Below are 72,089 nucleotides of genomic sequence, written 5' to 3' on the forward strand. Positions count from 1 at the left end.
AGTCTCCTGGGTATACTCCAGCCCAATGCCAACCTTAGTTTCAGTAAAAGTGACAGAAGAGGCATGTGTAGAAAGTTCACATCTGAGTCCAACTCTATCACACTTAGGAACACAAATTCTAAAGTAGGGCCCATTGACAAGGCACTGAACTCCAGAGTCAACTGCTGTGATAGTAGAACCTGTGTGTCTCCATAGCCCTCAGGAGCACCACTACCTGGGATTGTATCTACTTTGGCTGTCTTTGGGATCCTGCTGAGGCGTGCATAAGTGCTACCCCTCTGATGATCTCCTGACTCTTTTTTGAAGACTCTTAGCCATATATACTCATTGATCTTTACCATTTTCCCCTTTTATTCAAGGTTTTTTTCTAGTTGTATCACTAGTTAATTATTAGTAATAATCCCTCGGCACCAGGGAGGCTCATGCCTGTGTGTCATGTTCTACAGTGGGGGGAAGGTAATACATTTGCATACTGAGTTTGGCTTGGAGAGTGGCCACATTTGAGCAACTTGGAGGCTCTCCAGAGGTAACTCTTAGACCCCGTGCAACTATAGCCTGTTCAAATTTCAGGCACACAGGCTCAGAAGCAAAGTCATCAGTATCAAGAGCTCATCATTGGAGCATCCTTTTTCACTGGTCTTTGCCCTTGCACTTGCCGGATTGTTGCTGTTCCACTGGGGAAAGCACTCCCTCAGTTGTCATTTGTAACTGTAACTACTATGAATATGCTCAACATATATCCATACATTTTTATGTACTCTATATATGTACCCTGGAGAACTCCCTCCCAACCATGTGCTCCCCATCAATAACACCTCACACCAGAGGGTCTCCCCTGCCATTGTTGATTCCCTTTGTGGTCCAAAACTTTTTCAAAAATGAAGCCTAAAATATTGCCAAATTCAATTAATAGGAAAATGAAATAGTAGTGGTAGGTTTAAAGATTACAAAGAGAATATATACTAGTTTAGAAAGGCATACTCTCTTATTTTCCGTTTGCTTGTTAATATTTTGAGCTCGCCATCATTTTTGCATGCCAGCTTTGTTGGATAGAGTATTCTTGGCTGGAAATCTTTTTTATTTTAGTTCCTTGACTATGTCATACCACTGCCTTCTTGCCTCCATGGTTTCAGATGAGAAATTAGCACTTAATCTTATTGAGCTTCCCTTGTATATGATTATTCTCTTTTCTCTTGTTGCCTTTATTATTTTCTCTTTGTCTTGAGCATTGGATAATTTGACAAGTATATGTCTTGGGGTAGGCCTGTTGTGATTTATACTGTTAGGGGTGCGTTGCACTTCCTGGATATGAACATCCATCTCCCTCAATAGGTTTGGGAAGTTTTCAGTTATTATTTCCTCTAACACATCTTCTGTCTCCTTTCCCTTCTCTTCTGGGATGCCAATAATGCATATGTTTGTGCATTTTTTGTTGTCATTCAAATCCCTAAGTCCCTGCTGGATTTTTTCTTTTTTTATTATTCTATCAATTCTACTGTTTGATTTTAGATGTACTGTCTTCCTCATCACTAATTCTTTCCTCTGCCTCTTCAAATACGCAGTTATTTGCTGAGAGTATATTTTTGATTTCTTGGCTTGTGCCATGCATCACCATCATATCCGTTATCTTTTTGTGTATGTTTACAATTTCTTCAGTATGCTCTCCAAGTGTTTTCTTAATATTCTTAATCTCTTCCTTCACTTCATTAAGTTGGACCATGACATTTGCTTCAAGAGCTTTGATTAGTTGTTTGATGATCTAGTCCTTTTCCTGGTTTTTACTTTGTTCATTGGACTGGTTCATGTCTTCCTGATTATTGGTATGGTTTGTAATTTTTTGTTGCTGTCTGGTCATCATTTTATCTTGATGGGTTTTTTCAGTTAATTAGCTTCTCCATCTAGTCTTGGGTTTTATTTAGGTGCTCTTTTTGTGGATGTTAAATTTTCTCTTTGACACTTTGTCCTTCTTATTCTATTGCCTTATTGTCTAAGTTCCTTTGAAGGAAAAAGATTAGGGCCAGGGATAGCAAAAGAGATAAGAAAACAAATGTATAATAGTAATATTGATAGTAAATGCCAGCAGACGAACCATATAAAACCTAGGAGAATTAATATTAAACTCATGCAAGCTGTGTACAGTTATATGAATAAAAATGTGGATTTTTATTTACAATGAGATGGGAAACTGAATATGGAGAAGAATATAGTATTAATTACAAGGCCAGCATGATCAGAAGAGAGGGCAAGAGAAAAGAAAGGACAATAATGTAAAGAGTTATTAAAAGATAGAAAACAGAATAGAAGTTTTAGAAATAAAAAGCCAGAAAAATTAGGGGCTAAACCAAGAGAGGAGGAATGTAAGAGCAACAACAGAAGGTGGAAGATAGAAAGATGTAAGAAGGAAAAGAAATAGCACTGGTAGCCAAAATAAGTACACACAGAAAAGAGGAAATTAGAACAAGGAATCACAGTGAACAAGAAACAGGCCAGCAGCACCTAATAGGAAAAAAACCCCAAAAAGGATGGGGGATAAAGAGGAAGGAAAGACAAAGGGGAAATAAAGCAGACAAGTCCTCAGGCAAGGAGTCAATCAAACATTTAGAAAAACGAGACATTCCTCTTATGCTCCTGTGGAGCTTGTCAGGTTGCTGGTATTTATCAATCAAATTACCCTACAGCTTTTTCATTGCAGATTTTGAAGTGGATTTTAGTGAGTAAACTAAGTTAAATTATGTAACAAAAGTTTTTTTTTTTTTTAAGGAAAAATAAGAGACCCAAGGGAAGCTAATTCAAGGATAATGTCTATGCTTTCCCTGTCTCAAAGTATCAGCTAGGTGTTTAATATACCAGTGGGTCACTACTCTAAGAGAAGCTGGGAACTGAACCAGAGACCTTGCACATTCAAGGCTGAATGAGCCAAAACCTCCTTCCAGGTCAACCTGTTCCTCAAGAAGAGTCTCCTTCCCAGGGTAGGATTGACTCTTTGCAATTGAATAAACTGATTAGGAATCTGTCCTTCCCCCTTCTTCCTTCCTCACTTCTCTTTCTCCCAGAACAGCAGGAAGCCTGTGTGAGAGCCTCCTCTGAGATTCAAATGGACTCTGGTGAACCAATTCAGGAAAGAAAATAATGACTTTCAGTCTCTTTGAGAGAGAGCACCCACCCCTTGCTAGGAACCCTAAATATACTCTTGGAGGCCTTCCAAGCATTTCCTACTGTCTCCCTCCCTTTGATGTGTGATACAGTACTAGTTAATTGCCTACTCCCAGACCAATTTTCCCTATCCCAGGGCTTTTAGGTAAATCAGGTTCCCTCAGCAGATCTGTCTCTCACCTCTTCCTAGTTTCTTCTCAAGCGTGTTACTCAAAGCTCAAAAAAGGGTAATCCAGACAACTGAACCCACATTCATTGGACCCTTCTGCACCCTTCACTAGAACCTTCTCACTCTTGGAGTTTGTCAAAGACTGGCCAGTTTCAGGGAACACCGGGTTCAGGGAGGGGGGTTCAAGGAATGCAGGATTCAGGGAACAAAGATTTGGGGATTGCGGATTTGGGGAATATGGGATTCAGGGAGTGCCATGTGTAAGCAGCATGGTTTGGGAAACACTTCGTTACCTACCCTAAGGGAGGGGTTTAGCCTTCCCACAGATCCAGCCACAAGCACCAGAAACTTGCGGTTTTACCTTGAGCAGTCACTTTTTTTGTCACACTCTCTCCAGATCTATGTCCAGAAGCCTCCTGCTTTGTGGGTTCCCAAAACAGCTCATTCAGGCAGGATTTTGTCCCACTCAGTCTTTTTTTTTTTTTTTTTTTGTAGGAGATATGATGTACCCTCTTGCCCTGCCTCCAGAATTATTTCTTTATGACATGTTTCATATAACTTGAGTCATCAAATAAAAAATCAAAGAACTCATGGAGTAAACATTTTGACTTATTTTTATTTATAAAGAAATGTTGGATATTTGCTAAACTACCTTCCATATTTGAAAATATTTTTGTCACATGGGAAAAACTAATTTGTTGGATTTAAGTGTGTTCTTGCATTGTTGACAGAAATAGAGGCTTTATAGGTATATTTTTGGAAAACACTTCAATTTAATATTTTCCACACTCTCAGCCAGTAAAACATTCTTCTTTTTTGTAAGTTTCATGGCAACTATTTTTTAGGTGGTTGATGATTTGTGTGCTTTTACCCCTATATATGAGTCACGCAGAGTGACTGTGATTAATTTACTAGTGGAAAAGGCACAACATTACACAGCCTCTGGTTTTTATTTATTTTTTTCTGTTGTTGTTTGCTTTCAGTTGTTTTGGGGGAAAAACATTTCATGCCAATAAGATGCATTGTGTTTATCATATGCATATAAATTACTCATAAACCTGAGCTCTTATTTTGGTTTTATTTTTAAAGTTAAGAAATTGACTTCCTTTAAATCACTGACTTCAACGGAATTTATGAGACTCAAATATAGCAAGAATTTCTGACTAAAAAAAGTTAAAAGTTTATATGCAATTTTTAATATATACTTCATCTTAAAGGATTAGGTTGGTTACTAATAAATATTGAATTTTAAAGTTATTACTTTTCAATTATAAATCTTAAAATCATTTAAGTATGCTAATATCTAAATTTACATAGCATTGAAACATATACCTTTAATAAAGCATGTGTCACCGTGTTACTGCATCTTGCTTCAACACAATTTAAGGTCAATCAGTACTTTTAGCTTGCAGCCAAGATTGATAGCTCCTAATCTTTGTTAAGCTTCTTCATTGAAGACCATCAAGATTTAAATTTTAATCTCAGCATTTGGTAGATAAATGGCTTATAAGTCCCTTTCTTTTCTAACTTTTCTAATTAATCTGAATGTCATTTGAGAGGGCAAGGAATAGAAGAGTTGGGAGAGAAGTCTTGGCTAGCTAACTCTTACAAATATGTTTTTTATCACTGTCAACTCCTAGATAATGCCATCTGTGCTAATTCCTAACCCTCTCTACCATAGTGCTTTCAATTGTCTTTCCCTTTGATTTATCAGAGAGCTGAAACCCTGGCCTAACCCTGTCAGCTTTAGTTCAGAAGAATTCTCACAAAAGATAGGCCTCTGATCTGACAAATTGATTACTTGCAAGAAACAGTTTAACTGGAAAAGGATCTTCCTAACAAGTGATAAAACTCTTTTATTCCCAGTTTACAGCTTGGGTATCTGGGTAGAATTTATAAACTACCCTACAGAAGAAGAAAATATGAGTCATCTGAAAAGTTAAATACAAAGGGAAAAAATAAAAGGCCCATAGCTTTCTGTTTAATGAGAGGTCTAAGAGTATCAGTAACTATATTTTATATGAAAGACCTTAAAGTGGAGGTTTATTGAAAATGATCATCCCAATTAGAAAATAAATATTAAAATTCTCTTAGTGTTTTCAGGCTGACTCCACCTGGAGCATAATGATTAGGTACGGGAATCATAAAATGCAATCTATTGAAAAACTATTAATCAGATTAAAGAACAGGTTGGCACAATACCCTTTCTCCAATGAAGGTTGTGAGTAATTTCTGCCCATGGCACTTTGAATCTTGTTACATAGTTTTATTTGGCAATCAGTATGCCAGTAAATATTTATCCAAAAGGTTTATGTCATGCATTTCCATCAGATTTCAAGAAGTAAAACAATAAAAATAAAATATTTTTAAAAGTCCAGAAATATTAACAAGTCATTATAAAATCTAAAACTTTATTAATCAAAGTACTTGGCTGTTTTAATTATACCACACAGTAATATTAGGACTGTTTCCACTGTTTTCCTTCCTTGTTATTTGTTTCTGTCTTTCCCTCACCTACAACTTTTTTTTTCTTCTCATTGTATCTTTTAATTTTTTCCTGTATTCCCACTCCATATAATATTTGTACTAAATGCATTGTGGGCTTTACATCCCATAATTTCCAGGAAACATTCATGATAACCAACCTCTTTCTTATAATGTATTACAAAACCAGTCTGAAATAAAGGTTGAGCAAATTGATTTCACCATTTAATGGTAAAAACTGCAACACTGATTCAACATTGGAAAGAATAGTATTTATTTTTTTAATCCTTTCCCCTGCCTGGAATGGGAATGTGGGGCCTGGAGGAGGGAAGCTGTCCTGATATTGAACTGCTAAAATATCTGTGCTGTTACCATCAAAATTGAGTGTCCAATTTTGCAGCAGCAAGGGTTGGGTGGAAGCAGCTCCTAGTTTAATCTACTGGACATTTTACAATGACTTCCTATGTTACTTTCATCCATATCTATTTTTATTCTAACTTGGTCCTCTGGACTTTCTGTTAATCATGGTAGCACATAATAGTTTTGTTTGTTGTTGTTGTTGTTGTTTTGATTCTTTTCTAAAAGTTATCTGGAGTGGGTTTTGTGTTTTTTTTTCCATTTTTTAAAATTTTCTTTTAAATGTTACATTCAAAAACACAGGCAACCCCTCCCACATCAACAAACTCTTGCATCATTGTGGTACATCCACTGCATCCTGTGAATACATTCTGGAGAACCGCCTTTTCAGGATTTGGAGTTGTCCTAGGTGGTGCTGCAGGGATGGATGCTGGACATCGTGTGTCCTGCCGTGGCGCACTGGGTGGACTAGGGGAGAATGTGGACTACAATGTGGACCACTGTCCATGTGCTGCAGCGGTTCTCCAGAATGGAGTTGGTTTTGATTATGCACTGATGTCTGTTTGGATGTATTAGGATGAGGGCAACAAGAACTTTAGATTGATGAATCCCCATTTTAAATAAAGTAAAAGTATGTGGTATGATGTTGGAGACATTTTCCAAGAGCGGATACGCATCCATCACTGGAAAGACAAAATATGATTGATTCTTTTAATGACAATCTTAATCCAATTTATGAACAATTTAAAAATATTATTAAAAAATATGTAATCTAAAAAAGAACTTCTGAACATAATACCTAGCATAGTCTATATATTAATAATATTTTAATATTTTTCTGAAATACTGGCAATAACCAACATATAAGACAGCTTCTCTCTTTAAAGTAACTAACTATGCAAGACTTAAGGTCAAAAATATATACTGGGACACTTTTAAGCCATGTTATAAATAAAATATCTGGGCAACTTACTAATAGTGACTGATTAATTCTGTTTGACTAAAAAATTACAGTTAATTTGAACTTATTTTAATATATGAATATCCATTTTAAAAATTTCTTCCAAACTCATCATTTTAAAATTTCCAAATAATACAAAAAACTTGTCTATATTAAAGACATTGCCATTTATAGAAATATACTAATAGTGTAGTAGTAGGCATCCTTCATAAATTTTAATTTTTAATCACCTAAATCTTGTTTATCTTAATTTAAAAAATGTGGTGCTGGCTAGTGGTTTGACAGAGAAAACAGACAAAATGTTTGGCTAAAAGAAAGCAAGCAAAAAAGAAAAATAATCTCATTCTTAGTATGACTGCAAATAAAATGTTCAATTAGGTTTAGCCTTTGAAATACTAATATATAAGAACACAGAGAAAAGGAACTATAGTATATTTAATAAGATATGAAACTTTGACCTACTTTGTGTGTAAAAACTCAGGTTTTGTCCTTTTCTTGGCTGTATTAGATGGAGTTTTGTAGTTCAACATTCAGAGGTTGAGGGTATCAGGTTGAGACAGCAGATCAAAAGTGCTTATGTTGCTGGTAGCCCTCATCTGCTGAACAGTCCAACTTCATGTGGGTAGAAACTTCACCAGGATTTCACCACTTGACATTAGTTATTTTGGGAGTGGAAGTTGGCATTATCCAACTGCCAACGTCCAGGTATCCAGAGGCATTTGTAGTTTGTGTGCTTTCTCTCAAAATAATTTGAAAAAAAAAGGACCTATGGACACATAGTAACTGTGGAGAACTTATATATATATATATACTTGGAAGTTGAAACTACAAGACTCCAAATTGAAATCATGGGAAATGGTCAACTCGTAACATATCCAATGATTTAGAAGCAAGTGTTGCCTTTTGTTTATTTGTTTTAAATAATAATGGCAAAAAAACGTATTCCTGAAAGAGTAAACTTCATTTATCAGGATAATTAATTTACATGGAATAACACTTTCTCTAAGAATATTAAATGAATTACTAGAATTCAAGTTCTAATAAACATTCTATAAGAAACATATTAGACTAATAGATTAGCTTATTTTAAAAATGCTGCAAAACCCCAAAATAAAATACTATATTTCATCTTTAAAACGTTTTTTATATAAATTGTCAAGTCACATTTCTATATGTAGTTATATATGTAGTATCTCTACGTATAGCAAGAACGTACTCATTTTACTTTTTTTTTTCATAAAAAATTCTTCTATACATCACTCATCATGATTGTGGTTTGTACTACAAAACCCTAATAGAATCTTGTCAAATTTGAAAATATTTCAATGTATTTATATATATAAACATAAACATTTTGAACTTTAATGGAAAATTGAATGAGCTAATGTGTTTTTTTAATTTTTATTGAAGTATATCATTCATGCATGAACACACCTGAACAGCAAGTATATAGTAAAGATTGCAAACTTACAGAATAAACATACACAACATCACACGGGGTCTCATGCATCACCCCTCCACCAACTCTTTGCATTGGTGTGAAACATTTATTACAAACTATGCAAGAGCATCATCAAAATATTACTACCAACTATATTCCTTATCTTGTATTTGGTGTACTTTTCCCCAACCCATAGCATTTTTTTACTGTTTTTTAAAGTAATTTTTAACCACTCTAAATGCACAGGCATTAAAAGTATAGACTGGACACTGATTATTAAAGGTAAACTTTAAATGTTTCGCATCAAAATAATTTTTCAAAATACTTCCTTTAAAATATAAAAATTTGCATTTTATAAGCTACATATTTTCCTTTTTTATCTGATTTTAGTTATATAATGTATCATGTTGAGTTATTTAATCATGAAAATTTTCATCCACATGGTTTTCAAACATTTTATTTTTAGCACAGAATGAAAGAATAATTTTCACTTTAATCCAAGTCATTTGCTTCATGTAAAGTCAGGGTATACATGACAGCGTGAGTAGAGATTTTGCTAAAAATGCTGTGATATACCATGAATTTTGAAAACAAAACACAAAATGATTTCATCACATAAAAAAGTATTTTAAAATCTTAATTCCTGAATATTTTTAATTCAGCTGCATCTAATAATTTCTTACAAGATTAATAATATTTTGTCTGAACTGCTGATAAATGCAAGAGTATTTTTAGAGATATGACATTTGTTTCTGTCATTATGGATTATCTTTCAGGCACACATTTGAGTGTAACTTACTCTCTATCAGAGTATAAGATAGATTTTTTTATAATGATACCGTTAAATGTATAGATTTATTCTTTCTACCTAAAATCAGTTTTTGCTATTTAATACCATGAGATACATTTCATTGGGAGGAAAAATATAAATAGCTTTGATATCCAGAGTTTTGTCCATGAAATGTTAACTAACAAGCATTGCTATGTTAAATATAAGTAAATTGACATTAGCAGGTTAGTCAAACTACTTTATTATTTACTGTGGAAATGGAGGTCGTGGGTTCACATAAGTAAATTAATTTCCCTACGAAGTATTTTTTCAAGGTGCTAAGTCATAACTAAAGAAGTTTTTTTTCAGAAATAAAAGAGTGTTTCTTGACTTATCCCATCTATTTCCTGAACTCTAACTGCATTGCCTTATACTGCATAAATTTATGTAAAAGTGAAAAATAATGTATTTTGTTAGCATTTTTACTATATTTATCTGGATCAGAAATAATTTTACATTATTCTATTTTGAATATTATTGTAACAATGAGAGGGAAATATGTATTTTTCTTAAAGTTTAGAAAATAACACAAGTTTCTAGATATTTAGTAATTTTTTAAAGTTCTTTTTGATAGATGATTTTTCTAAAGGAGCAACAAATAAAGTAAGAACAAATCAGTGTCTTAATTGCAGTTGACAGCTTAGACATTTAATAAGATCCACCAAAAAGGAAGCAAATAGAAATGATAATTTCCATATTTTATCAAATATACTTTGTAAATAGAATGCATACTAATTATAAATTTCCTTCAAATACCCCTGGAGTAATAAGATGAAATACAAAGATATTAATTAAAAATGTTTTCAAAGCGATTTGTCCAAATTCCCTTGAGACATAACTGATAACTTTAGATTCCTGATCAACCTACTCAAACCGAGAAAAATTTTCATTATTGTATGTGCTAGAGGAATGGTTGGAGCACTTTCATACATTTTAGTATCTGCATTGAAATGCAGTTTTTTAAAAAAACTTATTTTGTTGAACTCTGCCCTCTATACTATCAAATAGTATACCTAAAATGGGTCTTTTCAGGTTGTGGCACCCGATATCTGTCTCCTATAAAAAAACAGATACGAATCTATTCTATTAAAAGTTTCAGGTAATGAGTCATATTACTCTTCAAAATAGACATAACTTCTGAAGAGTGTTCACTTTAATCTAAATACATAAGGACAGGACTTATATGTGATATCTCAGCCACTAAATTTCACATAAATTGTTTGCTAAGAATATCAACCTGACATTAATTTTTCCATCATCACAATTCAAGTGGAAGCACACAGATTTGCCCTCTAAGAAAGGCACATACTAAATTTAAGGTCATTGCATGAATAGCTCTCTCTTGGGCAATATAATGCTCAACTAAATTCTGAAAACCCTAAAACTGTCATGGGAACAAGAAAGAGTAGGAAAAAAATAGTTAAGAGTCAGAGATAGTGTAAGTTCAATTCCTTTAAGTTTTTCAAAGGTAAAGATATTACATGCTGTCAAAAGCAATAACATGACTGGAAGCACATATCTTATACTTCTACAATGGCATATATGAGGTATCAAATTAATAGCACACAGATGACACTGAAAGCAATAAAACTAGCCTACTCACCATTTATACAAAATACACTAATCCTGCATAAAAATCCACAATCAAAGTTTCTGCTTACTCATACTACCTCATGCAGCATTCAGAAATGATCTTTTTTTATGAAATTGGGATAAAATTGCAAAATAGAATATATACATTTAAATTCTTTCAGAAACAGAATTACTGATCCATCAAGAAAAAAAATAACTTAAATTCACTGTTTCTAAAGTGATTTTCCTCTTAACATTTACCAAATTATTTTATATTTTGATATATTGGTAAGGCATTGGAGAACGCAGTAGAACACAGTCACGCTGCTTAGGTTTAATTCTCAGATCCACCACTATCTAACTGTGTGAGCTTGGGCAAGTCAATGAGTGCCATAACCTTCATTTCCTCCTTTATTAAATTAGAAAAATAATGGCATTTCCTTGATGGATATTGGTTGAAGATTGATGGGTGTTTTGTAGGGTATTTCTAGGAAGTAATGAATAATCAATAAAGAGTGGACATGATTACAATTGTTTCTTTCATATGTATTTACAGAGACAAAAAATTCATATTTCATATTGTTTAATTATTTACATTTTTTCCTCTTAGCTACTTTCCTTCTCTTGTTCTCCAGTCAGTATTTAATAATAGTGTGTATCAACCGTATTTTCTTCCTTATCATTTTTCTATGGAGTTCAATATTCATGTACAACTATATACGCATTCACCTCTTTCACTGCTTTACAGAAGCAGGATTGTGTTAGTCACTGTATATTGATTTTTTTCATCCAGAAATAATGTCTAGAAATTTCTTCACATCATCTGAGATAGCACAAATACTTTTTTTTTTCCTTTAGGAGGTACCAGGGTACCAGGACCTCGTATATGGGAAGCAGGCACTCAACCACTTGAGATCCATCTGCTCCCTTCTAATACAGTTTTGATGATTACGTAATAATCCTTGATTTATACATAATTTAATGAGTTCTTCATCATTTTCTGCCTGTAAGATTTGTCAATTACTGACAGATCACAGTGTGAGAGACTACAGCTATAGTAGTACATTAATTTTTCCTTGAAGTTCTTTCAGTTTTTGAATAATATGTTTTGATGCTCTATCATTAGGCACACGCATGTTCAGGATTGTTATATTTTCTGGAGAATTAATTGTTTTATCATTCTAAAATGCCCCTTTTATCCCTGATACTTATTCTTGCATGGAAATATTGTTTTTCTTAAAATTAATGTAGCTACACCAGCTTTATTTGATAAGTGTTAGTATGGTAGTAGCTGAGCGAGAGGGTTTCGTCCTCACTCAGGCCCAAGAGTCGGGGGGGCTTGCTCCTGCCGAACCACCGGCGGGGGGTGCCCCAAGAGGGAGCACCGGTTCTCCAGGCGTGGGGGACGCGCGGTTGGGGAAAAACCACAGAGACCGCTTGAGCGCAAGAACAGGTCTGCTTTATTACGGAAGTACACTTAGCTATATAGGGTTGGGTAGAGGGAGGGGCGTGATGAAGGGAGGGTTGGCTAAGGGGCGGCTGTGGACAGGCTGAAGCTGATGGATAGACCTGAGGTAAGCAGTTACTGGGGAAGAGGGCAGATTGTGGGTTGGCAATATGGGCGGGACTGGCGGGAAGGGCGGCGGGGGCTGAAAGGGGAGGAGGGGTGGAGAAAGGCGGCAACAATTGCTCCTTTTGTTTTTAAAAGGAAATAGAGGCAACAAGTTTTGGTGCGCACTGTGGGTGTGAATAACTCGGTGTGCGCAGCAACAAAAGACAAGGATTATGAGGAGGAGGAGGAAAAGGAGGTTATAAGGACGGGTACTGGAATAGGACGAGGGGTGGGGGGAGACCACGAGGACCGGCTGGCTGTGAGCGGATGACATAGCATCTGGCCAGGACGCATGTGCCCACCATTAGGGTCGGCGCACGCCGGCGCCTGGCGCGCGCCAAGCCTTGCCAGCGAAATGGGCTCGTGATGTCCCCGGACCCCCCGCCCGAGGAGGAGGAACAGTTGGGGAGAAGTGAGGGGAGGAAGACAAGAAGCTATAGGCGTGCGGTCTGGAGTAGGTGGTGCGGGCGGAAGGGGCGAGGTGGACGGCTGGGGGGGGACTCAGCGGTGGCGAGGCGTTGGTAGTGGACTTGTACAAAGGAGCTGAACACTGCATTGGCTTGATCTTTGGCAAGGTGGACTATCCTTCTGATGGCCCAGGGGCCCACAGTGAGGGCTAAGAGGATAATGATAAGGGGGCCTAGGAATGGGAGCAGGTACGGGAGGAGAGAGATAGGTAATATCTTGATCGACCACCTGCCGGAGGGCAAGGGCGGCGATCCCCGTGCCTGCTCCAGCGAGACCTAAAAGGGTGGCGACGGGAGGGGGCTGGGGTACAGAGTAGGGGGTAAGCGAGGCTTGGGGTTGTGGGAGCTGAGGGAGGCAGTGGCGAGGGGGTGCTGGGCGAAGGAGCGGGCGAGGTGGAGCGGGGCAGAGAAGGGGGCTGTGCCTTTGGAGGATTGAAAATCTGATTTGGGCCCACTGGGGTGGAACGTGTGGGAATTGGCTCCTTTTTTATAGTGATAATGGCACCGTAATCGTAGCCTACTGCATACAGGCGGGCTCCCCACATGCGGCCTTGTAACCAGAGGTCGGAGTTGGGGTCTTTGACTGTGAGTGTGATGGTGTTCCATCGAGTAGCATTACGCTGGAGAGTGAGGTATGGGTCTTTGTTAGGGGCGCCGGACCATCCGTGGGCGATGGTTTCGCACTCCCAGGAAGGACAGTAATAGTGCGTTGGGTCATGGCATCCTCTGGCGGAGGATGGGCACATGTAGAAACCTGTGGCAGCGGGGTTGTGTCCCCCCCACTCATAAGACGGAAGGTTCGTGCGTCCAGTGAGGTTGGCGACATCAGTAGTGAAAGAGGGGGCGGAGGTGGTTACGTTCGAGGTGAGGAGCCTTTTTTGTTGCCAGAGGGAGAGGGTCCAATTGAAGGGCTGGTGACTCGGGTTGGCAGCGGCTGGGAGAGCGAGGGAAGCCAGGACGAAGAAAACGGCTGCGAGGCTGTGTAGAGGCATCATCTGACGGTGCGGCATCTTGATGATGGCTGGTGCTGGATCCGGGTGAACGGGGCGACCTCTGGGCCGTATCCACTGTCAATGTTATCTCTCACCGAAGGCATAGGGTGCTGATCGTTCGGTGGAACTAGTGGGTCAGTGGCAGGCCAGATGCAGCGCCCAGGAATCCAGAGCGGCTGCGGCTCAGACTCTGGAAAGACACAAGCAAAGCCCCTCCCCTGTGCTAGGAGGGGAGCTGGATCTTGCCAACGATTTGTGGCAGGGTCTTTCCAATGGACAAAGGGAACTTGCGAGGGCTGCCACATGGGTCCCCAGTGCTTATGGGTGGGGGAGAGTCCATGGTCATCGAAGGTTAGGAGATTGTGATGAATGAGGCAGGCAGTCACGACGTCGGCTGGGGCCTTGTGGGGAGAGGAGGCCCTTTCTTTTTGAATAAGTAGCTTGAGCTGTTGGTGAGTGCGCTCGACGATTCCTTGCCCCTGTGGATTGTATGGAATGCCAAAATGATGCGTGATGTGATACATCTGCACAAAGCTGGCGAAGGTGGCACTGCGATACGCTGGTCCGTTGTCTGTTTTGAGATCCCATGGAATTCCCATGAACAAAATAGCTTGGCGAAGTGCCTGGACGCAGTGTTTAGCACTTTCTCCCGCAAGAGGGACTGCATAGCACAGATGCGAAAAGGTGTCAATTGCTACATGAAGATATTTGAGGCGGCCAAAGGCGCTGACATGAGTGACATCTAATTGCCACCTTGAGTTGGGACGGAGGCCACGGGGGTTAACACCCTGAGGCTGCAAAGGCCCAAGTAGCAACAATGGCGCCCAAGTAGCAACAATGGCGCGCAAGTCCGGCACGCGCGCACAAGGTGTTTGCAAGTTTCAATGGGAAGGTCTGGGAAGAGCTTCCGGATGGACCGCGCGGAGAAGTGGAATTGGGAATGCAGGAGCTTGGCTTGATTAACAAAGTCTCCAAGCTGCGGCCCGGCGGCAGGGTTTTCATGTAGGAGGACCGGGTTTACCTGGCGGCTTGACACAGAAGCATCAGCAAGGTCATTCCCTTGAGCCAGCGGTCCTGGTAGGCCAGAATGGCTTCTGATATGAGCAATGAACCAGGGCTGCTGCCTCGCCTCAAGCAGTCGCTGTACGAAGGCGAGCGCCCGATTGATGTTTGAGTCACCTGGTAGGAAAGTAGCAAGCGGGAGGCTGCGACACACCTGAAGAGTGTATAGGCTGTCAGTAAAGATGTTGAGAGGCTGGTCTGGGTGGAGATTGAGGACTGCAGTGACAGCTAGAAGCTCGCCCACTTGAACAGAAGAGTCATTTGCGAACAGCAGTTGCCGTGGCTCAGGATTCTCAGGAGTGTATATGATGGCAGCAAAGGCCGTTTTTGAGGCATCTGTGAAGGCAGTGATAGCAGAAGGGATCAGGTTCCGTGCGGGCAATGGACGGAATGGGTTGGAAAACGCCAATTGAGACATTCCCTGCAGCAATCGGTGATGAGGATAGTGGTTGTCAAAGGAGCCGCGAAAGAGCTCTACCAGGTTCTGCATTTGGGCATTGTTCATGATGAGGGAGGTAACTTCCTTGGCATCTAAAGGCCAAACAATAGTGTGTGGCGGGATGCCATACGTTTGTATGGAGAGAAGTACTAAGTCAGTGGCCAACGTGATCCAGGCCCTTATAAAAGGGCAGATTTTCGGGAGTTTGCCTTTGACGTATGCAGAAAAAGGAGAGGGCTATCTTGCTACAAGAGACCTGTGGGAGTGATTGGCGTTGGCAGAACTAAAGCCAAGATTGGAAGGGTGGGGGAGAACCGCTCCAGGCGACACTGTTGCAGGGCGGCGCTGACTTGTTGGACGGCTTCTCGAGCCTCTGGAGTGATGATGATGCTGCGAGTGGTCGCCGTTGGAGGACTGTCCCTTGTCTGCAAAAGCTCGAAGAGAGGCTGCATTTGCGCTGTTGTGATGGGAAGCGCCGAGCGAAGCCAATTGATTTGCCCGCAGAGCTGTTGGAGCTCAGTTAATGTCATCTTCGGAGAGAGGTGGATTTTTGGGCTTGTGGGCTGGATAAGCCGATGAAAATGAAAGCCTAAAAATTGGAAAGGAGGCTGGAGGTTTATTTTGTCAGACTGCACAGTAAGCCCGAGGCTGGAGAGGTTTGTTATTATTGCCGAGAGCAGATCATTGAGGAGCGCACTGGAGCTCGCTGCTAAAAGGAGGTCGTCCTTGTAGTGGAGGATGTATGTGTGCTCCGGATTGAACTTGGAGCACAGCGGCTCAACAGCATGGTTGACATACAGTTGGCACATAGTCGGGCTGTTGCGCATGCCTTGAGGCAATACTCGCCATTGAAATCGCTGAGCTGTGCCTTGGTTGTTGATGCGTGGAACCGTGAACGTGAATCTCAGACAGTCCCGGGGGTGAAGAGGAATAGAGAAAAAGCAGTCCTTGATGTCGATGGTTGCCGCATGAAAATGCTGGGGGACTGCGGTGGGATGCGGGCATCCTGGTTGAGGTGATCCCATTGGCTTAATATGTTTGTTGATCTCACGGAGGTCGTGGAGAAGGCGGTATTTGCTGGTGTTCTTTTTGCTAATGACAAAGACCGGTGAATTGTAGGGACTAGTGGACGGCTCTATATGCCCTGGTTGTAGCTGCTCTTTGACGAGGGCAGAGAGAGCCTGCAATTTGTGAGCTGGCAAGGGCCACTGCTCGACCCAGATGGGCTCCTCTGTGTCCCATTCCAGAGGGATAGGGTCAGGTTTTGAGATGGGAGCAGTGGCCCCTAGAAGGGGGGGGGCAGCACAGCTGAGAAGGCTTCTGTGGTGATTCGGGCCTTTAGCTGGCTGAGAACATCTCTCCCCCATAAGATGGTCTGGACTGACGAAAGGACGAGTGGACGAATTTGGCCTTCGTGGCCTTCTCGGTCACTCCAATGCAGAGGCTGGGATGTTTTCCAGGAGGCAGCGGCTCCTGTGGCGCCAATGACTTGAGGGCCGGTTTCGAGGGGCCAGTGATTGAATGCGGCGATTTCGAAGGGAACACAGGAGACTTCAGCGCCAGAATCCAGAAGCCCATCAAGCCATTGCCCATTAATCTTAAGCTCTAATGAGGGTTTCTGGCGGCGTGTGATGGGCATTGTCCACATTATGGCTTGGGAATTTTTCTGGGGGCCTCTTGGGGGTGGGGCTGAGGCCTGCCCTGCTGGGAGTTTAAAGGCTGCTGGGAACCTTGGGCGGAATGGCAGTCGCGGGCCCAGTGATAACCTTTCCCACAACGCGGACACGGCATAGAAGGGCCCCTTGGCCGTCGCATCGGCGGGTCTGAGCAAGGCGCTGGGCCTGGCTGGGAGCACTCGCGGACGAAGTGGCCGGGCTGGCCGCACCGAAAGCAGACGGAAGTGGGGCTGGATGAAACAGCCATGGCAGACACAAAGGCAGCGGTGAGTGTTTTGACTTGTGGGTCGACGTCACGGCAAGCAAGGACCCATTCGTGCAGAGCTTTGTCACGTATGGGAAGGATTATGGCCCGGAATGGCGCAAGGCACCCGTCAATGACTAACTCTTTGGCTAACGCAAATTGGGCATCCTCGCTGGAAATTTTCCGCTGACAAGCTTCCAGGACGCGGGCGACAAATGCTGGGAAGGTCTCATTGGAGTCCTGAAGCAGCTGCGCGAGCTTGGTGGGCTGCTTGGTGGAAACTAGAGAGAATGACTGCTGGACGAGGACCTTTACCCGGTGCCAAAACCCTGGGTCAATTTCGAGATAAGAACAAGGGTTTGCATAATTGTTGGTGCCCATGTATGCATCGGAGGGATCGAGGACGCCGGCCTGGGCATTCTCCACGATTTGCCGGTCAACAGCCGCTTGATAATGGGCGCGCCATTCAATAAATTGACCCAGCATCAGGATGGCACAGGCTAGTGCAATCCAGTCATATGGGAGAACGAGTTGGGTCCCTAACTCCTCAAGTAGTTGCTGCGCATAAGGGCTGCCAATCCCGTCTTCCTTTACAGCTTTGCGGAGGGTTCTGACCTCTTCCGCTGTAAAGGGTAGCCAAGTTTGGGGTCGCTGCGGCGTGGGCTGCGGATTTAGCGGATACAGCTGAGGGGTTTGAGGAGGCGTGGCACCGGGGGCCGATGGAGCAGCTAAGGCAGGTGAAGGGCTATTGCCGTACGGCGGCGGCAAGGGGTAAGCGGAACACGGGTGAGAAAATGGCGGCTTAGCGGCTTCTGGGCGACAACAAAATGGCGGGAGGACCCTTCCGGGCGCCGGCCAAGATGGCGGAGCAGCTACATCCGGCGGCGGACAAAATGGCGCGGGGGGCGCTTCCGGTTTAGTGGAAGATGGCGACCCTGCAGTTTCCGGGCCCGAACCGGATGCTGACTGGGCAGGAAGAGGCGGGTAGAGGTGGGAGGAGGAGGATACTGGCGGAGAAGTAGCCGGATGCGCGCCATCTTGGGCAGAAGTGGGGGAAGAAGGTGGAAGTCCGCCATCTTGGGGAGTGGAAGGAGTGGTTTCTGTCTGCTGCGGGGAGCTCGGGCAGGGAGGTTCGCGCTCGAGAGCAGCAGCAAGTTGGTTAGACAGAGTCAGTGTTGGCGGACTCATCGGGATCACAGTCTAGAGGCCGTTTGGGAGAAGCTTCATAAACGGCTTCAGTCGGACGCCAAGGAGACAAGCGCGAATGGCCACGAGAACGGGTAAGAGGCCTGCTGGGAAGGTGCGTTTCTCGTGCTCCATGGCGGAGGTGACTCGATCTACGAGTCGCGAGTATGTGTCCGGGCTCCAGAGTTGGCAGGTGGCAAGCCACGGATTAAAAGGGAGCAAGAGATCCCAGTACTTTTGGAGCTGCCGCAAGGAGACGCGGACTCTATTGGCATCGAGCAGGGCAGCGAGGGCCCTGACTTGCAGCGCCTGACGCAATGACAAAGAGGCGCCCATGATGGGATAGGGACGGGACGATGGCGAGGGGTCCCTTGGGGCTCGTCCGGGCGAGGGGTCCCTACCTGGAGAGGAGGACGATCACAGCAGCAGCAGCAGCAGAGAGGGGCCGGGGGAGGAGCCGCCACATTGGGCGCCAGTTGTAGCTGAGCGAGAGGGTTTCGTCCTCACTCAGGCCCAAGAGTCGGGGGGGCTTGCTCCTGCCGAACCACTGGCGGGGGGTGCCCCAAGAGGGAGCACCGGTTCTCCAGGCGTGGGGGACGCGCGGTTGGGGAAAAACCACGGAGACCGCTTGAGCGCAAGAACAGGTCTGCTTTATTACGGAAGTACACTTAGCTATATAGGGTTGGGTAGAGGGAGGGGCGTGATGAAGGGAGGGTTGGCTAAGGGGCGGCTGTGGACAGGCTGAAGCTGATGGATAGACCTGAGGTAAGCAGTTACTGGGGAAGAGGGCAGATTGTGGGTTGGCAATATGGGCAGGACTGGCGGGAAGGACGGCGGGAGCTGGAAGGGGAGGAGGGGTGGAGAAAGGCGGCAACAATGGTATCTGATTTCCATCCCTTTACTTTTAAATCTATCTGTGTTTTATACCCTGAGGGGAATTTTTGTGGAAAACATATATCTGAGTTTTTTTTTAACCTACTGTGAGAGTCTTTGTCTTTTAACTAGTGTATCTAGAACATTCACATTTAAAGTGATTACAGATATAATTGGATTGATATCTAGCATATTTATAACTGTTTACTATTTGTTGCCATTGTTGCTGTTTTCTTTTATTGTCTTCCATCATTTTTTAATTTTAATTTTAATTTTAAAATAAGCTTTAGATTACATAAATGTTACATAAAAATATAGGGGATTCCTATATATCACTCCCTCCACCCCTCCTATACTTTTCCATGTGAACAACAACTTTCATTAGTGTGGTACATTTGTTACAATTGATGAACACATATTGAAGCATTGTACTATCCAAGGACTGTTTACATTAGAGTTTATACTTTGCTCTGCATAATTTTGTAGGTTTTGACAAAATGTGTAATGACCTGTTTCTATCATTACAATGTCACACAGGACAAATGCAATATCCCAAGAATGCCCCCATGTTGCACCTATTCTTCCCTCTTCCTCCCCTCAGAACTTCTGGTAGCCACTGCATTTATATCAGTGATACAAGTTCTTCCTTTGCTAGAATAATCGTAAGTCTACTTTAGTCTACAGTTGCATTCTCTCCTTATGTTTGTTCATTCCTGAACCTTGAAAACTTTGGATGTTGATGCCAACCCTGTCTCTGGTTGAGAGAGGGCTTAGATTCCATGGGGCAGATGGATGGAACTGTATTGCTTGTAGTTGCAGACACTCTTCACTTCCTGGGATGGGCATTTCTCATCATCATCCTTTTGTTAGTTGTGCTGGGTGTGTCCAATTAACTGTTGAGTAGGTGTTGCAACTCTGCTGAGATTCAGGGCTTAACTGGCACACATGAACTGACAAAAGATTTAAGTCTCTGGGACTGATATTTAACAAATATCGTGTTAATTATAGGTTCAAATAAAAGGGACAGAAGAGCCATGTGCAGGGAAATTATAAAAAAGTCTAACTCTGTTACATTGTGGAGCATATTTTCCAAAGTAAGGCCCATTGACAGAGTACCAAATTCCTGAGATTTTTTGCCCTGCCTATAGTGTCTAGGTGTCTCTACAGCCCTCAGGAGCCCCACTGTTTGTGGCATTGTTTACTGTGGTAGTCAAAAAGTTTCTGCTGAGACATGCATAAGTCTAACCTCTGGAATGACTTCCCAACTCACATTGAAGTCTCTTAGACATAGAAACTTATTTGTATTTCATATTTCCCCTTTTAGATCAAGGTCTTTTTCCACATTCATCATTAGTTGGTGTTTGGTAATAATCCCTCAGTGCCAGGGAATCTTATACCAAGGCGCCATGTCCCATACTGGGGGGAAGTTTGTGCATTTATATTCTGGGTTTGGCTTAGAGAGAGGCCACATTTAAGCAATAAAGGAGCTTTCAAGAGGAAACTCTCAGGCAATATATAATACTATGCTTAGTTTCAGTTTCACTAGAAATGGTTCTTAAGTACAACTATTGGTATCAAGGGACTGGCATAACTGTCCGTCCTCTTTCACTAGACACTGCCCATGTACACAGGGGTTTCTTGCTGCTCTATTAAAGAATGTATCCGGACTTCCCAGGATGGGAATTCAATATTCTTTTAGTTATTGTGTGGGACTCCACCCATTGAGACAATGCCTCATGTACACTTGAACATATTCATATGCCACAGAGGCATGCCCCAGCTGCACACTATCTCACATATACCCCATCACTAACACCTCGCTCCAGTGATCCTCCCCTGCCACATATATGGCCCTTCTGCTATCCAAAACCTCCCCAAAAATAAAACCTAAAAATAATAAAATAAAAAAATAAATAAAAATAACAAATAAAATACAAAAAGCATAAGAAAATAATAATTAAAAATTGTATGGTCTTTCTTCACTGTAAGATCTGCTATCTTTTATGTAGAGTGACAATTTTTTCCATATGTTCCCCCAGTGTCATTTTATTAACTTTATCTTCAAAGAAGCTTTAGTTTACAGAAAAGTCACATAGAAAATGTAGGGGATTCCCATATATCCAAGCCCGTCCCATTCACCCACTCTCCCATATTAATAACATTTTACATGTGTATGGTAAATTCATTATGATTGATGTACAAATATCAAAACATTGCTACTAACCATGGTCAATGGTTTACATTATGGTTAACATTTTGCCTATGCACTTTTATAGGTTTGGACAAAATTTAAAATGGCCTATTTCTGTCATTGCAAGATCATGCAGAACAATTCCAAAGATCTGTAAATGCCCTGTGATCCATCTCTTCTATTCTTTCCTCCCCTCCCTTCAGTGCATTGTTTTGATTTTGCTTTTTCTTGTGTTAATTGAGCATTTTATATGAGTCAATTTTCTCTCCTCTATTATATTTTATTATACATCTTTTAAATTTATTTTTCCTCATAACTATTAATAATTCTATTACAGTTATCCATTCCACATTGTGACTTTCCCCTTTGCAGTTTCAATACATTGCAAGTCAGCATAAGAAATTAAATGTGAATTTTATGGTAGTTTTGCAAAAGCCACAGAAGATATGTAAAGGCCAGCAAATGACATAGAAAAAGTTTAGAAACTCAGACATACATAAATATATGTATGGTATTGTATAATATCAATATATATTATCTTTTAATATCATAAATATACTCAAAGTTTATAATAACCTTCTGAAACACTCCATAAAAGAAAAAAGAAAAATTCAGTCTGAAATGTGGGCCAAAAAGTTTTATGTGGGTTTTCTGGATCACAGAGTTGCATGCACCTAACCCTAATGATGGGGAAGGGATAATTGTAATATCATATCAATGACAATTGTGGTAGTTTGAGGCTTTTGTGGGCTGCAGAACATTGTGTTCTTAAATTAGGCCATTCCTGTGGGTGTTAAACTCTTGTAGCTGGGACCTTTTGATTAGATTCAGTTAAGGGTCATTGATTAGATTACTTCAACATGGAATAGCCCAGGGTTAGTCTCGATCCTCTTAAAGGAGTCCTTTATAAAAGGATGAAGTTGGAGAGACAGAAGGAGAGGAAAGACCCAGGCACTCAGAGAGAAACTCCCAGAAGCTGAGAGAGAATGTCTCAGATACCAGAAGCTGAAATCAATGGAACCCAGGAAACAGAGAGTCACAAGAGCAGAGACAAAGCCACAGGAGCAGAGAAAAAGTTGGAGGAAGCCAGAAGCTGAAAACAATGACATCCAGAGGAGAAAGGAGAGAAGTATACAACAACCTTATGTCCTTTCTTGTGCCAAGAGTCCAGGATGACCAGAAGCCATGTCTTCAGGGAGGGAGCTTCACCTGAAGCCTTGATTTGGACCATTTCCTCAGGCTCAGAACTGTAAGCTTATTAGTTAATAAATCCCCATTGTAAAAGCCAACCCATTTCCGGTATATTGCCTTGGCAGCCTTTAGATAACTAAAACAATATATTGGTAACAGTAATAACTATTAATATTTTAACTCTTATTATTATTTGTTGCTATTACTTCAGTGACTGCTGTAGCATTTCAATATACATTTACAACTAATAGATATCCATCTTGTGGGTAAAACATTTACCTTATAATAGAACATTCCCAATTCTTCATTCCTGTTATTATAACATGCTGAGCTCTGGGAGACAGTAGATTCTTGAGGGAAAGGCAGATACCTCAGTAGAGATTGGCAGTCATCTTGCTTTACCACGTGGCAGGACCCTGAGAAAGCATCTCTCTACTTACTGTTGTCTGTTACTACTTACTGTTTCCTTAAAGATTCCTTCTTAAGTAGGGCCTAAAACTTGAAGTTCTTTTCAGCTCGAATCCCACTATTGAACAAGAGGTTTATTGAAGTGGTGGTAATATGTGGGGGCAAGGCAAACATTCTATAATCCTGTGATTAGGTACCAGAGTTTTAGTAAAGTTGTGCCTCTGAGACTCTGACCTGGGGCCTTAACAAATTCTTCTCAACATTTTTTCTTTTTCACCAGTTTTCACCAGTTTCACCAGGAAGCCTGATGGAGACTGGAGTTGAGTGTTTCCCTTCCCTCGTGTCAGTTAGGCATTGGTAAAACCCAAGTTATTTAGGCTTTTGTAAAGTACTTTCCCTTGAGAGCAGGCATTTGATAAGAACAGGATGCTCTGGGCAAATTTCAAAATGGTTATATTTGCCTGTTGCCATGCAAAAAGCTAGTGGGAATTTTTCCTAATCTTCAGAATGGGAACCTGGTGGAGCTCCAGGAGATCAAACTCAGAAAAGTATTGGTTCTACCCTAAGGCTGGACCACAAAGAGTTTTGAATCTCCCAAGTTAGCCCATGGTCAATCTCCAGCAGTTAGTCAATTACCTATTAAAGAGTCCTGTACAATGTTGGTTCCAGTGATGAATTATTCTCCTAGTAAACTATGATTCTTTTTATGTGACTATATCTGCAATTTTAAGGTTGCGGTTTGTCCTATAACCTCAATTCACTAATGATGCTAGGATTTTTCATTTTATGTTTGTCCACTTTTCCTTGTGAGGTTGAGAGTGACAACTTTCAAGTTCTTTAATGCTGGACCATAAACTGGAAAAAAATGTTCTTTTTTTATGTGTGTGTTATTCATGTTTCAGAAATACTTGCTCTGGCATGTTATGTTACATAGACAGTAGTATTTACTGCCTTCAAAGCATGTTTTAACACTCATTAAGAAGAGATTGGTTAAATCATAACACATTCCTATTAAGGAATATTATACAGCTGGTAAAAAGAGTGAGGTGTTTCAATATGTGCTTTTTAAAAAACAAATCAATTTTCTTGTTACATATTGATAAAGTATAAATTCATCCAAAGAGTAAAATCAATGGTATTTGCTGTAATCACATATTTGTGCATTCGCCACCTCAACCATTCCCAGAGCACAGACACTTAAGATTTTAGACAAAGTCCTGCCATCCTTTGCAGATAACTACTCTCCTTTTGTGAAACAAGCTTTGGCATGCTCCTGAGACTTAGTAGAGACTGAATGCTTAACCATGGGCCACCAAGTTAACATGAAACCTGAGTTGAAAATCATGAACTGGGTGCTGTCTGACCCACGAAACCATGAAGTTGTATATACACAACAGAACTCCATCATCAAATGGGCATGATATTGTATTAGTCAGCCAAAAGGGTGCTATGCAAAGCACCAGAAATATGTTGGCCTTTATAAAGCATCTTTATTGGTGGAAGCTTATAGTCACAGGCCCTAAAAAGTCCAACTCAAGGTACCATAAGGGTACTTTCTCACCCAAAGTCATTTGCCATGTGCTAAAGCAAGATAGTGGGTAATGTCTGTGAGGTTCATCCTTCCTTCTTTCTTTTAAGGCTCCTTGGTTCCAGCTTCTTCCAATCTTAGTGTAGGATGACATAAGGCTCATATCTCAGGGCCTTTCAGCTGCTCTGTTTTGTTCAGCTTCAAACTATCAGACTCATCTCTCTTCCCATGGCCTCTGCTATGTCTATGGAGTTGCCTCTCTTCCTCTGTGTTTTTTTCTGTTTCCAGTTCTCTGCTACTGTCTCCTTGACGGAGCGTCCATTTACATAGCTCAACAGCATGGACTCAGTGCTGCATGCCCTAATAATGTGGTCAAATCAAAACCTTAATTTTTATTTAATCAATTAAAAGTGAAACCTCTGAATTCAATACAATCAAAGGGGTATCATATCCAGAGGAACAGATCAGTTTACAAGCATAATCAATGTATCTTTATAGAATTCACAAATAATATAAAAATGCCACAGATATATATAAGATAGGGTTCAAGCAAGTCCAGAAGGCACAAGGAATTTACATGAAGAAGTGGCCTGTCCATGCCCACCACTCCTGCTACATCACCTTCTCTTTCCCAGTCTGCATTTATGGCCTCTTGAAGGTACTTTACAATCAATTGATTGAGGAAGAGAAAACTTGGGCCTGGTTTAGAGACAGTGTTGCATGATATGCAGTTTTCACTTGAAAGTGGACAGCTGCAACACTGCAGCCCCTTTCTGGGATGCCCCTAAAGGACAGTGTTGAGGGATGTTCTCCCAGTGGGTGGAACTTTGAGCAGTGCACCTGGTTGTTCATTTTGCTTGGAAGGAGAAATGGCCAGAGGTGCATTTGTGTACTGTTTCAGTGGTTTGGCTGGATGATCAGGGACTTGGAAGAACTATGATTAGAAAATTGGTGATTAGAAGGTCTAGGAATGGGGTAGTATGTGGATAGACCTTTCTGATCTTAACAGTGAGTGGTAACACTCATTTCCACCACTTACCACTCACTATTATCCCTAGTGATTCACCAGGAAAAATTTTGCTTCCTGTTATCGCAACCTCAAATTCTGCTGGACTACACATCTTAGCTCCAAAAGGAGGAGTGCTTCCACCAGAAACACAACAACAATTCTGTTGAATTTGAAGTTAAATCGGCCACCTGACCATTTTGGGCTCTTTGTGACTCTGAATCAATAGGCGAACAAGGGATTTTTCTGTGCTGACTAAGTTATTTGATCATGACTATCAGAGAGAAATAAGACTGTAGCTACACATTTGAGGTATAGAAGAGTTTGCCTAGAATACAGGAGATCCCTTAAGACAACCCTTAGTACTACTCTGCCCTATGATTAATGTTAATGGAAAAGTGCAACAACCCAATACAAGCAGGACTAACAATGGCCCAGAATTTTCAGAAATGAAAGTTTGGATTAGTCTACCAGGTATGAAACAAAGGCCAGCTGATGTGCATGCTGAAGTTAAAGGGAACATGGAATGGGTAGTGGAAAAAGGTAGTAATAAATATGAACAATGACCATGTGACCAGTTATGGAAATGAAGACTGTAATGGCCATGAATAGTTCTTCCTTGTTTTGTTATGCATGTTTGCTTATGTGCATAAAATGAGTATCTTTGGTTTCTTCCCTATATTATCCCCATATCATATGACATAAGTTGCATTAGTTTCATGTTGTAGTATTTAAGGATGTCACGATTAAGACTGAATATTACCCAAAAAATTGCACCCTATTTTGGAGGGATTTAGTGTGTTTCCAATTGAGTATTGTTAGGTAAACAAAAAAAAATTCTGTTACTGTTTTTATTTAGAGATGAAGCATAGTTTAAGTTGATGTGTATGGCAGTCAAGTTGACAGGAGGTGGACTGTGATGGTTAGGTTAACTTGTCAACTTGAGCAGGTAATGGTGCCCAGTTATTTGGTCAATCAAGTACTGGGTTAATTGTAATGCATAGACATTTCATGGGCTTTAATTATTAGTAAGTTGTCGTATCTATGGCTGATTACATCTACAATAAACTGAGGAAATTACCTTACACAATGAGTGATCTCTTATCCAATCAGTTGAAGGCCTTAAAAGAAGAAGTGATTTCAACATTCAGAGAGTGAATTTTCATCTCTATTTCAGACAGCTAGTATCTCCTAGGGAACTCATCAAGGATCTTCATGAGAGCTTCTGGCTTGTAAGCTGGTCTATGGAATTTGGAGTTGCACATCCCCACGGTCATGTGAAACAATTATATAAAATGTCATACAATTTACAGTACCTCTTGTCAGTTATGTTTCCCTAGAGAATCCTGACAAATACAGTGAAAAACAGGAGTTGATTAGGAGTGTTGAGGAAGGGCTGAGAGAAAGTCTCTTTTTTCTCTCCCTTTAAAGAGAAAACTTGTAGGAAATTCTAATAATAAAGAGGAGTATCAGATATACCAAACCAGTAGGATATATGTATATATTATAATCAAAGCAAACAGAATAATGAAAGGAATATTTTAAGCTAAACTGGTAGACTGAGTGAGAATGTGAAGGCATTTCAATTTTATTATAAAATCAGTGAGATAACATAATGGGATAGACATGGTCAGACTTAATGTTATTAGAAGTTCTCAGTAAACAGTGTGGAGAATTGATTTGATTCAGTAAGTGTGAACTATCTACTGTGAAAAATAAAGCATGTCATGTTTGTATAAGCCTTACTCTCTCCCTCTCCCTTTCCCTCTGTGAGACATACAAAAGTTTTATGATATATAAGAAAGTTAATGTATATTGTATTACGTTTATATATATTTTACATATACATCTATATATGCACAAACATGTAGGTATATATCTATATATCTATATGTATACCCACAGATATTGGTATATATGTATATATTTCTCTAGATGTTATAGTGTTTGTTGTAAACATCTTCAGAAAAAAATATAGATTTCTACATGCATATCAACTTCAAATTATACAGCCCAATTACTTTGTTAATAAACTATTTTGGCTTTTTCAAAGTATGCAGTTTAAGGTTTAAAACACACAGGAAAGCTAACTCATCAGTTAGATTTGATCTTGCAATAATTTCAAGGTTATGATTAATCTATTAATCATTGTTCATACCAACCTGCAGTCAACAAATACAAAGCAGGAAACTTTTTTCAAACACATTTAATTTCCAAATTCCATGTAGCTTTATAATATCTCAAAGATATTTTCACACTTTGAAAAATTTGTGAGATAATCTCTATTTCTCTTGCAAACAAAATTCATTTCACTCAATTGAAATTTTTTCTGCAGATGCTGATTGAGTCTGATTGAATATCTGCAGGTGTTTCTTACATGCCATAGAATATCAGCTTTGTTTTTTGAATTTCAACTGTACATTTCTGTAGTTCAAATATGGAATTTTTATAGCTTTTAAAAATATTAAAGCCTTTTCATTTAAAAAAAGTCAGTTTTCCTATAGCTCCATTTAAGTCTTTAAATGCATTTTCCTTTTTAGGAAATTATTTCCTAAGTAATTCAATATTAACAGCATACTTCAAATATGATATACTTACTAAGTGATATAGCTGCCAATATTTAAGTTGAACAGTTATGCTCTATGCCATAAACTGATATGGTTGCTTTTCAAATTTCTGATAAAAATGCATATCATCGTTTATCTAGTGCCACTCCTTGATTTTTTGTTCAAGAGTTTATTATAATTTCATATTCTTTTCTAGGTTTTAGTCTTTTTTATACCATGCAGTTCTTGACAACACTGTTTTCCTGTTAATATCGATTCACAATTCATAAGACATACAAAAATTAAGTTCATTTAAAGAAGTTTATCTTATCCAAAGGGATGCTAATCTATTTTCCTGCTCTTCAGATTCATTTGGACTCCTGTATATCCAAGATTTTCCATAAACTCTTATATTTAGATGTTACAACTCTAAAGATTGATTCATTTTTGCATATCCAGAGATTTCCTTCACTTGGAGGAAATCTAAATAAAATTTTTAAAATCACATCTATAATTTTAGTAATCATCTAAAGCAGTCTATAGCATAAAATAGTCATTTATGACAAGGGAAAGTACATGTTCATGCACAATCATATTTTGTGCATTATAACATCTATAAAATTCCATATTGCTTATGTTTTCAACAAATATTTAATGAGTATATTTATATGCCTAATAATCTTCTAGTAGCCAAGAGAATATGAACATAAATAATACATAAAGAGCTCATGTTTTATTTAATGTCCTATATATTCAAATTTTCTCACCCAATCCCCTTCCTGCCAAACCAATGTGGATACACAGGCACATATACAGAGATTTTTAAGAAGCTAATCCTTGTAGTGAAGAAACATTTTTTTTTCCTAGCACAAATCCATTTCAAGCAACTTAGCTGGGCAAAAGAAAAAATAGCTGTGTTTTATAAAGGCCAGGCAAAAAATCCAGCATTAACGAGGCTGAAGTGGAGAATGACGTTTACAGGGTGTCCATAGAAGAATATTTTGGTGACATTGTTAGAGTGGAACTTCTCTAGTCTACATGCCAAAATTACATGCCTGCACACAACATATAAAATCTTTGATCAAATGTTTGCTTTTCATGAATGCACCCTGGAATGAATTTTCCCTTGAACAATGCAATGTGTTTTTTAAATATATCCTTAACAGGTAATTTTTATATGAATAGACATGAAATATCTAAACTAGGTAAAATAAGTGGAATACTTTTTATTAAGAGAAGACTTTGTTTATTGCAGCTATCCAAACCATTTGGATTTTATACATTCAGAAAATATGTTTTGAGAATTAATTTTATCATAAAAATTTCTGCCTTCACTTTACTATTTGAAGCCTATAAATAGAAACAAGTCAATGAGAAGATGACTGTTCTGATAAAGTGCTATTATAGTGACTTAAAATTTGAACTGATCTTCAATGTTAAGAATACAGATTGTATATGAAATAATTAAGAGACTTTATATATTGTCTATATTGCAACATGACCTCTCTCTCTCTCTCTCTCTCTCTCTCTCTCTCTCTCTCTCTCTCTCTCTCTCTCTCTCTCTCTCTCTCTCTTTCTCTCTCTCTCTCTCATACCCAACAATATAAGAGTTGTTTTCCCACATGGTTAGCCTTTTTGGTGAATTTTTCTATGTCAACTTCCTAGGGTACTTGATATCATACTTTTCTCTTACTTTATTAAATTGATTATCTACAGTGATACACTATAGTAGTTTTGCCAGGCTACTATGCTACACACCACCCAGTTGGATGGTTTAAATAAGAATTATTTATTAGCTCACAGTTTCTGAGGCTAGAAGTCCAACTCAAGATGTTGGAAAAGCCATTCTTTCTCCTCAAAATCTGTAACATTCTGACCCTAACTTCCATAAGTCTTGGGGCTCCTTGGCTTACAGCTTTGCCTTCCAATTCATGGCCATCACTCTCTCCTTGTGTCTCTTTCAGCTTCTTCTGACTTCCAGATTCTTTCTTTGTGGCCTTCCCTGACTGGCTATGTCTGAATTTTTCCTACTCATAAAGGACTCCAATAATAAGGATGAAAGCCCACCCAATTTCTTTTGGTCTTACCTTAAGTAAAGATAACACCTTCAAATGGTGCTATTTACAAATGGATTCACATGCTCAGGAATAAGTATTAACATTAAGAATATGTCCTTCCTGGGGTACATATTCAATCTACCACAACTACTTGGCTTACCATTATTTTTTTCTATCTAACGCCTTTCAATATTCAAAGTCAGTTTTGCATATAACAAATTATATTTCAAAGTACTTTTGTTGTTTTAAAAAGCTCATCAAGGAAATGAATATAGTATTCCTGACCAGTCAAATGCGAAGCTCTTAAACTACTCACGTAGCTAGGTTTAAACATGATTTGATTTCAAATAGGATAAACCAATGTTTATGTGAATAGGTCCTCTTAATGTCATTCTGTACATTTTAATGTTTTTCTTATCAATTACTTTTTGAACTCAGTAGCAATATATAATTTATCAACTTTATGTTGGACTAAGCAAAGCAAAAACTATGAACCCTATACAGATATCAAAAAATAATTGTCTGACTATGAAACAAAGTGAAAAGCTATTTAAAAGTGAGACTCTAGTGGGTGGAATAATATAACACAATAATCATTGTTATTTTATTTAACTCATAAAATATGTTGCAAGTGAATTTGTATTCATGTATTATTCTAAAGCTGTATTGTTCAGCCTGGTAGCCACCAGTCACATGTACCTATTGAGCACTTGAAATATAGCTAGAACAACTGAAAAAGGAGATTTTTAATTTAATTGAATTAATTTAATTAAAATTTGACCTGAATCTGAACAAAATATTTTTTCTGTTAAATATGGTATTGTTTTAGTATGATTATATTAACAATTGCATCATGCAAAGTATTATGGCTATATTTTTGCTTAAATGTCAGGTGCATATGTATTTTTTAACATGATATTTAAACGCATCACTGATCTAGTCATTGTCCTTGGAATGCTTCAATTCAAATTATTCTCTTCAATGCTCCATTTTAACATTGTACTGTGTTTTTTAAAATATTTAATCTAGATATAACAGGTTATTGTGATATATACATAAACTATTACAGATTTTATTATTTTAATTATAAATACCATAGGTATTTACCGTAATAATTATTTGCAATACTTTATAATCCTTACTATTATTTTAATAATAATGTAATTAAATTATTTTTCTAGTTTAGATAAATATGACCAGAGCTTTTAAATTTAAAACAAATCTTTTCTTTGGATACAGAACCAAATGGGGATTTAGAATATGTTATTATAATTAGAACAGTAAAGAAAACATAGCCTAAAGGAACATATATTGTATATTTTATGATTCGATGGAATTACATTTTTTGCTGTGATAGAGAAAAACATACCAAAAAACTCTTTGTTTGGTTGTAAAATTAAATTAAATTAAATGGGCAATATTAAGAGACTTTTTCAGAAAATGTATAATGAATTTAAATTGAGACATATCTTCTTGTTAGAAAGAAAAATTAATTTAGTTGCCTAAAATCAGAAGTAAACATCTCATAGATAATTTTAAACCAAGTTTTTAACACAAGTTGACTGTAGCCATTTAGTATTATTTATGAATTCCAAAAATAGATATTGGATTATGTTTGTAAACTGATCTGTACCTGGGCATGATTAAATTATGATTAGGGTTTTGACTGGGCCAGGTCAGTAAGACTCACAGAGAAAACTACACAGCAGAGAAAAGAGCTACAGTTTTGATGCTGGAGTTTTGAGCTGGAGCCTGGGACTTGAACACACAGGAGAAGAACACAGAGGAACAGAGACAGCTCCTTATACATAGCAGAAGCCCTGGGGAGAGAAACAGAGCCATTTGCCTAATAGTGTACAATTGGCCTTGTGGAGAGAGCATAGGAGCTGAGTCCAGAGAGAAACAGAGCCCCAGGAAGAGAGGAACCCAAGAAGCTTGAACTCTTGGCAGATGTCAGCAGCTATCTTGCCCCAACACATGGCCAGAGACTTTGGTAAGGGAAATCACTTGTGCTTTATGGCCTGGTAACTGTGGGCTTCTATCCCAAATAAATACCCTTTATAAAAGCCAAAAGATTTTTCTGGTATTTTGCACCAGCACTCCTCTGACTGAATAATATATTGAGTTTTTAATTATGACACATAAAACAGCTTGGATTCTTGCACAAAACAGAGTATCATTTTTAGTTGGAGGGTGGTGAAAGAAATTATTACTTCATTATGGTTTTTTTTTTTAGAAAATTATCATGAAATTACCAGAGAATATATTTTGCAAAAGTGAAAGATCTCAATTAAACCTTCAAATAATTGTGTATAGGCTAAAGTCATTCGAATAATATGCAAGATCAGTTGAGACAAATTTGAGAAATAAAATCATTTTTCTTTTGCTTGAAGTGAATTGTGAAATGTAAAGAACATTACCTAATTAACACTTGGGTTAGGTTTTGTTTCTGATTTTAAAAAGAAAAAGAAATTCTGTCAATTCATGATTTAAATTACTGAAATTGTGGCATAGATATTTTTTAATCATTAGCATATATCGAAAGAAGAGTCCCTGATAGATAGGGGAATGTTATTTTCTATCACAACAAATGATAGCACCACCTATGTTAAATCAAACTACTGGGTTTATTACAGGTTTGAAACAAAAGACTGGATTTTCTCTTATTGTTTTGTTGCACTGTTAAAAACTTATTAAGAATACCTGTGCTCAGTTTTTTGAGGCAAACTTTATAAAAAGCATAATGAATATCTTTTAGTTGGTAAAATCATTTGAATATGCATGCAAATGTATGAATCATTATCAGGTTTGGAAACTTTTAAAAAAATGGAAGACAATGGATTTAATGATCTTGGACTCTTTGCCAATGCTTGTTGTTTGGGTGGTGGAAGAGTTTCACCATATTTGTTGTGTGGTTATATCTCATTAAAGATTTTCTTGAAACAGAAGAAATACTTGCCAATACTCAGTAACTAAAGACCAGAAATGGTCATGTGATTTATATTTTTCTCACTGATATCCCAATGTATATTGATGAAGTAATTCGGAACTCCTAAGAGGATAAATAGGGTTTCAAGATTTCAATGTAGAGTAAGGTCTTTAAAGTGAGAAAGAATTTAAGATGAATCACTTCTTTTATTAAAATCTGTCAAAAGAAAAATACGAGGTATTTTTATGGCATCATTTAATTTGGATTTATATTCATCTGTGGAGATAATTTTAAAAACTGAAGAAGAATATTTTGACTTAAAAACATATTAAAAAAAACAAAAAACAAAACCAAAAAATGAAAAAAATCCTGACATATTCCTTGGCAATAGTACTGAATTTGAGAAGTTATTTAGAAGATCTAAAAGAATACAGAGCAAAGAAAATCCCTAAGTATTTAGTTACTTATTATATCTCTTTGCAGAGCAGTTAGGTAATGATCATTTGAGTTAAATTATTATTATACTGGATATAATTTATGTAAGTTTATTATAATAATAATTTAGCATTATTTATAAAAGGAAAAATAAAGGACGTGATCAATTATAATTACTAAATAACATCGATTTTCACTTTATAAACTTAGTATATTTCAAAAATAGGTTTTTCTAAGGTTTAAAAATATTTATGTGCTTATACTCTTCCCAAAAGCTGTTTGTGTGTGTGTGTGTGTGTGTGTGCATATGTGAATGTATATGGCCTCAAACCACATTTATTTAACTTTTTAGAGATATACTAGGATTACAGAAAAATCATGCAGAAACTATAGAATTCCCATATACAGTCACTTTTAATAACATCTTGCATCAATGTGGCATATTTGTTATAATTGAAAGAATATTATTATAGTTGTGCTATTAACTATAGTCTGTGGTTTACATTAGTGTAGTACAAGTTGCTACAATTTTGCATTGTGGGAACATAGGTTCAGGTGACAACAGAAACTTTCAGCAATTTGATCCCTTTATTGTACAGAATAGAGTCCAGAAAGGGCAAGTCTCATAGTCATTTCCATAGTCTAAAGCAGCAATGGAAGAAGTTCCATCATGGCTGGTTTCAAGGAGTGGCTAAAAACTGCTCTGTGTTGGTGACAAAAGATGGAAACTCCACAAAACCCACTTCATGCCTGAGAAGAAAGAAAAATCTACACTGTTTGAATGTGGCTTTTATCTACCTATGGGGTAGGGACCCCTGGCACTGAGAATCCCTCTTCCCACTTTCTTGCTTTAAGGTCTGGATGAGCCTTTTCACTAGACTTAACAGCTCCCCTAGGTTGTGGAATGATACACAATTGAAAAGGATGTGAAGACAGCAGAATGTAAGAGGATGGCTGCTTACTGTATGCTTGTGACTTTCCTAACAATTAGAGTTTATCCTTTGTGTGTACAATCTTAGATATTTTGTTCTTTCATTTCTTAATTTTTATTATAGTAACATATGGACAACCTAATATTAACATTTTAATAGCATTCAGATATGTATTTCAGTGTGGTTAATTATGTTCACAATATTGTAGTGCAATCACCACCACCCATTACCAAAACTACCACCCCACAAAGATATTCTGTACAATTTAAGCATTAATTCTTTTTTCCCCACCCCACTCCAGGCTCTGGTAAACTGTATTCTAGTTTCTGAATTTATGAATTAGCTCATTCTAATGATTTCATAACTGTGAGCTTATACAATATTTATCCTACTATATTTCCCTTATTTCAGTCAATATGATGTCTTCAAGTTTCATCTAGGTTGTGGCATGTATCAAAATTTCTTTCCTTTTTATGTTTGAACAATATTCCATCATTTGTATATACCAGAATTCATGTATTTATTAATTGGTTGATGGACATGAGAGATACTTCCATCTTTTGGAAATTGGGAATATTGCTAGTATGAGTATTGGTGTGCAACAATCATTCAAGTTAATTTTGGGGGTAATAATCCTGAAAGGGCAATTGCCAGTTTATATGATAATTCTATACTTTCTGAAGAACTTCTGGATTGTCTTCCACATTGGCTGCACCATTGTACATTCCAACCATCAGTGAATACATTTTCCTATTTCTCCAGATTCCCTCCAACACAATGGTATTTCATTGCAGGTTTGATTTACATTTCCCTAATGTCTAATGTTGTTAAGCACTTTTCATGTGATTTGGCCATTTGCACATCTTATTTGGAGAAAAATATCTACTCAAGTCTTTTCACCATTTTTTTAATTGGGTTGTTTTATCTTTTTTTGTTGCTGAGATGTAAGACTTCTTTATGTAGTCTGGATATTAAACTCATCAGAGAAGTGGTCTCCACATATTTTCTCCCATTCTGTAGGTTGCCTTTTACTTTCATGATAATGTCTGTTGATAAACAAGAGTTTTTAATTTTGATTGGGGCACATTTATCTATTTTTCTTTTGTTGCTCATGCTTTGAATGCAATATCTTAAAAACCACTGCCTAACACAAGGTCCTAAAAAAAGATATACTGTTTCCTTCTTAGATTTTATAGTTTTAATCCTTAAATTTAGGTATTTGAAAAAAATTTAACTTGATTTTGTCTATGATATGAGTTAGGGTTCAACCGTTTATTATTTTGTGTATGGACATCCAGTTTTCTCAGAAACATTTTTTTGAAGACTGTTCTTTCCCAATGGCATCCTTGTCAAAAAATCAGGTGGTCAAAGATGTGAGGATTTATTTCTAAACTCTAAATTTGATGCAATCAGTCTATATGGTTGTCCTTGTGTCAGTACACTGCTGTTTTGATTATTGTGCCTTTATAATAAGTTTTAAGATTGCATTTTCACTTGCTAGTCTGCTTAAAGCAATATGCCATAATATGTTTTGGCCTGAACAATGGGAATTTATTCAATTATGGTTAGACTCTGGGAAAATGTTTGTACTAGGTACAAACTTTCGACAAAGTCAATTTTATTAGGTTGGTGCAAAAGCAATTGTGGTTTTGCGTTGATGAAATTTGCTGTTTGATATTGGCATATTTTCTTAAATGTGGTTATGTTATACATCATTTTAATGGGCATTTCTCACTTTATTTATTTATTTATTTATTTTAGACAGCAAGTGCAAAAAAAAAAAACTAAACAAACAAACAAAAAACCCACAAGGAAGGGGAATAAATAAAATGAATCTTTAAAAACAAGCAAACAAACAAACCTGGATAATAGTGACACACAATATCCGGCAGCATTTTCACCCTTTCCCAGGGGTGTACAGTGACTGCTTTCTCTCATCCCCTTCAAAGAATTGGGTTGCCTACCCTTATCTCCCACTCCTGGAGCACTTCTGTTCGAGTCACAGATCACAACACACTCATATATCTTGGGAAGAAACTTTTGCCAAAAAATTTTCAGAGAGTTCAGTGTTAACATTTTGCAGCAAGTCTCGTTTTTTTTTTTTTTGGTAATGATTTACTACTTGCTGTTTATTTTATATTTATTTTTGACTGTGGACATGAGGTTAGAAAAAAAGCAAATTTTAGCAATTTTCTTATTTGAGTTCAAAATGGGTCATAAAACAGCAGAGACAACTCGCAACATCAGGAACCCATTTAGCCCCGTAACTGCTAATGAACTTACAGTGCAGTGGTGGTTCAAGAAGTTTTGCAAAGGAGACAAGAGCTTTGAACATGAGGAGTGTAGTACCCAGCCATCAGAAGTTGACAACAACCAATTGATAGCAGTCATTGAAATTGATCCTTTTGAACTACCGAGAAGTTGCCAAAGAACTCAACATCAACCTTTCCACAGTAGTTCGGCATTTGAAGCAGATTGGAAAGGTGAAAAAGCTTGATAAGTGAGTGCCTCATGAGCTGAGCAAAAATTTTAAAAAATTGTCATTTTGAAGTGTTGTCTTCTCTTATGTTATGCAACAACAACAAACCATTTCTTGATTGGATTGTGGCATACGACAAAAAGTGAATTTTATACAACCTACAACGACGAGCTTAGTGGTTGGACCAAGAAGCTCCAAAGCACTTCCTAAAGCCAAACTTGCACCAAAAAACAGTCAAGGTCATTGTTTGGTGGTCTGCTGCTGGTCTGATCCACTGCTGCTTTCTGAATCCCAGTGAAACCATTACCTCTGAGAAGTATTCTCAGCAAATCCACACAATGCACCAAAAACTACAAAGCCTGCAGCCAGCACTGGTCAACAGAAAGGGCTCAGTTTTTCTCCACGACAATGCCCAACTGCACGTTGCACCACCAACACTTCAAAGTTGAACGAATTGGGCTATGAAGTTTTGCCTCATCTGCCATGTTCACTTGATCTTTTGCCAAGCAATTACCTCTTCTTCAAGCCTCTGAAAAACTTTTTGCAGGAAAAACACTCACAACTAGCAGGACGCAAAAAATGCTTTCCAAGTGTTCGTTGAATCCTGAAGAATGGATTTTCATGCTACAGGAATAAACAAATGTATTTCTCATTGGCAAAAATGTGTTGATTGTAATGGTTCCTAATTTGATTAATAAAAATATGTTTGAGCCTAACTATAATGATTTAAAATTCATGGTCTGAAACCCCAATTCCTTTTGCACCAACCTATCGTTGTGTCTGTACGGGGACACAATTCCTCTCTATCTGTGGACCTGTGAAAACTATAGAGCAAGATTTCTGTTTCCAATATACAAAAGAGGGAAAGGCATAAACATTTTCATTCCAGACAGGAGAAATTAGAAGAAAGATGGAATCATGGGGCCCAAACAATTCTAAAACCCTACAAAGCATACTCCATTAGATTTTCAAGGTCTGGGAGTCCCCTGTAGGATGATATTTTGTTCCCCAAGCCTGTTAAGAGCAGCATCTCTACCCTTTCCAAGTACTTGCATAGCAGCCCTGCTCTTCCTAAATATTGGAGGGAAGGTCCACCCTCATGAAGCAATGGGACAGTGACAAGACTCTAGACTCCACCCTCATCAAATATGAGGGTTGCAGTCAGATTTCTGCAATCCCCCAGGCATTTGGGAAAACTTTGATGGTAACACTCATCCTGAGCAATGGCCAAAAGACCTGCCCTCACCAAGTGTTGGGGCATACTCACATTTTCCATTTACAAGGATTTGTCCAGATCTCAGCTTCCATGGTTCTCCCTTTGAAGTATTTTTTTCTTCAACTGGTCCCATTTCTGTCCCTTTTAGTTCATGCTGGCAATGGTTCTGTTCACACAGATCTCACAAAAAATACTTGCCTGTTTTGCATGCAGTACAAAGGGGTCCAAACCATCAGACAGTAGGACTTTCCTCTAATCCATTCTGGATTACTGTATTTCCAATCTTGACTTGCAATGAAATGGCTGATCTGCTGATGTTCAGTTAAACCCTCACATAAAGCACTTTTTTTCTGAGGTCTTGCTTTTTCCAGAAGCTCAGAATTTTCCATATCACCAATTTTTGGTTTCTTTGTGCCTAGGAGTTAAGTTCTCAGCTTATCCCTTTCCTCTTACATTTTACTATGAGCTGCAAGGAGAGAAAACAGAATATACTTTCCATGTTTAGTCTGGAAATATCTTTAGCTAAATATACAGGTTCATCACTTTCAAATTTTGCCCTACATCTATGCAATGAATGGGCCATGATGAAGAAAGAAGTTATTGATGTGGGAAGAGTGGGGCGAGGAGGGTGGGGGCTATATGGGGACCTCATATTTTTTTAATGTAACATTTTAAAAAAAACTAACTAACTAAATAAATAAATAAATAGAAAATACTTAGGAATTATAAAAAAATACTTTTCTGACTAATCAGGACCACTTTCCTTTTCAAGGAAATTTGCTAATCATGTTTTCAACTTAAAAACAAACAAACAAACAAAAAACCCATAATTTTGGCAAGTTAGCTGTGCCTTTAAACACTGGCTCCCTTTTTTTCTGATTTGCAATGACATATTCATCATTTCTTTCTAAGCCCTCATCCATAGTAAATAACTTTAGCATCCATATTTGCACGAACAGTCTCTTTAAAGCAAGCTAGGCCTCTTCCTTCAAGCACCTCACAATTCTTCCAGCCTCTACTATTACCCAATTACAAAGTCATTTCCACATTTTGGGTATTTGCAAATAGCTGCACCCCAGTCTCCTGGTATTGCAACAAATTGTTCGGCTTGAGCAATGGGGAACTGATTAGCTTATGGCTAGCATCTGGCCAAATGTCCAAATAAAGTCATCATAAAGGCAATGCCTTCTCCCTGAAAACCATCTGCCAGCAATCCTTGACTTCTCTGTCACATGGTAAGGCACATTTTGGTGTGTGCTGTTCTTTCCTTTCTCTTTTGTGTTTTCAGCTTCTTCCTTCCATACCTTTCTCTTACTTGATCTGAATTACATTCCTTTATAAAGGACTTCAGTAAGGGGATTAAGACTCACCCTGAGCCATACCTTAACTAAAATAACCTCATCTAAAAGTCTTATTTACAATAGGTTTGCACCCACATGTAAGGATTGACTTTAAGGACATAATTTTCTGGGGATACATACAGTTCAATCCAAACATATGTGTAGTGTGAGTCCTGCAACATCATTCTTTTTCATGATAGCATTGAATATTTGGGATTCCTTACCCTTCCATATAAATTTAATGATTGAATTTTCTGCAAATAAATCTGTTGTAATTATTTTTTAATTTTTAATGCTTTTTTATTTTTTTAAAAATATCTAGATTACAAAAATGTTACATAAAATTGTAGGGGATCCTCATATGTCTCAGTCCCTACCACTTCCACAATTTCCCACACTAAAAACATCACTCATTAGTGTGGCACACCTGTTACAATTGATGAACACATATTGAAGCATTGCCACTAAGTGTGGATTATAGTTTACATTACAGTTTAAACTCTCGCCCACACATTTTTGTAAGTTATGACAATATATATAATGGCCTGTATCGATCACTGCAACATCATTCAGGACAATTCCAATGTCTAAAAAATGCCACCATATTACACTTATTTTTTTTTAAAGATACTTAGGTCACATAAATATTATGTAATAAATATAGGTGTTTCCCATATTCCTTACTCTCCACACATCCCACATCTTCCCACATGAATAACATCCTTCATTAGCATGGTATATTCATTAAGATTGATGAACACATTTTGGAGCATTACCACTAAGCATGGATTAAAGTTTACATTGTAGTTTATACTCTATCCCACCTAATTCTCTTATGGCAAGATGTAAAATGGCCTGTATCTGTTGTTGCAATGCCATTCAGGACAATTTCCAAGTCCAAAAATGTCCCCATATTACACCTGTTTTTTCCTCTCCCTGCTGTCAGAACCTCCAGTGGCCTCTGCCTCCACATCAATGATATAATTTCCTCCATTGCTAGAATCACAATAAGTCTATAGTAGAACACCAGTAAGTCTACTTTAGTCTATAATTCATTCTCCAATCCTAAGAATTTTGGGTTGGTAATGACCCCTCCACCTCTAATTGAGAGGGGCTGCAATCCATTAGGACTGATGGATGGTACTCTCATGCTTGCAGTTGTAGACTCTCTTGGTTTCTTGATATGGTAGTTGTCCATCATGACCTCCTTGTTATTTGTCCTGGGTGAGACCAATGAATTGGAGAATAGGTGTTGCAACCCTTTTGAGATTTGGGGCCCAGATGGTACATGGACAGGCAAACATTTAAGTCTCCTGGATGTACACCTACCAACTCTAGTACTAAGTTTAGGTTCAAATAGAAGAGTCGATGAGCCATGTGTAGGGAAACCACAAAAACTCCAACTCCGTCACCCTGGGGGGCATAAATTCCAAAGCAGAGCCCACTGGTAAGTTACCAAAATCCTAAACTATTGGCCCTGACTATAGTGTCTGGATGTCTCCAGAGCCCTCAGGAATCACTTCGGCAGTCAATGAGATCTTGCTGAGACATGCTTAAGTGTAATCTCTGGATTGACTTCCTGATTCACTTTGAAGTTTCTTAGCCATATAAACTCATTTGTCATTACATTTTCCTCTTTTTTGTCAAGGCATTTTTCCAGTTGCATTGTTAGTTGGTGCTTGGTAGTAAACCCTCAGTGCCAGGGAGACTTATCACTGGAGTAATGTTCCATGCTGGAGGGGAGGTAATGTATTTATATATTGAGTTTGGCTTAGAGAGAGGCCACATTTGAGCAACCAGGAGGCTCCTGGGGGACAACTCTTAGCACCTTATAATACTAGGCTAAATTTCCATTTGAAGAGTAAAGGTTCATAAGCACAGTCATCAATATCAAGGGCCCATCAATAGAACATCCTCCTTCACTATTCATTGCTCCTGTACTTGGGGGATTCTTGATGTTCCATTAGAAAAAGTGGCAGAACTCTCCTGGATGGGAATTTGATATCCCTTCAGTTATTGAGTGAATCTCCACCCACTGTGACAATGCCCAATGAACATTTGAACACACTTATATACCTTATATGTATGCCTAGCTGATCTTTCTCCCATGTATCCCCGTCACTGACAGCTCTTACCAATGATCCTCCCCTACTACAGTTATAACCCTTTGTAATCCAAAACTTCTTTAAAAATGAAGCCTGTATAATAAGCAAGTACAATTAATAAGAAAATGAAATAATAACGGTAGTTTTAAAAATAAGAAATAAAGTACAAAAAATTTTTATTTGGAATAATGGAAATCAATGAAAAAAATATTTTTTTTGACATTTTGCCTTTCATCACTGTAAGATCTATTGACCAATATGTACAGTGACATTTTCTTCTGTTTGTTCCCCCAGTGTCTTACTTTTTTTCATTTTGTCTTCAAAGAAGTTTTACTTTACAGAAAAGTGATGTACCAAATATAGGGGATTTCCATGTAACCAACATCCTCTTCCCTTTCCCCCTTTCCTTGCTAATAACATTTTATATGTGGATGGTGTGTTTGTTAAAATTGATGTACAATTATTGAAATATAATGACTAACCACGGCAATGGTTTACATTATGGTGTACATTTTGGGCCATATATTTTATAAATTTGATTTAATTTGACATGACCTATATCCATCATAGCAAGATCATGTAGAACACTTCCATTGTTCCTCAAATACTCCTATTCCTTCTATTCTATTCCTCCCTCCTCCTCTCCTGGGGACCCATGCCACCCACCAGTTTTCACACCTTGAAGGACAAGATTCATATTTATTTGCAACAACCCCAAAAGTTTGACACACTGGTCTGTCCTCCCCTATTAGGCACTGCCTATACTCTCTAAAGACCCTCACCCCTCTTTTTGAGAACATAGTTTTCCTCCACCAGTTTTCACACCTTGAAGGACAAGATTCATATTTATTTGCAACAACCCCAAAAGTTTGACACACTGGTCTGTCCTCCCCTATTAGGCACTACCCATACTCTCTAAAGACCCTCACCCCTCTTTTTGAGAACATAGTTTTCCTCCCCAGGATGGGAGTCCACTACATTGCCAATCATTATTTGGATCCCCACACACTGATATAACACACTATGTCAAGATGAACACTTGCACACTCCCTAGAAGCCTGCCCCAGGTTTACCCTGTCCTGAATGCCCCCTACATGCAACATCCCAAACCAGCAACCCTCACTTGCCATATTGCCAAAAGAGCATTCCCAACATTGTAGCTTCAACCATATTCCAGCCAATCCCCAGTGTTCCATAGGCTCCCTCCCCCAACCTACCCCCAGTTCCATGGACAGTCAAAATCATACTTTACACTCCAACACCCTAAAAATCCAGCACTGCCCAACCCAACAGTATCATTACACCACTGTAATGCCCCTCCACTGTACACTACACACTTCCACCTTATCATCAGTTGACTGTATATGTGAGGGCCTATATTAGAACTTTTAATTCAGTTCCTTTGTGGAAATGTCTATCCTTGTGCCAATACAAGGCAGTGTTGACCACTGTAGTTTTGAAATATGCTTTAAATTCAAGTAGTGAGATTCCTTGAATTTCATTTTTCTTTTTCAATATGTCTTTGGCTATTCAGGGCCTATTGCCCTTCCAAATAAATTTCTTATTTAGTTTTTCCAATTCAGTATAAAATACTGTGTTGATTTTTATTGGGGTTGAATTAAATCTGTATATAAATTTGGGTAGGATAGACATCTCAATGATATTTAGTCTTCACATCCATGAACAAGGAATATTCTTCCATTTATTTAAGTCTTTGTTTTTCTTTAAAAGTGTTGTGTAGTTTTCTGTGTACAAGTAGTTTACATCTTTAGATAAATTTATTCCTAGGTATTTGATTCTTTTAATTGCTATTGTAAATGGGATTTTTTTCTTGGTGTACAGAAATGCTACTGATTTTTGTGCATTGATCTTATAATCTGTGACTTTACTGAGCTCATTTATCAACTCTAGAAGCTTTGTTGTAGATTTCTCAGGTCTTTCTATGTATATGGTCATGGCATCTGCAAATAGTAAAATTTTGACTTCTTCCTCTCCAATTTGGGTGCCTTTTATATCTTTTTCTTGCCTAAGTGCTCAAGAAAGTATTTCTAATATAATGTTAAATAGGAGCAGTGAAAGTGGTCATGCATGTCATTTCCAATCTTAGAGGGAAAGCTTTCAGTATTTCCCCATTGAATATGATGTTAGCTGTGTTGTTGTTTTTTTTTCATATTTATCCTTTTTATGCTGAGGAAGTTTCTAACTATTTCTATTTTTCATAGCATTTTTATCAGGAAATGGTGTTACATCTTGTTAAATGCTTTTTCTGCATCTTACAGAGATGATAAAGTGATTTTTGTCTTTCAATCTGTTTATTTGGTGTATTACATTGATTCATTTTCTTTTGTCGAACCATACTTACCAGGGATGAAACCCACTTGGTCATGGTGTAAAATTTGTTTGATGTATTGTTGAATATGATTAGCAAGTATTTTGTTGAGGATTTTTAGCATCTAGGTTCATTAAAACAACTCCAAGTCCCAAAAGTGCCCCCACATCACATCTTTTTCCCTCTCCCTGCCCCCAGCAACTACTATGGCCCCTTTCTCCACATCAAAGGTACAATTTCTTCCATTACTAGTCATAATAGTTCTATGGTAGAATACCAGTAAGTCCACTCTAATCCATATTTTATTCCTCCATCCTGTGGACAGTGGGAGGGTGATGTCCACTCCACCTCTACATTGAGAGGGGGCTTAGATCCCACATGGTTGATGGATGTGATTCTTCTGCTTGCAATTGTAGGCACACTCGGTTCCCTGGTGTGGTGGTTGACCATCTTCACCTCCCTCTTAGCTGACATGAGTAAGACCAATGAATCAGAAAGTAAGAGTTGCAGCTCTGCTGAGGCTCAGGTCCCAGCTGGCACATGGCCAGTCCAGAGATTCAAGTCTCTTGAGTTTACACCAACCCCAGCGCCAAGCACAGGTTCAGTAAAAGTGACAGAAGAGGCATGTGTAGAAAGGTTACATCTGAGTCCAACTCCATCACTCTCAGGAATACAAATTACAAAGTAGGGTCCACTGACAAGGCACTGAACTCCAGAGCCATCTGCCATGACCATAGAACCTGTGTGTAAGACATTGCTCTATATTTTTCATTTTTGTGATTCCCTCCTTGACTCACTGTCCAATAGAGTTCAATTTCCTTATCATTGTGCCTAATATGGTTCTCTAACCCTTACTGATTTCCAGCTTCATTCCATGGTGGTCAGAGAAATTGCTTTGTATGAGTTCAATCTTTCTGAATTCATTGAGAGTTGTTCTGTGACCTAGCATATGATTTCTCCTGGAGAATGATCCATGTGCATTTGAGAAGACTGTATATCACAGTGTATTTGGGTGTAATGTTCTGTATATGTCTTTTAGGTCCAGATCCTCTAAAGTATTATTCAAAGTCTTTGTTTCTTTATTGATTCTCTGTTGAGATGTCTGTCTCATGGTGATAATGGTGTATAAAATCCCTAACTATATAGAGAGGAATCTATTTTTCCCCTTAGTTTTTCCAGTGTTTGCCTCATGTATTTTGAGGCACCCTAGTTAGGTGCATAAATGTTTATGATTGTTCTTTCTTCTTGATAGATTACCACTTTTATTGATATATAGTGTCCTTCTTTGTCTCTTACAATAATTTTGCATTTAAACTCTATTTTGTCTGATATACGTATAGCTACTACTATCCTTTATTGTTATTTTGGTCATCATTTGTTTGTAAAATGGCTTTTCAGCCATTTACTTTCAGTCTCCTTGCATCCCTTGACCTAAGGTAGCCTTCTTGTAGACAGTATATAGATGAGTCATATTTCCTCATCCATTCCTTCAGTCTGTGCCTCTTGATTGGTGAAATTAATCCATTAACATTCAATGTTATTACTGTCAAGGAACTACTTACATGGCCATATTTTCTTTAGTTTTATATATGGCATACATTGTTTTTATTTCTCTTCTTATAATTTTTAGTTGTTCTTACACTCTCCTCCAACTCTCACTCTCCTGTTCTTTTTCCTTTTGACCTGCAGAACTTTCTTTAGTATTTCTTAAAGTGCAGGTTTCTTATTGATATATTCTCTTAATTTCTGTTTATCTATGAATATTTTGGACTCTTTCTCATTTTTGAATTCCAGTTTTGCTGAATAGAGAATTATTGGTTGGAAGCTTTTACTTTTAGCACTCTTTTACCACTACCTTTTTGCCTCCATGGTCTCAGATGAGAAATCAGCATTTAATCTTATCAAGCTCCCTCATATGTGATTGTTTTCTTTTCTCTTACTGCTTTCAATATTCTCTCTTTGTCTTGAGCACTGGACAATTTGACAAGTGTATGTCTTGGAGTAGGACTGTTAGGATTTATACTGTTTGGGGTGCACTGTGCTTCCTGGACATATATGTCCATGTCCTCCAATAAGTTTGGGAAGTTTTCAGTCATTATTTCCTCCAACACACTTTCTGTCCCCTTTTCCTACTCTTCTCCCTTTGGGATCCTATAATGTGTATGTTGCATGTTTCATTTTATTATTTAAATCCCTGACTCCCTGCTGGATTTTTTTCTATCTTTTTATCAATCTGTTGTACTATCTGTTTGGTTTTAGCTGTACTGCTTTCCACATCACTGATTCTCTCCTCTGCATGTTAAAATCTGTTTTTATATGCTTTCATTGTATTTTTTATTTCTTTATTTTGCCATTTCATCACCATCATGTCTGTTACTTTTTATGTATGTTTATAATTTCTTTAGTGTTTTCTCCCAGTGTCTTCTTAATATCCCTTATCTCTTCTTTCACATCATTAAGTTTATTCATAATTTTTGTTTGGACATCTCTGATTAGTTGTTCCATGTTCTGCTGTTTTATTTATTTGTTTCATTGGACAGGGCCGTGACTTCCTGTTTCTTTGTATGGGCTGTAATTTTTTGTTGGTGTCTAGGCATTGGTTTATCTTGATGGGTTTTTTCAGTTAATTAGCTTCTCTTTCTAATCTAGGGTTTTATTTTGTTGTTGTTGTTGCTGTGTGTTTAGTCAGTTTTCACTTCGACACTTCATTTTTCTTATTCTATTTCTTTGCTGTTGTCTCCATTCTATTTTTCCTTTGTGTTCTTTATCTCTTGTCCAGTTCCCTCCAGATCGAAGCCCTGGAGACTCCTTCTTTTTAGGTTCTCAAAAACAGTTCACTCAGGTAAGATTTTTCCCCTTCTCAGACATTTTTTGTGTGCGAGAGCTCAGGAGTGCCCACCTAAGCTGATGCCATCATGTTAGAACTCCTCCTGTTGGAATTTTTAGAACCTGACTATTTAATCTTCTAATCCTTGAACACAGAAAGTTCCTCCATTTATTTCAGTCTTCTTTGATTTCTTTTAGCAATGCTTTGTAGTTTTCTGTATACAAGTCCTTTGCTTCCTTGATTAAATTTATTCCTTGGTATTTGAATTTTTTAGTTACTGTTGTAATTGGAATTTTTTTCTCAATTTCTTCTTCGGATTGGTCATATCTAGTCTATAGAAACACTACTGATTTTTGTGAATTTCTCTTATACTTCATCACTTTGCTGAATTATTTTGCAAGTTCTAGTAACTTGCTTGTGCATTTTTTCAGCATTTTCTCTCTATAGGAATATATTTAGAAAAAAATTACTTCCTCCTTTCCAATTTTGATGCCCTTTATCATTTATTTCTTTGCCTAATTGTCCTGGCTAGGACTTTCAGTACTATGTTGAATATCAGTGGTGGCAGTGGGCATCCTTGTCTTGTCCTTTGAGGGAAAGATTTCAATCTTTCAGTGGTAAGTATAATGTTAAACATGGGAATTTCATATTTGCCCTTTCTCATGTTGAGGAATTTTCCTTCTATTCCTAGTTTTTAAAATGCTTTTTTTCTTCATGGAGGGGTGAGTGTTGGATTTTGTCAAATGCCTTTTCTGCATCAATTAAGATGTTCATATTTTTTGGGCTACATTCTGTTAATGTGGTGTGTTATGTTAATTGATTTTCTTATGCTGAACCAAAGTTGCATGCCTGAGATAAATCCCAATTGATCATAGTGAAGGATGTATGGTGACTGACTACCTGAAAGTAACTTGTTATTCCATTGTTAGGATACAAAGGGAAGAATTATATGTAAATTAGAAGGTAATATGTGCAACCCTCCCTTAGTGCCAAATTTTGTTCCTTGTGGTCAACAACATTGTGTTGAAGCAATGAAGTATGAAAACCAGCTTCAACAAGTTGTCTGGACCTGTGCAGAAGAAGTCTGTGGCTGTACTGACTTAAACTTGCTTAATTAACAGTAAAATTTCCACCCAGGTATCCCTTTTTCGATCATACAATGTATGTGCAAGCATGATTTCCTGAACATTCTATTCATACAATTATATAACTAGCTATGTATATTCATATGCATAAAAGGTAATGCAATATCAAAGCAGATGCTAAATTGAACCTGAGGTATTTAAGCAAAAATGAAACTAAAGCATCAGGAGTCATGTCTGAGTTGCTTTAAACTACCCTTGACTCCTTACCTCTACAGATGTTAATAAATGTAAGTTCTGCCTAATTCTTGTGTCAGGCTTTTTTTCTCTATATCCCTGGTTATCCTCATAGGTCTAGCTTTGGGACTTAATAATTTCTTTAATGCACTGTTGGATTTAGTTTCTAGTATTTTCTGAAGATTTTTATTGTAAGCATGAAAGCCACAAATTCCTCTTTCAGCACTGCCTTTACTTCATTCTATAATTTTTAGAATGCTGTGTTTTAGTTTTTATTTGCTTCAACATATTTCCTATTTCCCCTTGTGGTTTCTTCTTTGACCATTTGGTTACTTAAGAATACTATTTAAAATTTCCATATATTTTCCATTTCTCCCTCTGTTATTGACTGCTAGTTTCATACAATTGTGGTCAGAGAAGATACATTGTACAATTTTAATATTTTATATATTGAGAATTATTTGTGACCTAATAAATGGGATATCTTGGAGAAAAATCCATGTGAGCCAGAGAAGAATGTGTATTCTGCTGATTTTGGGAGAAGTGTTTTATATATGTCTGTTAGGTCTAGTTGGTTTATAACATGGTTCCAATCTTCTGTTTTCTTATTGTTCTTCTCTCTAGATGCTTTGTCCATTATTGAAAATGTGATAGGTACAGAATCACACTAAGAACTGTGATTATGAGTGAATTACAAACATACATATTCTATGGATTTCTGGGAAAGATGTTTCTTCCTAAGGAAAAGAGATACACAAGAGAAACATTTGTCTTCTTTGGCTATCTATGGTGCTATCTGCATGTGATGCCTAGAAATATGACAACTGGGGATTAGAGAGTGCAAAAACATAAAATAACCTAATAGACTTCCTATTGTGTAAGGAACAAATGTATGTTCTTATTACTTAACTCACTCTGACTTGACTATACTATACTGCCTACTACTAAAATTCCAACTTATAAAGAAATTGTCAAATACTTTGTTGGGAGTCAATATTAATTGTATTTTCTAAATTAATTTCTCTGAAATATCAATTTTGAAATACTATGAATAAATGAAATAAGTTTAGTATGACATCACTTTATTTTAATGATTCCTCACTGAGCACTGATTTTCATGAGAAGTTCACATATTTTATTACTTTGTCCTAAAATCTTGCCAGAGGTCATTATGAGGTTTTCTGTTCTAATGTAATATGGACTTAACGTTTGTCTTTGGAAATTTGAATATTTAATAATCTCCTCTATGATTTTCTCTTTCAAAGATTTCTCAAAGATTTCTGTCCTTAGTTATCTAATCTACAAGTTTCTTTCCTCTCCTGTAATATGATTTGATGAACCAAGGTATTTAAACTGATTTGAAGTTTTTAAGGGCCCTTTTATCCTTATTCATGAAAGGAACTTTGATAGTTCATGAAAGGAACTATTCATATGTGTAAAGATTTTTGTAAAATATAGCATGGAATTTATTTTAAGCATCACTTGCCGATAGTTATATGCACATTAGAAATTGCCGCTTTAAATATGATTCTTTGTATTGCCTGGTTTATTCTTAGAATCACTGTGGAGCTCAAGCAAAACTATCTTATTGTGCAATAATATAGGCATCAGTCTCCAAATCTAGTTACATTCAGTCTACAGGTAGTTATTTAAGGAGACCATCCACAGGGAGTGATTGGAGTCCCATGTGTTTAAGGACTGGCTGCCAGCTATAGCAAAAGATAAGAAAGATCCATCATTCTAAGTGGGGAGATCAATGGCTGAGAGCATACTGTGAGAAAGCAAGTCAAGAGACTGTTATTGTGTATTGGGGAAAAGTCAGAATGATATTGGCCCTCTCTAAGTCATGTAGAATTGGATTTAGGAACACAGCTTTCACCGTGAGTGTTCCATGTAACTTGTTAAAGTCTTTCAAACAGCAGTTAGACCAGGCACTTCAAGTCTCTATCAATCATTAAAAGGATAAAAGTGTGTTCAACCATTCTTCAGGGAAAAGGAAAAATGTCAATGTTGTGTGACTCCCAAATTTCTCTATTATCTTTTCAGGTGACATATGGAAGCGTACATTTAATCATCAAACAATTTTCTCATACAAAGCAGATTGGCTGTCTACTTGAACAGGGTATAGTTTAATTAAGCATGGAATCATAAATGATTAAACTAGGATGGGCCCCAAAATATTATGTCATAAAATTTCAAATTACATGTCACCAAAAAAATCTAAATGACTGAATCTAGGAATAAACAAACAAACAAACAAACACAAAAGCATGGTTGAAAACTAAGGGATTACTAGAACAAAATCTTTTCTCATTTAGTATTTTGTTCTCCTTGTACAATATGCCTTCCTAATTAGCCATTTATCAAGTAATTATATATTTGGGAGATATGATTGTTATGTATGCAACAATAGCAAAATAATTCAGTATAATCCACTCATTTTTGATAGAATGAATTGATATCCAATATGCATCCCTCTTTTTGATATACTATACAGACTAAAAATTCAATTCTTCAGAATCTCTTAAAACTAACATTCTGTAAGTTATTAAAGCCAACATATTAGATGAAGTCATAGATATTTTGGAAATTGATAATAAGGCAAAAACTGTACTTTTGCAAGAAGTATCATGCAAGGATGTTTTTCTTTTTTTTAAAGATTTATTTTTATTTATCTCTCCCCCCTTCCCCTTCCCCTCCCAGTTGCCTGTTCTCTGTGTCCATTTTGCTGCATGTTCTTTTTCCGCTTCTGTTGTTGTCAGCGGCATGGGAAGGATGTTTTTCTTTGGCTACATTACCAGAAGTGTTTTTATCTAGCCCTAGACGTTAAGATGCAAGATTTAATTTTGGGTGAATCTAACAATCACAGTTATTTCTGGAGCCAATAGTTGTAGTGAGAGCTTTGCCATGTCCAGTTTATAGCTTTAGATGAGCATTCCTGTGGTCAATAGGTATAGTGACTGCCTGATTTCCCTTGTTTGTGTCAGAGTTAGCAGTTTTCCTAGTCTTCCAGTTTAATGGTATTTTGGTATACATCATTATTAGAAGTCCATTCAAAGGAAAGTCTGTTTTTTTCTACTTTCTAACAATTTAGCAAGCACATATTTTCCTCTGTTAAATCTGTTTCTCCCTTTATGCTTAAAAAAGCCATTGTGTTTTTGTTACCTACAACTAAACCCTGACTAATGTAAAATTGTTTAGTATGGCCTATGTTTACTAAAATATTCAAATAAAGGAGAATATGAATGAAAATTTACATATTTAATGACATCTTTATAAAAGAAGTGGATTTAAAGTTAGACTTAAACACAGTTTAGTTTTTGTACTCTAAGGGATGAGAAAATGTTAATTCAGATGTGAGAAGTAATGGAAATTATAGCAAAAGGAATGAATTTGGATATATATACTTTTATAGCATGTACTGAATATCCATCATATGTTAAATGGTGTAAATATGGCGTATTAGAGACTCACTGTGGAAAGTGTGTTTTGGGGAAGTCTTGAGAAATTTTAGTTGAATTACATTGTGGTTTGGAGTTGTATACATGCCAAATAGACCTATTCTGAAACTTAATCCATTTCTGTGGCTGTGAACCGTTGTAAATGGGCTCTTGAATGCAGTTACTTTAGTTAAGTTGTGGCTTACTTCAATCAAAATGGGTCTTAATTCTATTACTAAAATCCTTTATAAGCAAAATGAAATTCAGGTAGAGAGAGAAAAAGTCATGAGAAATAAGAAGCTGAAATTCAGTGCAAACTGGGAAAGAAGATCTCTTTTTTTCCAGTTTTCAGTTTCCAATGCAGAAGCCAGGAGATGTTGCCATGTGCCTTGCCATGTAACAAGCTAAGGACCAAGGATTGCCAAAAGCTAGCCCCAGAACACCACAGTCTTCAGGAAGAAAGCATTACCATGATGATTCCTTGATATGGGCTTTCTTTTGGGTTAAAAACCATAGGTTGGTAAATTCTCATTGCTCAACCCAACCCATTTAATGGAATTTGCTTGAGCATCCCAGGAAACTAAAACAAAGTAATAAAGAGGAATTAAAATAGGGAAGGCATTTAAAGAATAGTGGAAGCAATTGAAGGAAATAGATTTTGGAAGGCTTTGAAAAGGAACTTTCATGATTTTAAAAAAACCTAAGATAAGCAGTAATATATAAGACAGTAGAGGAGCTGGAGTAGGAGATATTAAGATTAATGATGCTGAAAAGGGAAGCATAAATGCAAGAGCAGGTCTTTTAGAAAGGAATGACATCTAGATCATTGGAATTAATTTTAGTGAGCAGTTAACATTAGACAATAGACATTAATAAAGGTTTTCATATAAGACCATAATGGAGATAAAAACACAGGTATAAATAAAGAGTTGTATGGAGTTAAAGAAGGCAAATGTGTGTTATATGATATAAGACTTCTCTGCTGACGATGAGTTTTAGTGTGGTAGAAAGCTATATTAATGGGAACACAAAGAAAGGAAAGGATGTTTGGAGGGATCATTTTGGCAAATTCACTAAAATATTTTTATTAACTATTGCAACGATGGTCAAGGATAAGGGCCAGAATGAAGCAAGACAGTATAAACCTGATGTAAGCCAAGTCTACCTATAATAGTCTATATTTTATAGACCAAGAGTAAAAATGGAGAAAAAAAATTAGATATGATATCAAAACTTCTCTAAATGTGTTAACTAGACAAACTAGAAATGAATAAATTGAAATAAATTTACTCAGGATTTCTAAATCAATGTGAGATTTAATATTAATGCAAGCAACAAGCTCTAAGAGCATCATATATCAATATTCTCTAGTTTGTTTTCTTTTTTCTCTGAAGTGTTGAGATAATCAATAACTTCCAATGGAGACAGCAGCCCAAATGTTCTGGATGGACTTTTGTTTCAGTGTGAGAAGGGGCAGAGAACACTCCCTGATGAAAAAATTTCCCCTCTTCCCCCACAATCAAGTTAGTGTCCCATCCTAACTTCTTTCTTGGATACTTGTTTCCAAACTCAAGAATTGTCTTGTCCTCATCCTAATTCTGGCTACACCCTTCAGGAAGCTTAAGGGAGAATTGCCATAAAGGATCATTCTTATCAGGGCTCCAGTATTAATGGAGAGAACTTCCATAAGACAGTTGGGGTGGGAGATATAGGGGAACAGGAGTTGAATTATCAAGTGACAAGGGACTTTTATAAGCTGCAATATCAGACTCCACATCTGGATGGAGGGAAAATTAAACTATTCCTGGTTCCTGTCTTCCCTCAGAACAGAGATCAGATTTTCCATAGCATTTCTTCACAATCTCAAATTCTATACTCATTTCAAACCACAGTGCATTTTGAGGATAGAGAATGCTCAGACCGCCCTCCTCCCCAACCTCCAGCCATCTCCATTTTCACTTCTAAGTTTTTTTTCAGAAGCACAGCTTTGTTTCTTACAGGCTATTGAGGGAAATTTAGGAACAACCAAGAATCTGGGTGTCAACGTAGGGGGTTGGAAATATTAGAAAGGTTGGTATGACTCTGTTGCAGATGTAGTCCTAACACAGCAGCATGAACGGAGCTTCAGAATCATTGGACTAAAGAGAAACTGTGTCAGTTCTATCTGTATGGAAGGAAGAAAATGTATCTAACTGTGGTTGTCAATTCCTAACTAATCTATCCAGCCCCCACTGCCCACGTAACCACACCCAAACAAATATTTCACTGGGTGCAACTCTCTTTAGGTTGGAAGGATACACTAGGAGGGAGGGTTTTTTGCAGAAGAACATAAATTGGAGGCTATCACAAGGTTGATTCACTGACTTTGAACCTGCTTTTGGTCCAGGAATGGCAGGGGAAATCAATGAATCAGAGAATTTCCTCCTTCACCCACTCACTCCCCCTACCCCTTTCCTTATCATGAAACCCTAGAGTCAAGGTGAATAGGTCTCATCGTAAAGTTCTACCCGAATCAAAGCCAGGTCCTACTCCCTGTCTGATGTCTCAGGATCAGGGTTACCTGAACATTTCAAACTTGAGAGTGACAATGAAGGAATGTTCGATATATATATTGTGCTTGTGCCAAACCCAAACATAGACAGAGGTCTTTGAGACCATAGTTTAGTTGTAGACACCATATGTTCAGCACTATCTCATTTGCCCCTGCCCAGAATTTTAGGTCTTACGTATATCCCGAGCACACTGACATAGGAGAAAACAAGAGAGGTGGATTTTATTCATGCATTATTAATAGTCTTTCAGAAAAGTCAATGAAGCTCACATATGTTAAGAAGTTCTTACACTTAACAAATTAGTGAATGAGCTGATTTTTGAACTCACTTAGAAATGTTGTATGATACTTCAGAACACTTCCCTCAACAAAAATTTACTGGGAACATTTTACATAATAAGCACTGAATAATCAAAACTGGTTAATGCACTCACAGAGCTTAAAATCTAAAGAGCAGACAGACAATACAAAACAAACAAACAAACACAAAAAACAGCCTAATGTGTATAGTGTCAAGTGATAAGAAGAATAAAATATAAAAAAAGTAATATATTGCAATTATATAGTAATTGGCACTCAACTTCTATTTCAAATTTTCTCTGATATTCTTTCTGTTCTAAAGTGGGTGAAAACTTTCAGTCAGTTTTAGATGAAAACTAGATTCCACCAGTTATTGGCACTACAATGAGATGTTCAAGGTAGAAGAGAGATTTCATTGTTATTGCTGCTATAAACCATGGTTGTAGAGAGCTGAGTTTTTTTTTTCCTGCATTATAATTCCATTATCTAATCACTTGCTTCATGAGAGTTGAGAGGTTGTGGCAGTTAATGGCATATGAACTCACTACTGCCAAAATTGCATCAGTATGATTTGAGGTCAATAGTTCTGGTGATGGTCTCCTGATACCCCACTTTCTAGATCAGGGCAGAGGCAGTGGCTGTCCTGACTGGCAAACCTGCTCTTAATCTAGGAATAATGCTGAAATGCATCTGAGTGTGCACTCCTCTAAATCTCATATCTTTTTTTACTAAATCTATTTTTGATGAAAATATATGGAGTGGTTACCATTTTCTGTAACTGAGGGCTGACTGATAATGGGGACTAATTTAGATGAGTGTTTCTTAGGAAATCATGCCTAAAGAAATGACTCTTCAATTGACTATTGAATGATGCATGGTAGTAGCCAAGTGATGACCAAGCAATTGAATCTTTCAGTCAGAGGGAACAGTATGGGCCATACCTTAACTGTGGAAAGAAAATTTCTCTAAAATACTAAAAGTAAGTTGGGGTGCTATGAACGGCATGAGGGACTCAGTGGATGATGCTAGAGAAATAATTAAAACACTTATTATCTAGGGAAAAATGATTTGAGATTTTTCTAAATGTAAGAGAAAATGAAGAGTTTAGAGGAGAGTAATGAACATATTTTGTTTGAAAAATATTCCTCAAATTGTTTTTAAAGAAATAGATTAGAGAGGAACAACCTAAATGGTGTGCATCCAATTTGAGTACTAGCACAATAGTCTAGGTGAGATTTATGGTGTTATAGAACAGGGAGATTGTAATGAAAGAAGGATATGAATTGGAAGATTCAATGCATAGTTTAATAGTAGAACTGAGCTTTTCTCTAAGCCTACACCCCACTCCTTGATATTAGCATACCACGGGGAAAAGCAACCCAGATTAAGCTCTGCAGGGAAGAGAAGACAGCATTTGACTCAACAAATACTTACTTTTACATCATAGGCTAATACTCCACTTGCCTTATTTTGAATGTCCTCAGTGAAACCAGTCTACATGATTCCTAGAATTAGAATCATGTAACAGAAAGAGCTATAGAACTTTCCTGTTCAATAGTGCATATTATGTAATCTATATTTGTCCCTTTCTAAGAACTAATCACTTATATCTATTAATTCTGGAACATGAGGTATGTATCTATGCATTTTTTATAATAGTAATATGCTATCATGTATAGGGATAGGTGGGTGCAAGCACTTTTTCACTCTACATACTTTAATAGTTATTCTATTCCTCACAGCTACCCTAAATATTAGTCCAATTATTTCTCCTATTTTGCAGATAAGATAACTTGCTCAGATTTCTAGCTAGAAAGAGATGGGGTGTGATCAAATGTGATCTGGTACTGGAACCCATTCTTTTACATATTACTGTATTTGATTAAAATAAGTTAACAAAATACCTACAAAGTGGTTAGTCCATAGCAGGAAAATAATAATTACTTGATCTTCAAATATTAGAGATATTGTCTGTTATTAAAAAAAATATGAATCACATAAAATACATTCATCAGATTAAATTCCTAGCTTGTATCTTCATTTAAAATACAGAAGCATTGCTATCTATCTTTTGGAGAAAAAAAACAAGCTTTATCTTCAAAATATTAGCACATTTAATTAAACTGAAGATCCATTAGTAAGGTCCCAGTTGCCAATATGCTTCTACTAGTGATAATTAGCTATTGCCCAGAGTACCATACTTTTGTAAGAGATTATTTTTGGTACAGATGGCACATTATTAACCTCTTCCAACATGCTCACTGGCTACACACATGCACACAATCACAAATGCAGTGATGTATATAAAAGACAATGTAAATTATCTTTGAGACCAGGTCTACAATGCATAAATATTCATCTAGATCTTGGAGTGAAAAACTCTTAAATTATAATTCTAAGAATTAAATGTTTATGGCTGTTTCTTTCCTTTCAGTGTAGAAATGATTAGAACGGCAACATTATGAATAGTGCCAAGAGCCTAAGATGGAAAGTCAGAAGACTACTCTCTAGGTCTTTGAATAAATGTTAATTAGGCGGTTCTTTAATTTCTCTGGATCTCAATTTCCTCATTTGTAAGATAAGGGTCTTGAGCCAGATGGTACCCAACAGTAATGTATTAATTACCAATAATATATACAGGTCTCAAGGTAAACATCCAAAGACTCTTCTAGCAGTAATTACAGAACATATAGAATTCTTATAGAGGGTGCTCTACATACATGATATGAATAGGAAAAATAAGCTGCATCCATTAAGGTCATTGTTACAAATAATTGTAATTGTTTTATGTAGAAATTTCTTTATATATTTTGAGACTTATTATTGATTGCTTATGCATTTATAATAACTTGTTTCTGGGGAATTGAAATCATTATCGAATGACTTTAAATCTCATAATGTCAACCTGCTTTACATTAACATAACTATCCAAGTTTTTTGGTAATTATCTGCCAAAAAGGCCATATTTTACTATTTCTTTTTAATATTTCTGTTTTAGACATGCATCATGTAAACATCATATAGCTGGGTTTCTATAAAATTCAATCTCAAAGGAATTGTCTTTTAACTGGATCATTTTATCTTTTGTATTTACTATAGGGATATAGTTGAATATATATCTATCATCCTTTTGGTACTTTTAATTTGTTCTAATATTTCTGTATTTCTTTTTCTCTCTTTCCTTGCTTATTTTTATATTTGATAATTTTATCATTCCATCTTTTTCTCAAAGTGTTTTTTTTCCAGACTCCCATATAAAATCAGCAAATATTCTGGTGCCAGAATCATTCCTGTCCACAGAGCTAACCCCCTGTGGTACTCAGATCTCATAGGAAAGAGGGAGGACTCGCTGAAGGTCTCCTGGGATGAGAGGAGCCCTGTGAAGACTGGGAATTGCTCAAGGTCTGGGAGAAGTTTGAGGTGTAGGGGTGGCGAGCTCAAACTAGGGCTGAGGCCGGGACAGACGCATTGCTCTACTGGGCACTTTGTGCAGCCCATCGCTCTCTCCCGATGCTTGGCCATGGCTAGGGACTGTGGGTTCTGCTGCAGGGAAGATTCTCTAAGGGCCAGACAGAGGGCACCCCCAGGACTACGGGCCACAGAAGCAGAGACTTGGTAGCAGAGACTGACGCGCTTAGGGCTCCGCGCTGCAGACTCAGTCACATCGATTGTCGCTGTTGCTGCTGTCAAGAGATTTTGGTCCTGATATTGTTGAAACACACCGACACCTGATGCTCATTGAGTCTGGTGGCCAGGGCCTCTAGCTCCTCCTATGTTGGGTACTAGCTCTTCTCAAATTGTTTCCCCAGCTCCAGTAGCTTGTTCCTTGCTCTACCGTGGTTTACTGCAGCAGCTTCCTGACTGGCGAGGGTGTGTGGGTCGATGCTGGCGGTGGGGAGAGGTAGACCCGCACGGTCTTAGGACGCAGAGAGACCCCTGAGCTACTTAGGTTCTTTCCTCACTGCCATTCTGTTCCCTGCACTTGACACAATTTTGCTTCTAATTGTTTTCAATTTCAGTTTCCACAAGTTTGTTTCTAGTATATAAAAACGAGAGTTATTTTTTGTTTGTTGATCTTTTATCCTGCAAACTTAATAAACTCATTCGGTCTCGGAATTTTTTCGGTACATTTTAAGAGTTTTCTGCTTACACAATCAAGCCACCTGCACGCAGGGACAGTTTACTGACATTCTTTCCAATCTGTATGACTTTCATTTCCTTTTCTTGCCTTGTTATGCTGGCTAAGAAAATGATCAGTAAACAAGTATAGAGTCTAAAAACATACCCATACATTCAGTATTTGAATTTCCACAAAATCTCCAAAGCAATTGCACAGTGAATAATAATCTTTTCTATAAGTTGGGTGGAACAACTGGTAGCCACTTGGAAAAATAAACTTGGATGCCTGCCTCATCCTGGGCAAAAATCATCTTGGTCTGAGCTCATAGACGTAAATACAGAACTTAAACATATAAAGTATCTGCAAGAAAATATAGGAGAATATCTTTCCCACATTGGGGTAGCAAAAGTTTGTCAGAGAGGACAGAGATAGTAGTAGCTAAAACAGAAACGAATCGATAAATTAGACCTCATGAAATATTTTTAAAAACAGCTAAAATGTACCAATAAAAATGAATAGGCAAGCCACAATTTGGGAGAAAATATTCATAAGACATACATCTAACAAAGGACTTGAAACTAAAGGAACAATTTTAACTTATTAATCAGACACACAACCTATTTCAAAGTGGCAAAAATTTGAAAGAATGACTACAAACAATAAATTCACATTGATAATAAGCACATGAAAAGGTGCTCATTACTACTGGTAATAGAAAGGAAAGTTACAATCACAAGGAAATAACATTTCATAGCCACTAAAATTGCCTAATTTAAGAATTCTGAATTTACCAAACATTGCTGATACTGTATTTCATAATTAAATTTATGATAATAGAAATCAGAACAGTGTTTGCTTCCAGAGTAACAGGGATGATCTTAAAATGAGAGGAAGGGAACTTTCTGGAATAAGGAAAATATTTTATATCTGATTGGGGTTTAAATTTTATTGGTACAAACTTGGACAAAATTCATCAAACTATACTTAAGATTTGTGCATTTCATTGCAAGTAAATTTTAACTCAATAAAAATAACAATAAAAATATGATCCTCCCACATTTGGCCAAATATCACATGAATCAGTGCTACATAATATCATTAGTCCTTCAATTTCCACAGAAGTAAATAGTAGGTTTGGAAAACTGGGCAGTGATGAGCATGGCAATGTTGGAGTGGTGAAAGAGCATAGCAGGTCTTCCAGAGGGAAGTTCTGGTTCAGAAAACTATTTGGGGGTTGTACATATTTCCCTACCTCTACCTTCAAGTTAAAATGGATTTGCTTAATGAACAAAGTGAAAAAAATTCTGAGATTAAGAGTCCAGGCTAACCATGATCATTAATTAACTTCTTACCTTGAAAATAACCTTACACAGGGCTAATTTCTATTCCTTGTTTTCCCAGTCCAACTCCTCTGCATATTCAAAGACATAAAAACTCTTAGCATCATCTCAAAAGCCATGGGGTGTCATGTGAGTTCTCTGGGTAGAATGCTATACACAGAGTCAACTAAATTTTCTTTATTAATATATACTTCATAAAAGCAACTTTTGGGGTAGAGAAGAGTAAGATCATAATGAAGCACATTGAAGTAGGGAAGGAAAATGTTCAATAGAAAACATATGGATATTGGTTTTCCTACTGCCTGTGTGCTAATCAGACAACAATCTCAATCTCTCTTCTTCTTCAGTACTTGGAGTCTCAGGGACACTTGGCTTGGAGATATATGACGTTAGTTAAGTCTCAACTCATTGCTTTCCATTATATGGTGGGATCTCACCTTAAGCAGTCATAATACTGCCACTAAACCTACATATGGCTGTATGCTCTACTGAGAATGGATACTTTGAGCTTGTTGCAACAAGCTGTAACTCCTGGAAGTTTTTCCTATCACAGCATTCACTTTTGCCAGAGCTCAAATTGTCCTCTGCAGGATTGCAGTGTATTTAGAAGACACCAAGATGACCAACCTGACATTTAAACAAAAATATTAGTAAATAAACAACACAGCATTTTTGGAGTTAAAATTTTAATTAATTAATTATCATTATTTTAATTTTAATTTTATAGAAGTTTTAGATTACAGAAAAGTTACATAAAAAATATAGTGTCATCCCATATACTCCAGACCTCTCTCACAGGTTCCCCTATTCATAACATCTTACATAAAAATGATATATTTGTTACAATTGATGAACAAATACTGAAGCATTGCTACTAACCATGGTCAATAGGTTACATTTTACCTTGCACCATATAATTTTTACATGTTTTGAAAAATGTTAATGGTCTGTATCCATCATTGCAAAATCATACAGAAAAAAAACTCCAATGCCCTAAAAATGCCCTATGTTCAAATTTTATAATTATTTTATATATATAGCATTTTATATAAGTATTAGTCTCCTTTGATAGCATTAGGGAAAACGAGCTGCCTGAGATTAAACTTCTGTTGTTGTTGGTTTGTTTCTCCTTTCTGAACAATTAGGATGCATATTCTTCCTTTTGGATTACTGAAAATATTCTAAAATGGACCGATCTGATGACAGTACAACTCTATGATGAAATTAAGAGCCACTGAGTAGATTCCTTGAATGGATTGTACAATGTAGGAGACTGTGGAAGACAGTGAACACCATGATGGATGATGAACTGTGATTAACAGTACAAATATGATAATATTCTCTCAGGAACTGCAATAAATATACACTACTAATGCATGTTGTAAATAATAGGATGGCTTATGGAAAAATACACCAAATATAAATTATGGCCTATAGATAGCAGTAATATCATGATGATTTTCTTTCATCATTTGTAACAAATGTGTCAACAATATAAGGTGCTGGTGGGGCAATGTATGGGGATCCTATACACATGATGGTTGTGTAAACTCACTTCTCTAATTAAAAAAAAGTTCCCATTCAAATATGTTTCATCAAACTGTTTTACAAGGTTCTATTTTTTTTTTTCTCTTAAAATCTGTCCCAGAATTATTTGGAGAAATACTTGAGGAGTTCATCTCCTGACCAAAATCTTGTGTGAGATTTTTCAGGCCCAACCATAGTCAATTACAAAGACTTTACCTGAGAGGCCTCCTGTGGGAAACCTGCCCTCTCTACACTGACTTTGGTACACAGCCAGTGCATTGCAGTTTCTAAAGGGAGTCGCAGTTAAGGACTCAGGCCTTCTTGATATTTTTACCCATATCTCCATGCCTGAGGTCTTCTTCAGGTACCTTTCCTGAGAAGCCTTTATAGGCGAGCTGGGGGGAGGGGGAAAGATCTACTTTGGTTCAGTATTCAGTATTTTTACTCTTAGATATTATCCCCACTACTTCCTCACCCCTAGGTCCATAAAACGCAGGAGCCTTTTATTCGGGCCTCCATGGACAGTGAGTCAGTCCATCTGTGCCCATATACCTGACCAGCACATGTCCACGGTGAAAATTGAACAGAAGGGAACCAGCACTTTTTCTCCAGGATACTGTCTTCCTGTACCATTGTAAGTATTTTAAGTCTTCACTGTTACTTCCTATTTGGCTTGATTGTAGTTTTAATTGACTACCTTTGACACCTAATAGCTCACCTTAGCACTCTCTCAACTCAGTTCAGCTGGCAGGACTAATGCTTTCCATCTAACTTGAATGTTTCAGGCATAAGGATCCATTGTATGTAAACCAGTGTCTATTGTCATTTGGGAATGATTTTGCATTTAAACCCTAACACTCTCAGAGTAACTCTGTGTGCCAGGAGGTTGGACTTTCCCATGTTGATTTAGGGAAGAATTATAATAAGGGTTCATTTTAGTTAAGTAATTCCAATTTGGAATTTGCTGCAATTCAGCCTGGATTTAGGGGGACACTTATCTCTATGGGCTGTATAATAAAAGAATTTGTTAATCAATTTAATAGTATACATAAAATAAGGTACTATTTTAAACTACTTAAGAAAAGTGCTTTAAACTCTTTAAGAGCACTCTTGAACCTCCTATTTTCTGTCAAATAATAGAAATGCTAATCTTAAATAATTCTTGTCTAAACTGCAAAACAATTCCTTCAAGGGACTATATTAAGTAAGGTTCCTCCTTACATGTTCAATATAAACTAGATAGAATTGGATTAAAACTACATTTTCTTTTAAAATCTAAAATTCACTGTTTACAACAATTTCAGAAGAAATTTTCCCAAAATTTTTTTTAAATAAGCCTTTACCATATTGTCAATTTGAGGGAATATTATGCACATAGGTATTTTTTTAAATTCTACTTTGATTTACTGGGTTTATTTGACCTTGGTGTTTCTTACAGTACTGTATTTTAGGCATGAGAATTCTGACATTAAACTCCATTTTTTTAAATTGGAATAACCTTGTCAAACATATATTACTCTCAAGGTTAGAAAATACCACTATTCTCTCCATTTTCCCATGTAAACATGAAGATCAGCTAAAACCTGTAGAAATCAGAATAATGAAAAATCAAAAATGATAAATTTTAACTATTAGATGTCAGGGTGAGACGATTGGGACACAGAGACCAGCGACTGCAGGCAAGGATTTATTGGGAAGCTCTCCCAATGGATGGGGTCTAAAGAATAAGCTTCAGCCCACGCCAGCATAGCAGGGGTCTGAAGAGAAACTTCAGCCTGCTCCTGGCTGAGGCAGCTATGAATTTATACAGTACTTCTATAGGCGGGAACATGCTTAGTCAGTGGGAGGGGGTTGGGGCTTGGGTAACACTCGAGGGCCTATAGGGATGGCTAGCGGTTGGTGGTCTAGGGGCAGTGGATTCTAGGGGTACAGGAAAGGTTGGTGGGGTCATGTTGCTTCTTTGTCTATTCTTGTGAGGAAATGAACTGCATCTGGACATGTAGGCCAGGATGGGGGCTGTTCTATGTCATGAGGTGTGGTTTCTTTTGAGTAAATGGTTGGTCATCCTTTCATAATGGGGTACGTTTAGTAATAAACTTGCAGCTTCTGCAAGTTGTGGCTACAAGGTTAGGGATGGGGCCTAGCCCCATCAATAACTATGAAATTTGGAAGGATTTACAATTAATTAAAGTTATTTTGTTTTTGATGTATTACAAATATTTATTTAAACAAACTGGGAGAGCTAAATATGTAATTAAAAAAACCTTTTGATTGAATTATAGGAGGTGGGAGAGTGGGATAGAAAGAAAACATTTTAGATTCTACTAGATAATGTGGCAGGTCCTTTTCTATGAAGTTATTACTTAGCATGGAAAGGGCTCCATTAATCATAATCAGAGTCTGGAATTATAGCAAGCATTGTCTGCCCCTTAAGACTGATGAAAAATAAGACCATTTTGTTAATAAATTCCTTGTTGCAATATATTTTATAGGCTTAGAGTTGGAAATTTATAGACCATGCATATTGTATTGTTCTGTGTATTCTAACAAATATATCAAATATTCTTCTGGGAGAAGTAGTGACTAGATAATGTTATGTATTTTTCTACAATAGCAAAACATTTACTTTGATTTTTATATTACTTTTTATTCTATTAAATATTGCCTCCAATCTCCATACTTATTGGCAGTGCACCAAATAAATAAACTCTAGCTATTCTTTTACACTTTTAAAATTATAACATGCCATTCCATAAAGATGTAATATAATATAACCCAATCTAACATATTTGGGTATGTGTTTGTATAGCCCAATATAAGGAAATCAGTTTTACAAAAATTATGTGACTTGGTTAAGTCCATAACTAGTTAATGGCAGAGTTGGATTCAGTCCAAATTCCTTTGACTTTTATCTTGGTTCCTATCTTAGTTTGGTAAAGGGCTGCAAAGTACCAGAATGGGTTGGCTTTTATAATGAGGACTTTATTTAATGTAAAAGCTTATGGTTTCAAAGCCATGAATGTCCAACATGAGTCATGCCTCACACCCACAGGAATGGATATGTTCAAGAACATCATCTTTTTCTTTTTGGGGTTCACAAAATTCAAACTGTCACAGAGCCCATTCAGTGGCCCAACAGTTTCAAAAGAAAAATAGACATTTTTTTAGGGCAAGAAGATAAAAATTTAGATGTTAAATAAAAATAGGGGTTGCAATGTGAAAATAGGATAAATTCTTTTTACTGGAGGGATCATGGAGAATTTCTTACAGGTAGGTTCCTTATAGATACAATCTGAATTAAGTCAGCCAAGCAGCAAAGCTTTGACAAAAGTCTTTGGGAATGAATATTCCAATTAAGGGAATCAACTGAAAAATCCCAGAGAAGGACTACAAAAGTGCAACTTGTGTTTATGTTCTAGAGGTAAGACTATAGTAAGAAGATCTTAGCATTTGGAAGGCTGATAAGAATGAGACAAATGTGTAGAGTTTTGAATACAGTTTAAAGTTTAGGGGAATTATCTTCATTTCCATTTCATTATAAACCATCAACCATGAGCCAAGTATACAGGCACTTTCCTGAGCTTGAGATCTCAAAGATCACACATAATCCCTTCTATTAAAAAAAAAAAACTGGCATATTTATTGATGGTTTCAATATAATATGGATTGAAATATGATAGAGGAATGCCAGGATGATGTAGGAGGAAAGAGTAGTAGTACCTAGCACAACTTGGGAATTTCAAGATACTTCTGGTAGATATTACCTCTGAGTTTGTGTAAATAATGAAGTGAGGATATGTTTAGCAAGGTAAAAGGAATAAAAAATACTAAGTTCAGAGATGTTAATCACCTAAGACGCTGGAAGTATTCCCTTGAGACTTCCCATGATGTTCTGATTTCTTCCTCAGAAAAATGAAGCCTACTTTACATACTCCTTGCAGTCAGAAATTGTTTGCCTTTAGTTGCGTCCTCTAAATTCCTTCTTTATAGCTCCTTATCCATGACTGTGAAATCTCTGTTCTTATCTAACTCTTTTCTATTTTTTTTTTCCCTGTATAATATATACTCCTCATAAGTCAATGTTATCTCTACTACCGGCTAGTTTCAAGAAGTTACTTGCTTGACTCAAAATAACAATGCTGCAATCACTGAAGAAGAAGGGATGCACACTGGTGATTTAGAAAGAATTCTTACATGTGGTAGTCTTTACACTTCACAAGAAGAAAAGCATGTATTATTTCGACAGTTTTATCAATGAAGAAACAGAGATTCAGAAGAGTAAATGGTTGTCCATGCACAGGTAACTGTCAAGTGATGATCATGCAGCAAAAAAGTAGTACAATCTAGTTCTGTTCCTTGAATTTTGTATGTCTAAGCTTCCAAGGCAATGGAAAGAGCTGGGATACCTAAGGAAGACTATTCTGCTACCAGACTCAGCAGATGCAGCCAGACTGTTTATGTGAAAACTTTATCCTCAAATGCAGGTATACATTTGTTTTCACATAGGCACCTATTATTTATGAGAGTAAGTAATTTAACTCAGAAGGAAGGGGCATATCACAAAATAAAAGTGAGGACACAGGGACAAAGAACTTGTTTAAAATATTAGCAGCAGGAATGAAATGAGTTAGAAATGATAATAATCTTGCCCATAGCTTTTTTACCTAAGTCAATCAGTTACTATATGGAACAACCCAAATCTCAGGTGTAAAGGAAAATTGAGTTAAATATTGCTGTATTCCCTGGAATTACATGAAGGATTGTCATAAGGAAGAAATGAGACAGGGAGCTGAAGCAAGTTAGTAGGGAGGGTATAAGGGCAGGAATTAAAGGCTAGGGCATAAGGTCTTCAAGATTGAAGCAAATCAGGCGTTGAAGGACAGATACTACATGACCTCTCTAATATGAAATAAGTAAATCAAGCTTTCTCAGAGAGCTAGAGACTGGATGATAGGCTTACAGGAAATTGGAGGAGAGAGGAAGGTTGTGAGCTGATGCCTACATGGGCAAAATCTGTGATAAAGCAGAGGTTAGTAGTTGTGTAGGGAAGGGATAAGACGGGGGCATAAAGATAACATTGGGTGGGAATTTGCAGGCTTGAGAGGAGCTAGGGTTGGTAGGGTGTGTCAGATGGTCCAAGGAATTGGGGCGAGGGCTGGGGGGAGCAGAGTGGGGAGAGCAGGGTTGGGAGATTGTTTGGTATGTGTTTGAAACTATAATGTTGAGAAACCTCTTTAGAAAATATAATAAGGAAGGATTACTTGTTTAAGGTGCTTAATGGGGAGCATTTGACACAGGGGCAGGTTTCCAGAGAGTGTGTGAATGCTTATCTTGTCATAGTGTGTTATATCATTGGTTGGAGACCCATACAATGAATGGGAAGGTGTACCCCCATCTTGGGGAGGCCTGATGTTCTCAGACAGAGGGAAGGGTGTCTCTAAAGAGCTTTGGTGGCTCCCAATGGGGGAGAACAGTCTAGTATGTCAAGCCCTCATCATTGTTGCAAGTATCTATGAATCTATTCCTTCAAGCAGTGAAGCTTGGTTGTCACTGTGGGCCCTGAGGGGAGGGGGAGAGAGGAATAGAATAGACGGAGGCAGGGGTAACTGGGGGGCAATGGAAGTGTTACACAAAATTGTACAATGATGTATATAGGACATATTAAATTTCACCAACAATTTATAAAAGTGTATAGTCAAAAATGTAAATTGTAATGTAAACCATAATGTAATTAAAATTTTAGAAAAGTGTATAGTCTAAAATTTAAACCATAATGGAAACCAAAATGGAACCATGCTTGATAGCTATATTTCAATATCTGTACATCAGTTGCAGAAAATATAACATGAACTTGTAAAAAGATCATTGCTGGGAAGGGGGAAAAGGATTTGATGTTTGATATGTGGGAGTCCCCTATATTGTATATGGAGCTTTATTGTGATATAAAACTTTTTTGAAAACAAAAAACAAAGAAAAGATGTAGACACTGAGGAAGGAATGAAAGAGATTGCCTTGCCTCTGTACATACATACAACACCTATTACAGTGATGAAAGGCAAACATCAAATACAATGTTTTATGATATTTTTCATTTTTAATATCCTAGTTTATTTTTTACTTTATTTTAGTTTTACTAAATTTTTATGTATTCTATTTCTAATCTTTAATCCTATCATTACTATTTCATTTTCCTGATAATTGAATTTGGTGATATATTAGGCTTCATTTTTGAAGAAGTTTTGTATCACAGAGGGGATCAACTGTGGCAGGGGAGGAGCACTGGTATGGGGTGGGGAATGCACCAATGGGAGGGCGTTCTCAGGGCATGTATATAAGGTATATAAAAATGTTCAAATATTTGTTGGGTATTGTCATAGTAGGTAGAATTACAAATGACAACTGAGGGAGTGCTGAGTTCCTAGCCAGGGGAGCTCTGTCACATTCCCCAGAGGAACAGCAACAATCCTGCAAGTGCAAGGGCAAAGACCATTCAAGAAATGGTCCAATGATGAGTCATTGATACTGATGACTATGCTCATGTGCCTGTGTGCCCAAAATATGAACTAAGCCTAGAACTGTAGGGTCCCTAAGTGTTACCTCCTGAGAGCCTCCATGTTGCTCAAATGTGGCCACTCTCTAAGCCAAACTCAGCATGTAAATGCATTACCCCTTTCCCCCCATCCCCGATATGGGACATGACTCCCAGGGATGAGCCTCCCTGGCACTGAGGGATAACTATCAATCACCAGCCAGTTATGCAACCAGAAAAAGACCTTGAAAAAAACAGGGAAATGGTAAAGACAAATGAGTTTATATGACTAAGAGACTTCAAAATAAGTCAGGAGGTCATCAGAGGGGTCACACTTATGCACTTCTCAGCAGGATCCCAGAGACAGCCAAAGTAGATGCAACCCTAGGTACTGGTGTTCCTGAGGGCTACGGAGACAAACAGGTTCTGTGGTAATGGCAGATGGCTCTGGAGTTCAAAGCCTTGTCAGTGGGCCCTACTTTGTAATTTTTATTCTTGAGAGTGGTGGAATTGGACTCAGATGTGACCTTTTTACACATGCCTCTTCTGTCACTTTTTACTGAACAGGTGGTTGGCACTGGGGTTGGTGTATACTCAGGAGACTTGAATCTCTGAACTGACCATGTGCCACCTGGGCCCTGAGCATCTGCAGAGTTGCAACACTTAATCTCTGGTTTGTTGGACTTACTCAGGTCAGTTAACAAGGACGTGAAGATGGTCAACCACCACATCAGGGAACTGAGAGTGCCTACAACTGCAAGCAGGAGAATTGCATCCATTAGCCATGTAGGATCTAAGCTCCCTCTCATTTAGAGGTGGAATGGACATTGCCATCCAGGATCCACAGGATGGAGGGGTAAAATATGAATTAGAATGCACTGACTGGCTTTCTACTATGGAACTATCATAACTCCAGTAATGGAAGAAATTCTACCATTGATATGGAGACAGTGGCCACAGTAGTTGTTGAAGGCAGGAAGAAGGAAGAAGGAAGAAGAGAAGTGATGTGGGAGCATTTTTGGGACTTGGGGTTCTCCTAAATGATATTACACGGTCAGATGCTGGACATTATATATCCTGCCATAACCCACTAAATGTACTGGGGGAGATTTTAAATTACAATGTAGACTATAACCCATGCAGTATAGCAGTGCTCCAAAATGTATTCAACAAATGCAATGAATGGGCTACAATGATGAAAGGGGTTTTTGAGGGAGTGGGGTGGGGGATGAGTGGGGTATGTGGGAACCTCTTATATTTTTTACTGTAACAATTTTTGTGATCTATATACCTGAAAAAAGTCACATGCACACACATACACACAAACTATCGCAAGTGCTGCACAGGGAGAAGGAGCACATGGGCAAGGCTGTATTCTTTCTTCAGTCAATAAAACCATGACTGAATGCTTTTTAATTACCAGGAAGAGTCAATCCTTGCCTCAGTTCATTCTTAATGTCATAAGTCATGTCAGGGTTAGAGTCAGCCTGCACTAGAATTACAGCAGCCTCAGAATACCAGTCAGGACACCAGGATACCAGGTTTTAAAATTGTAGCCTACTGGCAACAAAAAGAAGTTTTGGATCACTTCAGGATCAGGGAAGACTCCTCACCTCCAATTTATAGGGATTGCTAGCATAACATGTCATTAAATTTCTATTTATTTGGGTTAAAAGATGACATTATTCTGTCATTCATTTCTTAGTAGAAATCACAGTGTTCCTTCATAATACTGTTTGTGGATGTCTGAGGCTTTTTTTTTTGAATCCAGAAAAGATCATGTGTGCGGTCACCCCTCGGGCTGAAGTGTGGTTTGCTGGCCTGGCGGGGGAGCAGCCGCGGCAGGCCAAGCTGCTGCCCCCATAATAGGGTGGCTGGTCGGACTCACCGCCACCACTGAAGGGAGCTCGGCATGGGCGCAGAGTGCCCTTGGGTCTCCCCTTCTCGGCAGCCATGCTTCCGCAGCCGCCCCTCCTCCCGGATGGCGCCACATGATGCCTGTGGGGCGGCACCCTTCTTCTTCTTTCTCCCTACGCAGGTGCAGGGCGGAAAAATCCAGTCTGCCCTTTTCCCCTCCCCTGACAGCAGCAACAGCCAGGTGTGGGCGGAAAAATCCAGTCTGCCCTTTTCCCTCCCCCGGACAGCAGCAACAGCCAGGCGTGGGTGGGAAACTCCAGTCTGCCCTCTACCCCAGCAACAGCAGCCACCAATCACTAAACCCTGCCACTTCCCCCAGCAACAGCGACAGCCAATCCCTAATCACCACCCCTCCCCCATCCAGTACCGCCCACTGACCTTTCGCCGGCAACCAATCAGAACAGGGCGTGGCTTCGACCAATCAGCCTTCCCCAGCCCCTATAAAACTGTTGCCTCTCCCTCAATAAAGTGGACTTGCGTGTTTACCTTGTCTCCGCGGTAGTTCTTCTGCCATGCGCCCTCCAGTCCTGAGAGCCCCCGACAAGGGCCTGGCCTCCCTTTTCCCCAGTTCGTCGCCTGCTTCTCCAGACGACCCCCTCGTCGCCGGCTTTGCCGGGCGACCCTGTCAGCCAAACCGCGCAACCCCTGTGAGACCGACCCCTCGTCTGCTGCCGGACCGACCTCTCGTCCCAAGCGGGACCGACCCCTCGTCCCAAGTGGGACCGACCCCTTGTCCGCAGCCAGACCCCACCTCTACCGACCGAGCAAGCCGCCGCAGCTGGCACCCAACGTGGGGCAAAGCAACCCCACCACAGCCTCACTCCATAACCTGGCAGCCCCCCCCCTCTCTTCTCACCGTGGGGCTTCTCTCATGCAACATTGCTGCTACCTGAGCCTTGACTACCTCATACAATCCACGGCAGTCTGGGAGAATCGCTGGATGGCTTTCTCCTTCCATGTTGGGGGCTTATACTGACCCGCTATGATTAAGAGGAGCCTTGGAATTCTCGGGAGCGCACGCTTGCACGTCTGAAGTAACCCTACCACAGCCCTATGCCCTTCTCTCTTCTCACCCCTATCTTTTCGCTCTGCATTGCTGCTCCTGAACCTTGGTGACTTCATACGATCCACGGCGGTCTGGGAGAATCGCTGGATGGCTTTCTCCTTCCATGTCGGGGGCTTATACCGACCCGCTATGATTAAGAGGCGCCAAAAAAACTCTCAGAGCACGTGCCTGAGCACCCCCACCCCTGCCTTCACCTCTGCCTCCTCCCCTCCACGCTTGCTCCCCTTTGCCTTGCTCCACTGCTCATCGTTCCGCCTTCCCCTCATCGGGGCCTTCCTTTGACCCGTGACCACCGTCGGAGTCCCATCAGCTCCGACCCCTCATCTCACCGCGCACCTCGGCTCCCATCTCTGCGCTCTCAAGATTGGGCTGCCCCATGTCAGCCCGCCCCATTAACATCGGCCTCTCTCGTGCCCATGGAGACTTTGGCCTTCTTGTTGTCCTCGCCTACGTCTCCACCACTCCCGACGCTGCCACCACCACCACTGCTGGTGCCCTGACGCAACTTGTCCTCACAGCTGCGATCCTCCAGACCATCACACAGTCTGCCTCTGCCGCTCTTCGCCACCAAGAAGAGATCAACTACCTGTAACGCACTGTCATCCTGGACTTTTAACAGCATATGGACCTTATAGCCGCCTGAGATCAACGAGAATTGGACTTTGGCCACCCTTGTTTGCAACGACCAGATACCGCCCCCCAAATTGTACAGTTATATCCCCGTCTTACCCACCTCCCTCTTCAGCCCCGCTTCCCTCATTGCTTGCTGCCTCTTGGGCCTCGGCTACTTGCTACTGCTGCCATCCTGGCCCTTATTTGAAAAGAAGGGGGAAATGCGGTCACCCCTCGGGCTGAAATGTGGTTTGCTGACCTGGCGGGGGGCAGCGGCCGTGGTAGGCCTATTCCAAACCACTGCCCCTGTAATAGGGTGGTTGGTTGGGCCCA

Source organism: Dasypus novemcinctus, chromosome 4 (genome assembly GCF_030445035.2).
Source record: "Dasypus novemcinctus isolate mDasNov1 chromosome 4, mDasNov1.1.hap2, whole genome shotgun sequence".
NCBI lineage: Eukaryota > Metazoa > Chordata > Mammalia > Cingulata > Dasypodidae > Dasypus > Dasypus novemcinctus.